Raw genomic sequence first — 72,089 nt, forward strand, 5'->3', positions numbered from 1 at the left:
GCCGCAGTGTGATTGATCGGGATCACGTAGCTGCACATCAGCGCCTATACGAAGACTACTTCGCACAGGAGCCTCGGTTCAACGCCAACCTTTTCAGGCGTCGTTTTAGGATGAGCAAGGACCTGTTTATGCGTATTGTCAACGCATTGGAGTCTCGACCACACACCTATTCAAAAGTGCACTGCGGCAATCCGGCAGTTTGCCTACGGAGGCGCGGCAGACATGTGGGACGAGTATCTCCACATCGGTGAGACGACTGCCCTGCAATGTCTGAAGAATTTCTGTCTGGGAGTGATAGAAGTATTCGGTGATCAGTATCTCCGAATGCCTACCCCCGAAGACTGCCAAGATCTGTTGCGGATGCACGGGAGTCAGCATGGGTTCCCGGGTATTTTAGGCAGCATAGATTGTATGAATTGGGAGTGAAAGAACTGTCCCGCAGCCTGGAAGGGGTTCTACACGTCCGGCTACAAGGGAAAGAATCCCACGATGATCCTGGAGGCCGTAGCTGATTACCGGCTTTGGATTTGGCACGCGTATTTTGGGATAGCTGGTTCGAACAACGACCTCAACGTCCTCAACTCGTCGCCACTTTTCAACGAGCAGTGCCAGGGCGTCGGTCCGGCCATCAGTTTTGTCGCCAACGACAACCAACATGATATGGGCTACTACTTGGCGGATGGGATATACCCTAGGTGGCCCGTCTTTGTGAAGACGATCCGATGCCCAGGAGATGAGAAGAAGGCCTACTTTGCGGCACGGCAGGAGTCGGCGCGCAAGGACGTGGAGCGCGCATTTGGTGTGCTCCAGTCTCGATGGGCGGCAATTAAGGGTCCAACGCGTTTGTGGAATATCCAATGCATTGCTGATATAATGTACGCATGTATTATCATGCACAACATGATTGTCGAAGATGAAGGTGGCGATCTGACCAATTGGGTCAACGATGATAATGAAGTCGGTCCAAGCCACGGCGTGGCCGCCCCCAACGTACGGAGTGGGGTACCTCACGATGAAGCCGGCCTCCTACAAGCACATGCCGACATGCGCCAAACGACGGCTCATATTCGACTCCAAAAGGATTTAATTGAAGAGTTATGGGCGCGGAGGATTGACCGCCGTTAGTTTTGCTTAATTATGTAATTTTTTTTAATTAATGTACTTTTTAAATTTTATTAATATTAGTGAATTTTCTTGTTTTTGTGTCGTAAATTTAATTCCGTATATTGTGTGATTGTTAATTATTTCATTTTGTATATATTTCTTAATAGTGATGTGGATAGTATGTGGCTAGGCTATGGCTGGGCTATTTGCTTGTTTTGATGATGTGGCAGGAGGATTTTTAGTGCTGATGATGTGGCAGTGGCTAGGCTATGACTGGGCTATTGCTGGGATATTCCTATTGTGGATGGTCTTAGGCATCTAGTAAGCATGTGTAATGTTAATAAACTAATGTATTTTCCTAGTCTCAAATCTATTTTAAGACCATCCACAATGCCGCCCAGCCGACCGCCGGCGCTGGGCGGTTCGCTGGGCAGTCTATTGCAGTCGCCTAGCGGGCGAATGGAGAGAGAAACCGCGCAGCGCTGGGCGGTCGCGTGGCGCTGGGCGGTGCGCTGGGAGGTCCGCTCGGGGCTATTGCAGCGCCCGGATCGCCCAGCGCACCGCCTAGCGCGAAATTTAATTTTTTTTTTCTGAAACACTATATATACGCGCTTTGCTCGTCATTTTCATTCACACCACTTGTTTTAACTAGTACTCTCTCTATCTTAATTTCTGTACAAGATCAACAAGGGAAATGGATCTCAACAACGAGCCTAGTTCCGGGAGTAGCGGGTCACAAGCTCCGTCGATCCCCGTGGGAAGTGGATGGGGTCAGATGCCCGGGTACTACAACATGTACCCGTGGCAGCAGATGTATTCCGGGATGCCAACGGGGGGGAGTCCGCCGGGGTGTGTCCGGCGGTACCGGGATGGGCACCCGGGATGCAGATGATTCCCGGCGGGTACCGCCGACACAGGGGACTCCGGGGGTAGTACCGGCTACACAGTGGACTTATGGGGGGTCCCCGGCGACGGCGGGGGATGTCTATCGCCCCAGTTTAGATTTTTCGACTGGTTCATCGCACACATCGACCCAAACGCCCTTGGGGTTTGATTGTTTCTCCTTAGATGACTTGGTGTTTGATACTCCCGGAGCTCCGGAAACTCTCGTTAAAGGGGGAGGGGCAGAGCGGGTGCGTGGCGCCCCCGCGAAGAAGGGCAAGAAGAAGGTCGGTGAGTCGTCGCAGCCGGGTGAGGAGGAGGTACGGAGGAGGTGGACGGACGAGGAGAACGTCGCGCTCTGCAAGGCGTGGGTGAGTGTTTGCGACGATCCTCTCGTTTCGAACGAGCAGAGGATCGTCAACATGTGGGGCAAGATAGCAGCAGCCTACCAGAGATTTTGCCCGGAGGGGAGGCCACGCAACGGGGAGGATTGCCGGAAGGCCTGGAACCGAATAAGGGGTGCGGTCTCCCGATTTTCGGGTTTGTACACCAACGCACTCTGCATGATGAGCAGTGGCCAAACGGAGGAGGACTGCAGGAGAATAGCTGAGAAAGCCTTTCCACTGAAGGGGGTATACAAGGACTTCACCTACTGGAACTGCTATCTTGTGCTGAACGAGTCCGAGAAGTTCCGAGTAGGTGTCGACTCTGGCTGGCCGAAGAAGCAACGACTGAACTACACCGGCGATTTCAGCGGCAGCAGCGGTGGTTCCCACGACCTCCCCGAGACGACGCAGGAGTTCCCCACGCCGCGTTCGGTCGGTGGCCGACCTCGCCCGATGGGCGCAAGCGCGCTCAGCGGGAGGCGAGGGGGAACGCCAGGGCTTCCCAGGAGGTCCAGTCGGCATCCCCCCTTTGCCAATCCACCGAGGATCTCAAATTCTTCGCTCGCGCCCAAACGCGCGCTCAGTTGATCAAGACGATGGCCGAATGGCGGGTGGCGACGGATCCCGTGGAGAAGAGCGTGCTTCAAACCTTGCTCATGAGCCTGCAGGACGAGTTGGAGGCGGCACGGAGGGAGACCGGCGGCGGCGGCGGCGGCGGCGGTGGCGGCGGCGGCGATGGTGGCGACAGCGACGGAGGCGGCGACGACGGAGACGAGGAGTGAATTGGCACTCCTTTTTATTATTGTATTTTTTATAAATTAATGTATTTTTTTAAATTATTGTACTTTTTTAAATTTTAATATTATTATTAAACTTTTCCCGTATTTGTCTCGTAAATTAAATTTCGTATATTGTGTGATTGTTAATTATTTCATTTTGTATATATTTGTTAATAGTGATGTGGATATTATGTGGCTAGGCTATGGCTGGGCTATTGCTGGGCTATTTGCTTGTTTTGATGATGTGGCAGGAGGATTTTTAGTGCTAATGATGTGGCAGTGGCTAGGCTATGGCTGAGCTATTCCTATTGTGGATGGTCTAATTGCTTTGATTTAGTACCAATTGCACAAATTCACCTTAGAAAACAAATACTCCCTCTGTCCCGTGTTAATTTGTAGCCCACAATTGTGGACTTTTGGTTTTGGCAAAGTTTTGTATTCCCACATCGGTGGGGGAATTGGAAGTATGGGGGGTGGCTGCCTATAAAAAGGAGCTCACCCCCACTTTGTAAATCATCCTCAAAATTGTATTCTCTTCTCCGTCTAAATATAAGCGGGCTCTGCAGAGGGTGCTCGGAGACGTAGGCAATTTGGCCGAACTCCGTTATCAAAGTTTCGGGTGTGTTCTTTCTTTATTATTTATTTTGTTCCGCATTTATTTCTGGATTTATTCTCTGTTAGGATATTGTATTCAATATTATTTGCGGGTTTGGTAGTAGTGTTTTGTACGGTTCTTTTGGGTGTTTTTATATTGTGATAATTACACCGACTGATAAATTATGTTAGGAATCTGGTATTTAAGAGGGACAGTGTCCTCGCCAGTCTTTCCAAAGAATTTATTTGGAGAAGTAATTTTATCGAGTAGACCCCATTGGGTTAACTCTGAAATTACTGAATCGGTTCATTTCACTATTTGAGAGAAAATTACCCGGTTTTCTCAACAAGTAGTATCAGAGCCAAAGGTTCGTCCTTGGTTCTGTTTGTTTGTAATATTGAATACTTTATTTTGAGTCTGTAATGGAGGGGAATGATCAAGAAACAAAGGCTAGTTCTTCGACATCGTGGTCGAGGTTTCCACTATCAAACATGAAATTGACGGTGGAGATATTTGACGGTACTGGCCATTTTGGTATGTGGCAGGGGGAGGTTCTAGACTCTCTTTTCCAGCAAGGTCTTGACATTGCCATTGAAGAAAAGAAACCAGAAGATATAGATGATAAAGATTGGAGTACCATAAATCGGTTAGCTTGTAGAACAATTCGGTCGTGTCTGTCCAGGGAGCAGAAGTATGCTGTCAAGAATGAGACTTCTGCATATAGATTGTGGAAGACACTGGAGGACAAATTTCTGAAGAAGAGTGGTCAGAATAAGCTCCTTATGAAGAAAAGTTTGTTCCGATTTGAATACCGATCAGGTACCACTATGAATGAACACATTACTTTGTTTAACCAATTAGTAGCAGACCTGCTAAATTTAGATGTGAAATTTGAGGATGAGGATCTGGCATTGATGTTGTTGTCGTCTCTACCTGATGAATTTGAACATCTGGAGACCACATTACTCCACGGTAAAGAGAATGTGTCTTTAGATACTGTATGTTCTGCTTTGTATAGTCATGAATTGCGAAAGGCAGATAAAATGAAAGGCAAAGCAGTTACAGATGAAGCATTAGTGGCAAGAGGTCGTCAACAAGGCCGATCAAAGGAGAGAAGAGGAAGGTCCAAATAAAAAAAAAACGAGTTGCCAAAGATGAGTGTGCTTTCTGTTATGAGAAAGGACATTGGAAGAAAGACTGCCCAAAGTTGAAGAAGAAAGAAAAGGCTTCGCAAGATGCAAATGTTGCTGAATGCAAAAATGATGCGGAGTCAGATTGTACTTTGACGGTTTCACCTTCAACATCGCATCCAAACGAGTGGATATTGGATTCAGGTTGCACCTATCATATGTGTCCCATCAGGGAGTGGTTCTTTGATTTCGAAGAACTCAATTGCGGACTTGTTTACATGGGGAATGACAGTCCATGTAAGACAGCCGGGATAGGCTCAATCAAGCTACGGAATCAGGATGGATCCACTAGAATTTTGAAGGATGTGCGGTACGTGCCCCAGTTGAAGAAGAATCTCATCTCATTGGGGGCCTTAGAATCTAAAGGCCTAGTTGTGATGATGCGAGATGGAATTCTTAAAGCAACTTCAGGAGCACTGGTGATGCTGAAAGGTGTGAGGAAGAACAATTTGTATTACTACTAAGGTAGTACAGTTGTTGGGACAGTAGCAACTGCAACTTCGAGTAATAAGAAGGATGCAGAGGCGACGAAGCTTTGGCATTTGCGATTGGGACATGCTGGTGAGAGATCATTGCAAATTCTCGCCAAGCAAGGATTATTGAAAGGTACGAAGTCTTGCAAATTAGAGTTTTGCGAGCATTGTGTTCTGAGAAAACATCGAAGAGTGAAATTTGGCACTGCAATCCATAATACGAAGGGAATTCTGGATTACGTGCACTCAGATGTGTGGGGACCTGCCAAGACTCCGTCACTTGGAGGTAGACACTATTTCGTCACTTTTGTTGATGATTTTTCCAGGAGAGTTTGGGTGTACACTATGAAGAGCAAAAATGAAGTCCTTGGGATTTTTCTGAAATGGAAAGCTCAAGTTGAAAATCAGATGGGGAGGAAGATCAAGGTTCTCCGATCTGACAACGGTGGAGAATACAAGAGTGATCCTTTCCAAGATGCATGCCAAGAGTGTGGCATAGTTCGGCACTTCACAGTGAGAAATACACCACAGCAGAATGGAGTGTCAGAGCGTATGAATCGAACACTAGTGGAGAAAGTTCGTTGTATGCTGTCTAATGTTGGGCTAGACAGAAAATTTTGGGCTGAGGCCATCACATACGCTCAACACATTGTCAATCGTTTGCCATGTTCTGCCATTGATGGCAAGACTCCTTTAGAGGTATGGTCCGATAAACCTTTAACTGATTATGATTCTTTGCATATTTTTGGTTCTATTGCATATTATCATGTGACTGAATCAAAGTTGGATCCACGTGCAAAGAAGGCTTTGTTTATGGGTTTCAGTGCTGGTGTTAAAGGATATCGGTTATGGTGTTTGGAGTCTAAGAAGACGATTGTAAGTAGGGATGTTACCTTTGATGAATCTTTCATGTTGAATAAGGTAAATCCAAATAGTAGTGATACTTCGCAGCAGGTGGAGTATACACCGAAGCAGGTGGAGTTCGAAGAAGCAGTTGTGATCCCAACTACGAACACCACAAATGACTCTCCTATGGAAGAAGAAGAGTCAGATGATGAAGAGGTTCCACCCCAAGAACCTTCGCAGCAATCAGAGCCAATTGCAGTCAGGCGAACGAGGCGGGAAAATAAGAAACCTGCTCGATTTGCGGATATGGTTGCATATGCGCTTCCAATTGTTGATGATGCTCCATGTATCTTTTCGAAAGCTATTGAAAGTTCAGAAAGCGATGGTTGGAAAGGTGCTTTGGAAGAAGAGATGCAATCTCTTCAGAAGAACAAGACGTGGAAGCTGATGCCATTGCCGAAAGGCAGAAAGGCAATTGGATGTAAATGGGTTTTTGCAAAGAAAGAGGAATTTCCTGACAGAGATGATGTTCGCTACAAAGCAAGATTGATAGCTAAAGGCTACGCCCAGAAGGAGGGAATTGATTACAATGAGGTATTTTCTCCTGTTGTTAAACATTCCTCCATTAGAATTTTGTTGGCTTTGGTAGCGCAGTTGAATTTGGAGCTAGCTCAACTTGATGTGAAGACCGCATTTTTACATGGTGATCTGAAGGAGGAAATCTATATGACCCAACCGGAGGGATTCAAGGTTGCTGGTAAAGAAAATTGGGTTTGCAAGTTGAACAAATCGTTGTACGGATTGAAGCAGTCTTCAAGACAGTGGTACAAACGGTTTGACAAGTTTATGAAGGATCAGATGTACACAAGAAGCAAATACGACCACTGTGTGTATTTGCGCAGACTTCAAGATGGTTCCTACATCTACCTACTCTTATACGTTGATGATATGCTGATAGCATCAAAGAGCCAAGTTGAAATTGACAGATTGAAGGCTCAGTTGAGTAAAGAGTTCGAGATGAAGGATTTGGGGAAAGCCAAGAAGATTCTCGGTATGGAGATTACAAGGGATAGAGAGGGAGGCAAGCTTTGGCTGACACAGAAGCAGTATTTGACCAAAGTACTACAGCGTTTTGGTATAAATGATGATTCCAAACCTGTAAGTACCCCGCTTGCTCCTCATTTGAAACTTAGTTCTCAGTTATCTCCAAAAATGGAAGATGAGCGAGAATATATGGCGAAAGTTCCCTATGCTAACGCAGTTGGAAGCTTGATGTATGCAATGGTGTGTACAAGACCAGACATTTCACATGCCGTTGGTACTGTGAGCAGATACATGCATGATCCAGGCAAGGGTCATTGGCTAGCTGTGAAATGGATTCTGCGGTATATCAAAGATACTGTAGACATTGGTTTGTTGTTTGAGCGGGATAAATCACTTGGTCATTTTGAAGTTGGATATTGTGATTCCGACTATGCTGGTGATTTGGATAAGCGAAGATCTACTACGGGCTATTTGTTCACTTTAGCGAGTGCGACAGTTAGTTGGAAGTCTACCTTGCAGTCAACGGTAGCTTTGTCTACGACAGAGGCAGAGTACATGGCCATTACTGAAGCTGTGAAGGAGGCAATTTGGCTTTATGGGTTGCTGAAAGAATTAGGTGTTGGTCAGAAACAACTCGAAGTATATTCTGACAGCCAGAGTGCTATTCATTTAGCAAAGAATCAGGTCTTTCATGCAAGGACGAAGCACATTGACGTTCGCTATCATTTTGTGCGGGAAATTCTCGAAGAAGAGGAAATTGTCATTCGAAAGGTTCCAACTTTGGAGAATCCTGCAGATATGTTGACCAAGGTGGTGACGAGGGCCAAGTTTGAACATTGTTTGGACTTGGTTAATATTCTGCGATTTGGAGCTGGTGCTTGACTGCGCCAATATGAAAGCACCGCGAGTCGTCTGTATGGGTGGAGAAGATTAGTGTTCGGTGGGATTTGAAATTTTGCCAAGGTGGAGATTTGTTAATTTGTAGCCCACAATTGTGGACTTTTGGTTTTGGCAAAGTTTTGTATTCCCACATCGGTGGGGGAATTGGAAGTATGGGGGGTGGCTGCCTATAAAAAGGAGCTCACCCCCACTTTGTAAATCATCCTCAAAATTGTATTCTCTTCTCCGTCTAAATATAAGCGGGCTCTGCAGAGGGTGCTCGGAGATGTAGGCAATTTGGCCGAACTCCGTTATCAAAGTTTCGGGTGTGTTCTTTCTTTATTATTTATTTTGTTCCGCATTTATTTCTGGATTTATTCTCTGTTAGGATATTGTATTCAATATTATTTGCGGGTTTGGTAGTAGTGTTTTGTACGGTTCTTTTGGGTGTTTTTATATTGTGATAATTACACCGACTGATAAATTCTGTTAGGAATCTGGTATTTAAGAGGGACAGTGTCCTCGCCAGTCTTTCCAAAGAATTTATTTGGAGAAGTAATTTTATCGAGTAGACCCCATTGGGTTAACTCTGAAATTACTGAATCGGTTCATTTCACTATTTGAGAGAAAATTACCCGGTTTTCTCAACATCCCGGCCTAAGCGAGACGTTTCTTTTTCCCACCTGTTTTGAAAAAAATGATTATAAATAGTTAGTGTAGATAAAATTAAGTAAGAGAGAGTCTCTTCTACATTATTCTCTCTTTTACTTAATTTTATCTTCACTCTAACTATTTACTATCATTTTTCTAAAACAGGTCCAAAAATGAAACTTCTCGCTTAGGCTTGGACGGAGGGAGTACTTCATCAGTCCCATAAAAAATAAGACATTTGGGACGACATTGTTTTAATCCATAATTAGTGAATTAAGAGAGAGAGAGATAGAAAGAAAAAGTAATTGGAGTATTATTAGTTGATAATGGGGTCCACCTCATTAGAGATAAATAAGCTAACAAAAACGAAAAGGCTATTTTTATGGGTTAGACCAAAATGGAAATTTTCTATATTTTTATAGGACGGATGGAACATCAAACTTTAATGCTTTCTTTTATTTTCGAGTTAAACAATCCAATGCTTCCCTGAGGATTGACCCTAAAGTGCTACCATTATTGTTGTATTCGTGCATCTTAGCTGGAATATTAGGGATAATAATTGAAATTGTGTGAATAAGAGAAATACTACCTCCCTCATTTATAAATAAAAACTTTTGAAACGGCACGACTTTTAATTTATAATTGATAAAGTAAAATAAAAAAAAATGTCTGAAGTGTTGTTAGTGGATAATGGGTCATACCTCATTTGAGATTAAATTTTTTTCTAAAATAAGATGTTTCTAATTTTAAAGGATAATCTAAAATTAAAAAAATACTAGTTTCTATTGTTAAATAACAAATGTAGCATAATCCAATATGTACAATATTTTTAACCGACAGTGGGCCGCAAGTGGCACATAGCTCTGAGTATATTATGTATGCTAAGGGTGAACATAAATGGGCCAAGTAAAGAAAAGGAAGGCCCATTAACCAAACTAAGTCTCTTTCTCTCTCTTAGGTTTCTTTATTTTATTATTTTGATAGCATATGCTTGATTGTTGTATGTAACTTTTAATAAAGTGGTAAACAAGTAATTTATGTACTGTAAGATTTAGTCATTACTTTTTTACAATAAGAGTAGTAGTAAATACTTCCTCCGTCCCATTATAAGTGAACCACTTCTTTTTAGCATGGAATTTAAGAAATTGATATTTAAAGAGTTAAAGTATAAGAGAGAAAAACGTAGAAGAGTGAAAAAAATATAGTAGGTGGAAAAGTAAGAGAGATTAATTTTCACTTAAAAGGGAAATAAAGTAAGAGAGATTAATTTTTCACTTAAAAGGGAGCATCCAAAACAGGAAAATGACTCGCTTATAATGGGATAGATGGAGTAGTAATTAAAGATTATTCGGGCTAGAAAAGATATTACTCGTAATTATTTTTCCTATCATTAATACTCTTTCCATCTTGCTATTCGTATTTATTTCGTCGGCCTCCACAATTGTTCGCCGGACAGAGAGATAACAATCCGACGAGGTTAGTTTCCAGGCGATTGAATTTGGTTTCTCAATTCGAAGTTGAATCTCTAATTTTTTGCCCAACAATTTCAGAGAGAACAATATGCATTTGTTGAGATTGGGTAATCGAAATACTTCTAATTTGGTGGTTTATTGTTAGGCATCGTTTGGTAGCTATGTTATGTTTCGACTAAACATGATACAAATAGTGACAGTAATCATAGTTTCGATTAGTTAATTTATCTTGATTAAGTGTTTGGTAGCTAAGGATAATTATGAGTTATCATATTTAGATGTTTGGTACAACAAATTACAAATAAAAATAAAAATTAGAATTGTTAAAATTATCCACATTAATTTAAGTAAATGATTAAAATATCCCCATGTTGCCTTAATTTTGGGTGGTTTTGGCAATTTATTGACGATGAAAAATATCCAAGCATACCATTTTTTATTATATAAAATGCTAAAAATGGAGTACATAATAAATATAATCATAACTAAAATTTTTCAATTTTATTTTTTATTATATACTACCTCCGTTCCTGAAAGTTTTTCCTATTTTTTCATTTTCGTCCGTCCCCCAAAGTTTGTCCCATTTCACTTTTTACCATTTTAGTAGTGGACCTCTTATTCCACTAACTCATTCATACTCACATTTTATTATAAAACTAATATATAAAAGTAGGACCCACAATCCACTAACTTTTTCAACTAACTTTCCATTACATTTCCTAAAACCCATGTCGGGTCAAAGTGAGACAATATTTGGGGGACGGAGGTAGTACTATTATTTACATGAAAAATATTCAAGCATACCATTTCTTATTATGTAAAAATGCTAACAACGAAAAATTAAATAAATATGAGCATAACTATGTTTGTTACTTTTATTTTTATTATATATTTTATGTGTATTAAAAATATTCAAGCATACCATATGTCACGACCGTATTTTGCTAAGGATAGCGAAAGCGGGTAAACCGCGACTAATGAGAAGGATTAAAGAAGCGGGGAAAGAAAAGGGGTAGAACTTGAGAAATTTGCACAAAGGCCAAGTCGATTGATATCATAAAATAGAAGTCAAGTATTCAATTACATGGTCTTGGAAATAGGATAAACATCTCATCAATAAATCAGAGTTTGATGGTGAGATTCTACAATTCTCACTTCACAAAAGCACAACGGAATAAGTCCTTACTAAACGACTTCGTGTATGAAGACACGAATCGTTGGAAGATCAACTTGATTATTTAATAACATCGACTCCGATCATCACTCTATCTTCCTGACGTTCAACCTGCACATTTATAAATACATGCAGGGCTGAGTACATGAGTACTCTGTGGACACGTGTCGAAAAGCAGAACGTACATTATATAGATGTCAAGCCATCACAGTAACACACGAGAGTTTTTCTTAAAAGGTCCGAGCTTACTAAATTTTTTTGTGAGCTAAAAGTTCGACTGCAGACTAAGTTCTTTCATCATTCATCGGTCGTCATTCCATTCATAATTCATCATTCATCATTCGTCATATCTAAACATTCAAGTGCCGGGGAGGTGGTTACCTCCCACGGTCACCCATCACTCCATTCCATTCCATTCAAGTGCCGGGGAGGTGGTCACCACCCACGGTCACCCATCATTCCATTCCATTCCATTCAAGTGCCGAGGAAGTGGTCACCCCCCACGGTCACCCATCATTCCATTCCATTCCATTCATCACAACAAACATTTATGGCATGACAACAACTTGAAAAGAATCATAGCTCCATTTTGAGAAAAAAATGATATTTCATAATTTCACAAGTATTTGATTTATATCCAAACTAATGTGCTGGATATTAAAAGAAAGCCCACCTGATATGCTTATTCCTCAATTCAATTACTCGCGTTGGCCTCACTTGCCCTTGAGCAATTTATCATTTGAAAATAAATAGCGTAACACGATAATTAGTACTTGGTCTATTTCTCCTTAGAATGAATGCATGCACCCTATGGCATAACACCTATATCCTTAGTCTTGTCTCATAGGATATCTAGTCCTTTCTCGGGCTTCACTAAGTGGTAGGATTTATTTATTCAATTCAACTAAATCCAGAAAAATTGTATTATCTCAAACAAATAATCACTTTGGCACTTATTAAATAAAATATGGATTCTTGGAAAATCCCCTTTTAAATCTTTTCTTTGAATTTTCTTAAGGCCGCCCATGGCATCGCGGGGCGACGCCGGTCATCCCTTCGCGTCCTTAACTTTAGCATTTTCCATCCTCGGATACTTAGTAATTTATTCAGAAATTAATTAATTGGGCTTCAACTCAAACCTTAAATTAATTCCAACCAAACAATTTATTTTCAAGCCTCACCATTAACATCTCGGCCCAAACTACTTTTATTATTTCTTTAGCCCACATCATCTCAAAAGTTCATGGACTTTCTCTAGAAATCAATCCACTCCATTTAAAAGCAAGAGGAAATCGGCCCAACTATTAAATAATTAAAGGATGCAGCTCATTGGTCCAACTTAAATTCTTAGCCATTTAGAATGAAATCGGCCGTCCAAATAAATAAGCGGCGCACTTACTCCTCTTAAATAAAACCGATCCAACCACTGTACTAATTAAATAAGGCAGCCTACCTATTTCTTTTCTACTAAATCGGAACATTAGTCCAATAATTGCCTTAGGCCCCAACTAAAAGTAATTAATACACCATCTCCAACATTCCATTTATTAATTGGCCCAAGTGTGAGGAATATTTGGTGGTTTCTACTTGGCAGTGACTATGAATATTAAAATTCTGATATTTTGGAGTATTTAGCTCACTTGAAAGAGTCCTCACTTTCCTTTCATACATGTTTACTGTGGAACGATTTTGGTGGATTTGCTATTGTTCTTGGTATTGATGTGAAGATCCTAATGAAATTTTAAGTTCTCATGCTATCTATTAGCTTGTTCTAAATTCGATCCTGTGGCTGTACGAAACTTCCTATATGATGTGTTGGGAGATTACCTTGATTGGTGAGTCCTTGCTGCCAATTCCTCTCCTTGCTCTCCTCCTCTCCCGTGTTGCGCTCCTTGGTGGTATGTGAAACTTGGGTGTTAGAAATGTGGGGAGGAGAATGAAGGATGTGGTCTCTTATATAGCTCAACTATTTGGCATCTTGTGCCTGAAATCTTGGGGAGGAAGCCTCATATTTTGAGGCTGTAAGGTTGGCCCCTTTTTCAGTTTGTAAGTAGGCTTTCCATGCCTATTTTGGTGTAAGTTGGGACTGCCTCTCTTGGCTGCTATCCCAGCCTCGGTTGATGAGGAAAGCGAATCTGATATTGCCTCTAAAAGGCCTTAGAGCATCCACAATAACGCCTAGCGCACCGCCTAGCCGAGTGCCGGCGCTAGGCTGTGCGCTAGGCGGTCTATTCCAGCCGCCCAGCGATTTTCGCGAAAAAAAACCGCCTAGCGCGAATTTTTAATTTTTTTTTGTTTTCGAAACACTATATATACGCGACTTGCCCGTCATTTTCATTCGCACCACTTGTATTAACGAGTAATCTCTCTATCTTAATTTCTGTACATGATATGAGCTACTACTTGGCGGATGGGATATACCCTAGGTGGCCCGTCTTTGTGAAGACGATCCGATGCACATCAGATGAGCGGAAGGCCTACTTTGCGGCACGGCAGGAGTCGGCGCGCAAGGACGTGGAACGCGCATTTGGTGTGCTCCAGTCTCGATGGGCGGCAGTTAAGGGGCCAACGCGTTTGTGGCATGTCGACTGCATTGCAGATATAATGTACGCCTGTATTATCATGCACAACATGATTGTCGAAGATGAAGGTGGACAACTGACTGATTGGGCCAACGATGATAATGAAGCCGGTCCAAGCCACGGCGTGGCCGCCCCCAACGTACGAAGTGGGGTACCTCACGATGAAGACGGCCGCCTCCAAGCACATGCCGACATGCGCCAAACGGAGGCTCATATTCGACTCCAAAAGGATTTAATTGAAGAGTTATGGGCGCGGAGGACTGCACGGCAGTAGTTTTTTTTGTTAATTATGTAATTTTTTTTAATTAATGTACTTTTTAAATTTTAATAATATTATTGAATTTTCTCGTATATGTATCGTAAATTAAATTGCGTATTTTGTGTGATTGTTAATTATTTGTTTTATATAATTTTGAGTGATGTGGCTATTGATGTGGCTGGGCTATTTATGATGTGGCTAGGCTATGGCTGAGCTATTTATGATGTGGCAGGAGGATTTTTAGTGTTGATGATGTGGCAGGAGGAGTTTGTGGCTAGGCTATGGCTGGGCTATTGCTGGGCTATTCCTATTGTGGATGGCCTTAGGGATGAGCTCACTTCTTGCTCATTCTTGTCTTTTTCCTTTCTTGGAAGATTGATGATGTGTTGCATAGTTGGCCATACTTACTATTTTGGAGAAGTCTCTAACCTTATTTTTGTGTGAAGATTCTCTAACCTCTTTTTGGTGCTACATCTTGCAGGTACAGGCTGCCTTATTGGAGCTTTGTGGGGCATGAAAATCAAGGAAGAAGAGAAGAGGGAAGAGTAGAAGGGGCTTGTCCCAAGTCTAATCTATCTTGCTAGTATTTTTAGCTATTAACGAAGTCTTGGAGCTTGAAATCTTTAGAGTAGCAAGCGGTAGATTCCAAATTCTTGCAAAGAAAGGGGGTCCCACAACTTGTAAGCATTGTATGCATTTGTGTCTCAAATCTTGAATTTCTATTTATATTCAGGTGTAACCATATTTCTCTAATAAAAGTATCTCATCTACTTTTATCCTTGACATAATAATTTCCTTGTACTTTATATTTTCAACATGAATGTACTTAGCTTATTCTAAAGTTGCAATTACAACGAGAATTTCACGATTATACGCCTTTTAAATGAAATTTAATTAAGCTAATAAATTTGATTTATCTCGAAAAAAAGGAACGAAATTCCGGGGCGTCACACCATAACTTAGCATTTCTCCTCGTATATTAATTATATGAATAATTATATAGTTTAATTCTTCTTTTATTATATTAGTGCACATCATTAATTACATTAATTATTATTTGTTATATTGAAGTATAATTAAAGAATGTATGTGTATAAAATATAGTGTATACATATGGCTATATATAAAACTGATGGGTAAAATTGTATTTTCCTAAACTAACTAGGTTGACTAGATATGTAATTTAGACCATGTTTATCAGCAACCACCCAACCCAACCCAACCCAACCATCAACTTTCTCAATATTTAATTAATTTCAATCTCCTCCACATCATCTTCCACATCACAATATTCATCCAACCAAACCATACATATTTTGAAGGTTTATCAATGACCACCCAACCACACCATTATATATTTATTTTTATATCATTTTATGAAAATAATATTATTACATGAAATATTTATTATTATACAATAAAATTTATGAAAAAACGCAATAAATGACATTTAAATGAGGAGAAAAGATGAAATATTTTTGTGCAACACTATAGCAAATGTGGTCTCTATATATAGAATTTGAAAAATTATGAATTTTGGTATAATTTTTATATTTTTTAAATATTACGTATAAAAGATATTTTAGTTTAAAAATAAAATATTTAACAACAAATGAAATTGTGCCATTTGTCACAATCTCATTGGTTGATATATAAAAAAGAAAAGAGACCAAAAGGTATGTGGTTGATGTCAAAGAGACCATTGGTCGATGAGAGAGAGATCCTTTATTTGTTTTCTTTTTTTTAAAACAACTAAATGAGTTGGCGGTCGACCTATGCCACCGATAAACATAGTCTTAGGCAAATTGGTAGTTACATTGTTGTTTAAAATATAGGCTTTTAAGTGAGCTTCGTGGGCCGGATGCAAAAAACGGATCATGCAGATTTGTAACATAGCTACCAAACACACAGTTAAACCTATATAAGTACTATCTAGCTGTAACATAGCTATGAAATGGACCCCTTAATTTTTTACCCTCCTTATAGGTTTTTTTTCAAATTGTTGAACAAATTCAACATTGGGCAATGATTGAAAGCAGTGGTATGTTTATTGGGTGCTTAGGAAGTAAATGAACCAATGATATGTTAGGAATCATATTGGTTTTGGATCACGATGCTTGTGCATTTCTCTGCATTTTGCTGTTCAACTGGTTTTATTGGGATTAATGGAATTTAGTAATGACAGATACACAAACTATGTTATTTATTTTCATAGAAGCAGGCAGCATAGAGTTCGGATGATTTGGGAATGGAATGATAAGTGTGTTTGAGCTAGGGTTAAGTGAGGACAAAGCTGAAAATACCAAAACTTATTAAGGGTACTGTTACGGACGTTCTCCGTAACGAGGCCGGATAGCGTGATCGGGTCCGTCGATTGAGGCCTACCTCCAATCTCGCCGATATTCCGCTGACGCATCGGCCCCAATTGCAGTGTTTCAGTCACCGGCACTTCGGACTCCATTAGATTTCGTTTTCACAGATAATGATGAGTTTCGGGATGAAAGAATATGGAGGATTAGGTGTGGCCGTGGTGGTGGAGCTGCGGCTGATTGTTTTTCTTTCTTTTTTTTTTCTTTTTTTTTCGACGGGGGCTGGGAAATAATTTGGGGGATACGGATGAACGAAGACGGAGGATGAGCTCTCAATGAAAGCACCAGTTGTTACGGACGTTCTCCGTAACGAGGCCGGATGGCTAACTTCTCGGAGAGATAAGGTGATCGAACCTTCGACGTTCTCGAAAGATAGACCACGGATTGCTGATTTTCGGACGTTCTCCGACGAACAACAATTGGGAAACGAAATATGATATTCTTGTTACTCAAGACAAGTTTGTGGAAAATAATATATTCATTGAATCATTAAAATGATAACAACCTAGCCCTATTTATAATACTAGAATACTAGCTTAGGGAACAAGAAAACAAGATACGAAAAGATACTATGAATCAAAAGATAACTAAACAAAAGATATGGAAGATAAAATATATCTAAACTAAAGGACTACTCGTATCAGGTACAAATGGAAATCTTTGTTATACTCAAGCTGCAATACTCACAAACGAAGCATAAGAGATGTTACAAAATTCACAGGAACACCCAATCAGCGGCAACTATGGCAAACCTTAAAAAGGAATTCCATCCCTTTTCTTGTGTAATGGTAAATGGCAAACCAAACATATCTATAGAGTATATTAAAGGTCCCCTATAAATGGGCTGATATTTTTCATTTGTTAATGGGCTGAATTTATAGTAAAAAGTTTAAATTTTAAGTGGCAATATTTAACTGCCCAAAATTAAATTCACAGATAAATATGATCTTTTATACTCTCTCCGTCCTATAGAAATAGACCATTTAGGACTGACACGAGTTTTAATGCATTATTGGTAAAGTAAGAGAGAATGAGAAAAAATAATTGAAATTATGTAGTGGATAGTGGGACCCGTAAATGATAAAGTAAAAGAAAAGGATAAAAATGTTACCTTGAATAGATATGAACTATTTTTATGAGACGGATAAAAAAGGAAATATGACATATTTCTATGGAACGGAGGTAGTATATTCCTAAACTACTGAAAGGGAGACAATTTTGTGATATTGTTTCAGAGGTTAAAGATTCATAAAACACTACACATAATAATGATAATAAAATTAATAATATGTTATTTTGTTCAGCTATGAATTTTAATAAAATACTCCTATTGGGTAGATACAAAAGAAAAGTATTTCATGTAAGGTAGATGTCGCACTTAGATTTTAAGAAATGTTGTTTTGTGTGTGAAGTAGAAAGAAAAAATATATTTTTTTATATTAATGTGAGTGAAAATTTTCCAAAAATAAAACATGACATTTTTATTAGATAAATTAAATAGGAAAGTGTGACATCACCTTCGGACGACAGGAGTACTATAAGATACAAATAATTTGCGTATTGAAATGATCAATTATCACCCTTTGACAAATTATGAGTAGTGATGTGAAACAACTTTCTATGGTATTGTTCGGCCGTTATGACTCATTATCTTATAATTATTTATGTAGGATTGTATAGTTGGAAGAAAGTGAGTTATGACTTGGTATCATATGATTATTCATTAAAAATTAAATTGTGATATTCAAATCATGAATCAAACATATAATACATATTTAATCATATGAGATATAATCTTTTAAATTAAACGTGCTTATATATATTGTTAAGTAAATTAAAAAATTATGTATATGTTGTAACTTGTTGTATATCATTCTCGTACCCAAACTCAAAAGTCACGAATCCGGATTCATCAAACCCTGTTTTGGTCAAATACTATAATTTCTCAACTAAAAAACATGCGTTTGACTTGACTTTAGTTGACTTGAAGCTTCCTTCAAAATTACAAGACATTTCCACATTTATTCCTAAGAAGTTTCCAATCATTGTTTAGGAATATAGGAAGAGAGTCTCTCTCTGGTGAAATATACACCTAAATTAATACAATATCTGGGTTTGTTTCGTGTGAAACTTGACTTTTAAAACTCGTGTGAAACTTAAACTATTATCATATTAAAATTGTTCAACACGCTGTAGCGTGGACTCAGTGTCGTTACTTTGGTCAAATTATATTCTAAGTTGTTTATTTTACCAACTACTGTAAAACAATGTGTATTCGATGTCTGACTTTGTAATAGAAAACGAGAAACTATATATTATACTAACAAAAAATAAAGAATATATATTATTGACGAAAATATTAATGACTTAATATTGTCACAATTTGGAAACAAATATCATGGATGGAATTAAGGGAAATGTGTAAATAGAGAAGTAAATGGAGAAAGAGAAATTTTTTCCTCTCCAAAGGATCAAGGAGGTAAATAGAGATATTAATATAAGTGAAACAACTATCGTATTTACCACTTTTTCATAAAACTTTTTTCATAAAACTCTCTTTCCAGTGAAAATGGTTTTTGAGAAGGAATTTCCACAAGTGATGTATATGTATCATTGAAAGATAGAAGTATGGAATATGGGTAATGTTTTTAATTTGAATTTTGTAAAAATGGTTAAGAGTTAAATTACTGCTGATGTGAAATATTCGCATGGTATATAGTGAGAAAAGCCCAAAATTAATAGCTTAATTTTTGTGTTTTGACATGATTGATTACCTACTCCCTCCGTTCCATAATAGGAGTCATATTTGGTGTAGGTACGGATTTTTAAGATATGTAAAAATAGTGGGTTGGAAAAATTAGTGGAATATGAGGTTCACTTTTCTATATTGGTTTTATAATAAAATGTGACTGAAATAAGTTAGTGAAATGTGAGACCTACCTATCATTTATAGTAAAAGTGAAGTGTGACTCTTATTGTGAGACGTACTAAAATGATAAAATGTGACTCTTATTATGAGACTGTGGAAGTATTTAAAAATGTATTGTGAGGAGCGATAATCTCAAAGATATGAGTACAAAGAATAACTCAGTCAAAAAGAATATAAATGGCGAAAAAACGTTAAGAGATAGTGCAAAAATCCATATGTCAAAATAATACTACTATCAATGTTCAAGGAATTTGGTGCTATTATACCTTTTTTAACTTTGAAGAGATATATTTATCTCTTCTTCACACAAAATTAGGTAAATATAGTCATTATTTTTTTACCCTTTTCTAATTTACCTTCTTTATTGAAATTCACTACTTTTTATAAAGATTTGTTATTACCTTTTTTAAGAGATAAATGAGAAACATATATTCTTAGTTTATTTTTTTTCTTGGAGGAGTGTTATAAATAAATATTTGATGATTAAGTGTATAGAGAATATCTTACAATATCAGTAGAATTGAACCAAACATATCATTTTTTATGTTGGGTTTGCAATCAATATTACAATGTAACTAGTGTACCCCACAGTTATATACATATGTACTTTCAGCCTTTTTTAAAATTTTTAGTTCAATTTTATATTTATTTTATTTTTTTAGGTTTATAAATAATTTTCTTTTGCTTTGGAAGAGGCATTCGTATATTGTAGAATTTTCAAATAAATTGTAATGTCATTTTTGTGACTGCGTATATTGATAACTACTATTTTAAAAATCGTTTAGTCAAGATGCATTTTATTTACGAGTTATTCAGTTCAAAATAACATTACAATGTTACTCCGAATGTATTTTAATAATATGAAAACTGATGTATATTTATAATATTGAAACGTAGTTGTATAGAAGCTGCCCGAATTTAATAAAACAATTGTAGCACTAGTCATTTTGTATTTATATAGGTTGGCTGCTACCAACTTTGAATAAAGTTTGTTATTTCCACCCAATTGCCCTTATTCCTTCACTATCAAAATAACGTTTGACATCTGACCAAAAAAAAAAAATAATAACGTTTGACAACCCACGTGCAAATGACAAAATTACCTCCACATTAATTTTTTATGTGTTACAACTTACATAGAAACATCAAGGTTCCCACTACTACTTATATAATTAGAAATACCCGCATTCTTATTGTGTTCTATAGTCAAATTTCTTTGTATTTTATTCAGACATATTTCTTCGGGCATTCATGTTAATTCCACTAATTCGAATCACTTTGGCTGCGTCAACATTCAATAAGCAATAATAGGTCGAAATTTTCAAGTTACAGCCATAGATAGATAGCATAAAATCTAAATTAATAAATCTAATTAGGCATTATTAAACTTCAATTGATACTAAAATTAATTTGGTTGGCAATAAAAGGTCAATCAATTAAGTAATGAACGAACTGCTCTATGGCACGTCTCCTGCCATAGCAATTATAGCACCCCCAAAAACTTAGGCTCGTGTTCAATCAATTCGAGATGTTCTTTATATTTATGATTTCAGCCACGACTCTCCTTTTACTAGTCTCGTGATATAAACTGAAACGCTTGTGGTAGTCAAGTATTTTCTACTATTGAATAATTTATTGCGATAAATTAACGAACTCCATCACGCGGTGGGCTACCCTTGACTCTATTAATTTATGGTTTAAATAATAGGTTATATCGTGTTCATATTGGCATAAAATGGGCTGCGCCATTGAAACTAAATTAGGCCGTTTTTAATTTGGTTGTAGTTAGTGCCATGTAATGTAATATTAGGTTGTTATTAACCATCTTGACCCGTCTATAAAAATTGCTCATTCTATTTTTCGATAACTTATTTTTCTTTAATTTTAATAAGGTAAGTCCTATTATCTACTAATAATATCCCAATTACTTTTTATTTCTATCTCTCTTACTTTACTAATTGTACATTAAAATTCGTACCTAACCAAAAGTACATATTCTTGTGGGACGGAGAGAGTATCAAAATACAGACTCTATTAAGTATTTAACATATACAAATTCTTAACATTACTAAAAAAAGAGTGAAATAGATTGTGGAGTGCAAACTCGAGGTTCTTGGCCAGATCATCAATAGCTCGTGGAGTTCTTGAGAGTTCACTTTTGTATCTTGTAAATCAATCCAATGTTTCAATAGAATTTTATCCACTTTCCTCCATATAGTCGAACCACGTAATTGTTGTGTCTTCTCCAATCGATCGCACTTGTGGTTACTAAACTAATAAACACAAAATACAAGAAATTTACATAAGATATTAGATGTAGGAGTAATTTCCTTAGAGCATTAGCAATGGGGCGCCCTAAGGCGCGCCCTATGGCGCGCCACATCAGCAGTTTTATCCTCCTACCTCCCCACCTGCAGTGGGGCGCCCTAAGGTGCGCCCTATGGCGCGCCACATCATCATTTTATTGTTTTGTTTAATTAATTTAACTGTTTTCAAATAACAAGTAACGAGTAAATAAAACACGGTCTAAATAACAAACGGCGAAGTTTTAATTATGTAAGTTTCGTAGTAATTATGTAATTGTAAGTTTCGAAAATGAAATCGAGTGAAATGAAATGTTACAAATGAACGGTATTTATAAAAAAACGAAACCGCGTGACATCGTCCGCGGTTGATCGTCCGCGACCTCCACAATGGGGCGGACGATGGCGCGGACGATGGCCATCGTCCGCGCTATCCTCCACGACCGAAGTATAGGGCGCGACTATTGTCCGCGCCCTATGGCGCGCACCCGCAATGGGTGCGGACGATGGATGGCGCGGACGATGCGCGCCATCGGGCGTGCCATCGTCCGCCCATTGTGGATGCCCTTAGAGACTAATGGTAAGGGTCAGGATCGTTTTGTGAGAGGGCATTGGGCAGATGGGCTGCAAGGCGATTGGGGATGATGAACATGCATGCATACGACGGTGTGAGAGAGAGTGGGATGGCTACACTTTGTGTTGTAGTATATGTGAGGAGTGTAAAGAGGTTAGTTATTTTTTATACAATATTAAATATTTTACTTCATCCTTGGTCCAAAGATACTTGACTTGTAGTATTTTATTTTGGATTGTTCTATGTTAATTTAGTTATTTTGGTTTTGAGTACAAACAATACATTTAATTCTTCGTATTTTATTTTTCTCATACTTTTTTTTATCTTCATTTTTGTTCTACACTTGTTCTCATACTAAAAGAAATGTGAGATGAAGGGAATAATTTGATATTATGAGCGTTTTTCTGAAAATGGCCCCCAAGATCTATTGTCCCTCCGTCCCACTCTAAGTAGAGCATTTCTATTCCAGCATAAGATTTTATAGTGTTATTTTGTGAATAAAGTAAGAGAGATGGAAAAAATAGAGAGTGATGTTTCTTTTTTTTGGTGTTTAAATAAATCAAATAAAATAAATAGAAGTACAATCATAATTCGGGTATACCCGAGGGATACAACCAACTAGTCAAGCTAGCCAGCCGGGGTGGGGATAAACACAATACAACCGAAACTTGGGCATACCCAAGTGCTTATATCAAGCCGGTGTACATCACAGACCAAACAAAGAGCTTATTCCTAGAAAGCCTAGGGATTAGACAAACGTCCTTGCCAAGTAGAGGTTTATAAGGAAACATAGGCATACCTATGTGGGGGCAGTCAGGGTCTACCCCCGAAACCACAAACAGGAACCCTCCAGCGGTAGAGGGCGGGCCTCTTTAAAACCTCTCGGGGCAAAACCCATTAGGATAAATTCCCCAAGAGGAAAAAGAGTACCCTAAAGAGTGGGAGAGTGGGGGAGTGGACGACGTTGATAGAAATTGTGCATTTGAATCCTTATCCCCTACCTTAAGTTTATTGTTTAAAAATAATGTTATACCGATGGTTTCGAAAAACAAGCGCCAATTATGCTTGAAGTGGTCCACTTTGGTGGGAGTGGACCACGCGGTGGGGTGGGACGATGAGGCGATAGAAGGACACACCATGAGAAAATAACCCATAGGCCGAGCGGGAACCCATGTCCAAACACACCAAGTCCCAGCCTCAGACCCTCGGGAGCCACCCTGTCAAGACGGTTTGGGCGCATCACATCACCGAAATCTCACAGTCGCAAATAAAAAAGCCATCCTACCATGGGGGAGACTCCAGTGGCAGTGGCATACACACACGACCAAGGCAAAAGCCTTGGGACCCATCTTATTACATTAAAATTTAATGCCCAAGGGAAGATACAACAAGGTCTTCTGGAAACATTGAGTAGAGGGTGGCGTACGTAACCCTTTTAATCTCAAAAAGTAAATGGCCCGGATTGAAAGGTTTGGTATAAAAAATCAGCGCGTTCCAGGCTCTCCAAGTGAGACTTACCATTGCAGCGAGGGCTATCCATTTGGTTTTCTTTTTGACAGCTGACCCGAGCCTTTCCCGTGCCATCCATTTAATAGCCCTCGGTATCATTGTGAGTGGTATTCTGATTCCTAACCATGTCTTCACATGATGCCAAATCCATCTTGTATTTTGGCACTTGAAGAAGAGATGTCCGGTAGATTCTGATTCCTAACCAAGTCTTCCCTTGATGGCTTGCCAGGTTGTGAAGGAGTACTTTGGCGGAATGTACCTTCCACACATGTTTTGGCCAAAATTTACTCTCTCCCTTAGGCCAGAACCATTCACATGCCTCTGATGACCCCTTGGACTGGAACCATGCCCGAGCAAAGATGCCACTTCTGCTCTCGTCATACTCTGAAGCATTCTATCTCAAGTGGCAAGAATTGATTTGATAATGGGTGCGTCTTTTTTTCTTGCATTCTAGTCCCATAATTCTATTCTTCCAATATACACATTGTGCACCCACTTAATCCACAATGAATCCTTTTCGGAGAAGATGTTCCAAAGTACCTTTGCAAGGAGTGTTGTGTTCCATTCTTTAAGGTTGCGGAGACCCAGTCCGCCTTCCTCCTTAGGCAGACAAAGATCACGCCATGTAATTGGTGCTTGCTTTGATCCCCAAAGGATTTGCCTTGCCAGTCGAGTGATACGGTCGACGACCAACCCAGGTAGGGGGGAACACTTGGAGCCAATAACACTCAACCCCTTGCAGGACAGACTTAATAAGCTATGTTTGCCCCGCGTATGGTAGAATCTTGTCCGTCCATTTCTTTGTGAGGGAAGTGATCTTGTCCACGAGAGGCGAGTAGTGTGCCGCTTTGAGCTTCATTGAGTTTAAGGGAACCCCAAGGTACCTTATAGGTAGTTCTCCGATGGGGAACCCAAAGATTCTTATGATCTCCCCAAGTTGGATCCCATGTACTCCGGCCACAAAAATTTGGGATTTGTCCTGATTAATCTCAAGGCTTGAACACCGTGAGTATTCCTCCATTGTTTTTGCCAGAATAGTTGTGGATCCGACGTCTCCCCTACAAAATAACATCAGGTCGTCTACAAAGGATAGATGAGTGATACCCAGTGCCCCGCATTTGGCATGGAAGTTGAAGTCTTCGGTTGTGCGTCTAGCTAATAGCCTTGAGAGGTACTCGATGCATAAGATGAAAAGGTACGGTGACATAAGATCACCTTGTCTAAGTCCTCTTTTGCCTGGGGAGAAACCATGTGGACTCCCATTAATCGCGATAGAGAAAGACGACGTTGAGATGCACTCCATGAACCATTCAACGAACACCGGGTGAAACTTAAGTCCACACCTGACATCTCTCAAAAAGTCCCAGCTGATTGTGTCGTAAGCCTTTCTAAGATCAATTTTGTCTGCACATCGGGGTGTCGACCTCTTTACCATGTAGCCTCGTAACATCTCTTGAGCCAGGTAGATGTTGTCTATTATACTGCGACCAGAAATGAAAGTAGTGTTGAATCTTCTTAACAATCGGTGACTATTGAAAAATTCCTTAACGGCTTCGGTAACATCTTTCCCGACAATGTCCCAAGATTTCTTATAAAAAACTGCAGTGTATCCATCCTGGCCTAGGGCCTTGTCATTGTCGATGTTGTAGACCGCCTCTTTGATTTCTTCATCGGTAACAATCTTAATGAGATCCCATGATTCTTCCATACTAAGTGTGTAGCCGCTTTGGAGTATCTCAATGCTGATAGGTTCGGTCTCCTTATTGACTCCGAACAAACCCGAGTAGTAATTCACTAATGTATCAATGATCTCTCTCGGGCCCCTTATTACCTAGCCATTGTCCCCACACACGAAGGCGACGTAATTGAGGGCAATATTCTTGTTGACGAGTGAGTGGAAGAATGAAGTGTTGCGATCACTGAGAAGCAAATGTTTCAGTTTTGCTTTTTGGCTAAAGACTTGCCTCTCCCATAGACCCCAAGAATTTGCCTCTAATTTTAGAATTTTGATCCTTGCCTGCAATCCCCTATTGGAAGTGTCTGCATCAAGTTGGATCTGCAGCCTCTCGAGCTCATCAGTAGCATTCTTTGCTCGAATTGAGATAAAGCTTGTCTCTTTGAAATTGAAGTTCTTAAGGTGCTGCTTGAAGGCCTTTCTTTTCCCGGCAAGGATATATTGGGCCGTGCCACTAAAGTTTTCCGTCCATTTTTCCTCCACTAAGGGGCCATACCCTGCATGGTTAGTCCAGAAATTAAAGAACTTGAAAGGTTTCGGGAATGATACTATATCTTCAAAAAGAGTAGTGATTGCCGGGGAATGGTCCGAGTGTGCTCCAGTGGGACTAAATATAGTGGATGCCAGGAATCTTGAATCGTGCCATGCCGCATTGGCAAGAACTCGATCAATTTTGCTGAATGTTGTACCGTTTGTCCAGGTGAAATTGCACCCAGTATATGGTACGTCTGAAAGACCCAACAATGCACAAGTGTCAATAGGGTCTTTCATTTTGTATTCTGTGGACACTCTGTCCCTTTTCCTTTCCTCTGGTGCCGTTACACAATTGAGATCCCCACTCACGAGCGCTGGTTGATCATCTCCAATGAACTCGATCAACGAGTCCCACATTGGTAGGCACTGAGTTGGGGAGTAGAGTCCATATACTAAAGAAAAATTGAAAAGGTTATTGGAAATCAAGCACCTGATTTTCATATTGATGGTCTGTGCTTCCACAATTGATGATTTCTATGGTATGAAAATTGTTTGTGGACTTCCAATTAGGGACGTAGTTGCGTAAGAAAAACTTGAGATTATCTGGGTCCATTTTGGTCTCAAGTACCCCCATCACATCGACTCCATTTGTTCTAATGAAGTTGGCGATTACAACATGTTTAGAGGGTTGTTGCATGCCCCTTACATTCCAAGTGGCGATAATCATGATGCCTTATTGGCGTTCTCTTCTAACTCGTCCTCCCCACTGTCCGGAGGCGGTCGTGATGTTGATTTAGACCGAGTTGTAGAAGTACTCTTCTTCCTTGGTTTGCGGCCGTCAATTGTCCCACCCTCGGCTTGTTCGGTCGGATTGCTCTCCTGAACTACATCCACCTTGTGTTTGATTGCACCCTTTGAAGTCTGCTCGAGTGGTGGTCGGGTACTAGATGCGTTGGTTGCCCCCTGTTTTGGGCCACGACTCCTGCCTCGTTCAACCCCTCTTTTAGCTGCATTAACGTAGGGGGTGCCTCAAGCCAATGCCAGTTCAACAATGCGGTCCATTGGGCTAGAGGGACAATTCTGATCTTTCTGTTCCTTAGGCTTCGAGCTTTGCCTGTTCACTTTCTCAAGGGGTGGGAAAGCTTCCCCTCTTTCACTAATCGGATCGAATCTGCTTGGCGAAGCTAAGCCAACGGTTGCATTAATTTGTTCTGGTAACATATCTTGCACTCGCTCAACCCCTGCAGAGTTACCAGTTGGCTTCCATTGAGCTTTCACCGTAGGCCGATTTGCGACCATAGACCTATTTGCGAGGCCCTGTTGTGGGTTGCTCTCATTGTTGCGTCGGTCAGTTTGTTTCCTCTTTGCGCCGGCCATCCCTTGCCTCGGTGGTTGGCGGTAAGTGTCCTTTGGTCCCATGCATCCATTCTCCAAATGGCCAAAGGAGCGACACTTTGTGCAGTACTTGGACATGTTTTCATACTCAATCCTGAGATCGTAGAATTCTCCAGTGTGTAGCCTAATTGCGAGCTCTTCTTTCGGTTTCGTGGTTGCGTTGACAATCACTTGGATCCTTGGACCATCAATATTCTCTCTATGGAGTGTACGGTAGTCCGTAGCAAGTGGTACTCCGATGCATGAGGCAATCTTGTTGATGGTTGATTCATTCCAAAGTGTAGCTCTAAGGTCCACCAATCGGCACCAAACCGGTATGTTGATGTCCGGGTCTCTATTAGGATTGAAATCTGATGCCATGGGCTAGAAAATGAGTGGGATTCCAAATATTGCGTGTGAGCCTTGTTGTCCCGTGAGTTCCATCTCTTCCTCATTAGCAAACTGGAACACCATCCAACCCCGTCGATGGAATGATACTCTGGCTTTGTGTGGCCAACGTTACATCAGATCGCAGACAACCTGCTTCCTAGGGAATCTCCCTGCAAATATCCCAAGCATGCAAATACCCCAACTCTTGTGAACTGGAACATGGTCTGATTTATCTAATTCAAGGATGGCAGTGCTTGGGTTGAGCGATGGTATATGTTTCAGAGCGAGGTCCCCTTCAGTAAATTCCAATTCCTTCTCAAAGGATGTTGACCTCCTCGTCTAAGGGGACCCGCGATCTTGTTGTCGGGCTAGTTCAGACGTTGGTGTCTCCGGTATCACCTCACATTCGTCTTCATGGTTCAGCTCCCCTTCCTTACTAGAGTTTCTCGTGAATTGAGACATATGGGCATGCATTTTCTTTAAGGCTGCTTTATCCTTTGCTTGCCTCTTGCCTTTCTTGCCCATTGCTCGTGTCCATGGGCCTTCTTCGGTGTTGTTTGGCACAGTTTCCTCTTTTTGGGCCTTCCTGGGCTGGTCCAAAGACACGTTTTTTAGAGGGCCCTTTTTGTCCTCACTTCCCCTCCACGTGGCTCTTGTTAAAGGGGTTGACTTGTTTCAGCTAAATTAGGCAAGGACCAAAGGTTCTTTTCTCCTCAAAGGGCAGCTTGTACGATTTTTGTAGCAAACAAAAAGGAGTTACATGTGATAGATATGGACTGGAATCTCACCAACTCATGCCTGCAGAAATTGGCTAATTTTGGCAAAGATTCCAAGTAACTTTTGAAAGTGCAGTGTCCTTGTGTCCAGTTTCTCTAGTGCAAACAAACTGCACACCTTTAGCACCAGTAGAACAGTTTTGACCAGGGCAATCAGGTGACCGTTTCTGGCGGTGATTTGCCGTAGAAGATTGCCGGAAACTTCCAAACTGCTGTCCTGATTGTATTTTTGGCAGAAAATGACCCTGCTACAACTAAGAAACACGCAACCAACCCAAATCCAGAAACGTGATATTGAACAAGCAACAACTTAATGTAATATCTTCAAAAAGAAGAATCTAACATGCTCCTTCATCCAAGGAAAGAAATTCACTTAACATTAGGGAAGAGCAAGGCTGATTCTATTTGAAGACACAGTAGCCCTATTATGGCAACATACTCAACTAGGCTCTACGAATTTAGCACAGTAGCAATTAAAGGGCATGCCGTAGTTGGGAAAAAAGAGGGATAAATCCTTAATTTACCGTTCACCAGTGGCTTCAAGTTCAGGTTATCGCCGGACAGACTAGATTCGATTTGATGCTCCGCGAATAGAAAAAGTATGATTCCTTGCTCCCCAACCAGCCCGGTGTCGTATGAGCCCCCGAATCCTGCCGGACAGACCAGTCACGGGATTCTGACCTGAACTAACTCCGACCACTTCAGTTTACACGCCTCCGACTTCTGAATGGTGATTCTGGTGTGGAGGCTAGAGGTTGAAGAGATACGAAGCGCGTGAGTAGTTGAGAGTGAGGTGCTAGGATTTCCTTGAGAGGAAAATCCTAGTCAGAGGAAATCTCAAACCCCACTTTCTAGAAAGAAGGCAGAGAGAATTTCATAGAGAGAGAAATTCACATTGAGAGCTCTTTCAGAGAGTGATGTTCCATTTAGAAATGTGTCATTTAGAGTTGGACATCCCAAAAAGAAAAATAGTTCACTTAGAGTGGGATGGAGGGAGTATGAAAATATAATTATCTTTTTTTATAATAATTTTATTAGAAATGAACCACTCACCCCTTAAAAGGCCTTATAAGGGAAGGGTTATCCACACTTATATAGATGAGGTAGGATCATCACGAAGTCGATGTGGGACAAATTTTAATAGTTTTAACTTGCCCCCTCATATGTGGGTCGGAATGACATATCAGACTTCTATCACGTGGGTAGGCAAGAGAAGAGATAAAGAGATAAAAATCAATCATCGACTTGGGCCCGCTCTGATACTATATTAAAAATGAGTCACTCACCCCTTAAAAGGCCTTATAAGGGGGATGATTATCCATACTTATATAGATGAGCTATGATCATCACCAAGTCGATGTGGGACAAGATATAAGAGTTTTAACACCCCCCTCACGTGTGGGCTGGAATGACACATCGGACTTCCATCACGTGGGTAGGCAGGAGAAGAGATAAAATCCATCATCGACTAGGTCCTAGCTCCTCTATATAAGTTTGGATAACCCTCCCCCTTATAAGACATTTAAAGGGTGAGTGACTCATTTCTAATATGGTATCAGAGCAGACCCAAGTCGATGATGGATTATATCTCTTTATCTCTTCTCTTGCCTACCCACGTGATGGAAGTCCGATGTGTCATTCCAGCCCACACGTGAGGGGGCGTGTTAAATTCTCTAAATCTTGACCCACATCGACTTGGTGATGATCCTAGCTCCTCTATATAAGTGTGGATAACCCTTCCCTTATAAAACCTTTTAAGGGGTGAGTGACCCATTTCTAATAAATTCGATTTATGTAATTTGTGTTGGGTTACAAATCCATCCAGGTTAGAAGCTATATAAAAGTGTAGTCCAATTTCAATTATTTTGAGGGTGACCTAAAAACTAATTCGTATAGACTTGGCTCCACTAAAAACGGACAATATCAAAACTAAGGTGCCGTCAATCTGAAAAATTACAATTTGCATATTATTATATAGAAGCACAAATTTTTAGATGGTGTACATAAAAAAAGAGTGGCTGCGGGTTTAAAAAAAGAATACAGTTAGATATGGTACCAACCAAAGTTGATTAGTAATAAATCATCCCCTCTCCACCTCTTTTCTCGTTATATATATATTCCAAGATTTCATATCTCCCTACAAAGCATAGTAGACTAGAGAGATCTAGCAGATTTGATATGAGGAGGAGCGAGAGCGAGAGCAGAGATGAGGCGTTGGAGCCGTGGCTCCAGCTGAGTGACAAAGTGGTGCTGGTGACCGGGGCCTCGTCCGGCCTCGGCCGCGACTATTGCTTAGACCTGGCTAAAGCCGGCTGCAGAATCGTGGCCGCGGCGCGCCGAATCGACCGTTTGAAATCACTCTGCGACGAGATCAACGGCCAATCCGACGATCCCAGAGCTGTGGCCGTTGAGCTCGACGTCAGCGGGAGCGGAAGCGCCATAGAAGCCGCCGTCAACAAGGCTTGGGATACTTTCGGAAGAGTTGATGCTCTCATTAACAATGCCGGTGTCAGAGGTAAATTAATTAAATTAATCCCATTTATTTTGTTCGCCTAAATTTGTTAACAGTTTAGATGTAGTCGTAAGCAAAATAGGAAAATATGTGTTAATTACATAAAAGTTGTTGATATGGAAATTCGGTATTAATTCTAATTCATGTGGACCGCTCAACAATCAATTAACACGACCTGTCCTGTCCAGTCCAGTCCAGTCCAATTCACTGCCGCCCAACCACACCAAAACAAAATGCTCCTCCTACTTCAATTATTAATAAAACGCTAATTCGATACACGCTTTTTTCTTCCCCATCCCATTCCCTTTAAACAAACTAATAATGATGATAAAAAACTTACATATTGTCTCACAAAAATGGTCTAAGTTTTAATATTTGAAATTCTATTATAAGTTAATAAAATTATGTAAAGAAAAAGTAAATAATTTATGTTGATACACTAATTTCGTCACCGTTTCAAATTGACAAAAAAATACTAAGCGGCTGTTGCTTTCCGTGTGGATAATTTGGTTTATATTCCCGAGATGTTTATTCCATACTACTATTTTGTTTATTCTTATTTTTAATTGCAACAATCTTAATAATTAAATAGAATATGTTTATAAAATATTTTAGGTGACTTATGATATACTTTGAATTTACACAGGAGTGGTGCACACTCCACTGGATTTGAGTGAAGATGAATGGAATGATCTGATTAGGACGAATCTAACTGGAACATGGCTGGTGTCCAAATACGTTTGCCGGCGAATGCGCGACGGCGGACGAGGTGGTTCCGTCATCAACATTTCATCCATTGCCGGCCTCGAACGCGGCCAACTTCCCGGAGGTCTTGCTTATGCTGCTTCTAAATCCGCCATTAATTCCATCACCAAGGTAATTAATGAATTACTACCTCCGTCCATGAAAGTTTGTCCAATTTTTCCATTTCCGTCAATCCCCCAAAGTTCACTTTTTACCATTTTTGGTAGTAGACCTCATATTTCACTATGTCATTCATACTCATATTTTTATTATAAAACTAATATATAAAAGTAGGACACACTACCCACAAACTTTTTAAATTCATTTTCCATTATATTTATGAAAATATGTAAGTGAGACAATATTTGGGGGACGGAGGTAATAAGTAAGTAAGTAATTGAGCTCAATATTCATATCATATCACAACTTAATTGATTAATTTGTGTTTAACCACATATGCAGGCTATGTCCTTGGAATTAGGGGTGTACAAAATAAGAGTGAACTCAATATCTCCGGGACTATTTAAATCAGAAATAACACAAGGTCTGATGAAAAAAGATTGGCTAAACAATGTGGCTGTTAAAACGGTGCCGTTGAGAACGTTTGGAGAATCAGATCCAGCACTCACATCCTTGGTCCGATACTTAATTCATGACTCTTCTCAATATGTGACGGGCAATATTTTTATAGTCGAGGCCGGAGTCACCTTGCCCGGTTTTCCCATTTTTTCCTCCCTCTAGATATAAATTATTTTTCTATTATATTGTAAAATTAATATTCTTTATAGTAACTTTTCGTCCTCATAATATAAACCAAACCAACCATACTTCCAAAGTTCCAATAATTTCTGTTTTCGGAACTATTTATTATGTTTTGTCCCTCTATGTATACTAGTAGTATTAGATTATTAAGCCCTCAAACTTTGTATATTTTGGATAATTCAACTTGTATAACTCCATAAAACATATATACAATATATATATAAGCTTACACTCTATCCGTCCGCGAATAGGATCACTTTTACCATAAATAGCAATAGGGTCCGCCTTCCACTAACTTATTTTACTCACATTTCATTTAAAACTAATATATATAAGTGGGACTTCTAATGAGGTCATTTAAAACTTTTTTCCACCAATTTTTCTTAATATTTTTTAAAATCCGTATCACCAAGAAATAGGACTTCTAATGGCGGACGAGAGAGTAATATTCATAGATGCGTTACAACTCTTAACTAACCAGGCCTTTATAGAAGCATAACCCATTCTCCACATATTACAATTTACAAATAAATAATGAGCAAAGATACACGTACAGAATGCACAGAGGCTTTCCTTAAAAGAAACTTATCTTAAAGGAAAATGGCAAATTCCCTATAGTCATGAATTTTGAAAATAGTTTGATTTTTTTTTCGTGAACTTTAAATATTGCATGAGAAGTCATGAACTTTAACGGATTGTATAAATTTCTCATCCGACTTGACCCGATAGATTTTCGACACAAACTTATCCTACGTAGCACGCCGGAAGCATGACTTGACAAATGACAAATTTAGGGTTCCATTCGAATTGTGGAATTAATGCTACTTTTATGTTGAATTTGATTTGTGGAATTCGATTTGTATGTTTATGTCGACTTGTATGTTTATGTCGACTTGTATGGTGAATTCGATTTGTATGTTTTCATTTGTTGTACTTGTATGTTTGTGATAAGTCCATGGTCAAAGATTGCAAAGATAGAAGAGAAACAATCAGAATTAGTGGAGTTTTGTCAAGTCACGCCTCCGGCGTGCCACATAGGATATGAAATTATGTCGGAAATCTATCGGGTCGAGTCAGATGAAAACTTACACAGTCCGGTAAAGTTCATGACTTTTCATACAACATTTAAAATTCACAGAAAAAACCAAACTATATTGAAAGTTCATGACTTTACAGGCAATTTGCCCTAAGGAAAATAATTTAGTTAACGCAATTGTTGGTGCTGCGTAAAATTGATAAATAACTAAAACTGAGGGTACAAAGAAACCGCACTTAAGTTAGTGAACACAATTATTTATTACACCTTAATTTTTTGTTTGTTTGTGATCTTCGTTCATATCCATTAATTTTAATTGAGACACCAAGAATGAAAATGTTTTTACAACTGTAAGTGATACATTTATAAACACAATTTGCGGTTTTAATTGACAAAAAGATGTCCTTAGACATTTTTTAGGATTTTCTATATCTTTATTTAATACCTTTAGGCCATCCACAACGCTGTCACTATACCGTCCCTTAAATTACTATTTACGGGCCCCACTGTACTTTTTTACTCCATCCCTTAATTAAGGGACGGAACCTGCAACCCTCCGTCCCTTAACCGTCCCTTAAATTACTATTCATTCAATTTCATTTTTTATTTTTATTTCCAACCAAATTCAATATAAAAATAAAATAAAATTACTACATAAAATTTGAAAAAAATTAAAAAAACATAATTAAAAATCCTAAAAAAATAAAAAACACATAATTTAATTTCCTCCGCCAAAGTTTGCCCAAATGTGCTCCATTACATCATCTTGGAGTTGGGCGTGGGCGGAAGAGTCACGTGTCCTTGCCCGAATAGACAACCGTTCTTGTATAGACGGATGCACTCCACTTCGAGGCGGACTACTTGACGTTGAGCTTCCGGGGCTTCAGGGTCAAACCAATTTCCCGCCTCGGGTTCTTCGTCTTGGATAATCATGTTGTGCAAGATTATGCCCGTATACATGATGTCAACCATGCTCTCCATGAACCACGTACGAGCCGGGGCTTTGATAATGTTGAAGCGCGCTTGGAGAACCCCGAACGCCCGTTCCACATCATTCCGAGCAGCCTCCTGCTTCTGCGCAAAAAGCGCATGCTTTGCGTTCACAGGCCTAGCGCACGTCTTCACAAAGGTTGGTCACATCGGGTAGATGCCGTCAGCAAGATAATACCCCATTTTATAGCGCCAGTTGTTAGCGGTGAAGTTGATGGCCAGCGCTTTACCATCCACTTCGGCGAAGAGGTCGGATTGGTGGAGCACATTTATGTCGTTGTTCGAGCCGGGGACCCCGAAGTACGCATACCAGATCCATAGCCGGTAGTCGGCGATGGCCTCGAGTATAACGGTGGGGTGGGTGCCTTTGTGGCCGCTCGTGTACGACCCCCTCCACGCCACCGGGTAATTCTTCCATTGCCAGTGCATGCAATCGACGCTGCCAAGCATCCCGGGGAATCCGTGCTCTTCTTCGTGAAGGCGGAGCAGGAACTGGCAATCTGTTGTGCTTGGCTTCCAGAGAAATTCATCGGTGAAGGCTGCCCGGACGCCTTTGCAGAATTGGAGCAAGCACATTCTCCCAGTGCTGTCTCCAATGTGGAGGTATTCGTCGATCACATCCGCCATTTGTCTAGTCGCAAGTTGACGGATTGCTGCAGTACATTTCTGCAGCGTTCTGTGGCTGGAACGGCCGACGGCGTCGAACCTTTCTTGGAAGAACTCTTCCCGGGCCGCCAATGTATTTGTGATATGGAGAAATAGCGGTCGCCGCATGCGGAAACGGCGACGGAAGTAGGTATCTCCCCACACCGGGTTATCGCAGAAGTAGTCGCGGACTAACCTTGCGGCGGCTTTCTCCCGGTTACGATGGATGTAAGTTCGGGAGCGTCTTTGGGCTAGCGCGGCTTCCTCCGCCTCCCGGCGTCGATCTTCTTCAAGTGATTCTTCAATTATTCGACGCATTTGCTCATACGGATCCATGAGATCGATTAAATTTGGGGGAAGAATAAAAGGGAGATGATTTGAGATGAAAATTGGAGAGAAAATGGAGATGATTTGGGAAGAATAGATGTGTAGTTGTGTGTGAAATGAGGATGAATTAGAAGTATTTATAGAGGTAAAAAATAAAAACAAATAAAAAATTAAAATTGGAAACGGCTATAAAAACGGTAACATTACTGTTTGCCAATTTTTTTTTATATTTTAATTCAAATTTAAAAAAAATAATTTATTGCGTCAGCGTGACGAATCCCACTCGCTGGCCGACGAATGGGCGTCACGCATGGCCTGGGAGCGCGCCACGTCGCCTCGGTGCGTGGCGAGTAGTGTTGCCCACGGTTCAGAACCGCCGGTTCCGGTTTGGTCGAAGGCGGAACCAGAACCGGACCGTGAGGCTATTTCACGGTTCCGGTTCGAAAACCAGCGGCTTTGCGGTTTGATTTTTTTTATTAATTTGAAATTTAGATTTAAACTATAAATTGGAACAAGACAATATATAATTCAAATAGAACTAAGACGAATAGGGAGAAAATGATATCAATTTTATTGAATTTGAGTTGTAACGGACAATGATACATTACAATTTACAATACATATACAAGTATACAACATACAACAATGTAATATAATTTACAAGTGTCGTCGGACTCGGAACGTAAATAAAAAAAACATGAAATGGGGGGGGGGGAATTGAAAAGGGCTTGAGCTCAACTTAAACTTTCAAAGTTAAACTTTTCAAATTTAAGTTGAGTTGCCTACGTATCCACAATTTTATTGAGGAATCAAAGCCCAAGTAGTTCTTTTACCTTGCTTACCTTTTGGTCGGCCGTGCTCGCCATTCACCCCCCCCGTCATTGCTATTGTTGAGTGCTCGCGCTTCTGACCTCGTCATCGCCATCGGAGGAAAATTCTTCATCATCACTCTCTACACGGAAGTCAAAATCCGGCTCTTGTGTTCTCATGTCCGCCTTTGTCCAATCATCAAGTAACATAGTGGCTTCCATGTTCTTGGCGGAGAGATTGCTCCTTTTGTCGTCTAGGACACAACCGCCGACACTAAAAGCTTGCTCAACGGCGACGGTGGAAGCAGGAATGGTGAAAATCTCCTTAGCCATGATGGAGAGTATCGGAAACTCTTTGTCATGTGTTCCCTACCAATTAAGGACGTCAATTTGTTGAGTAGGAGGACCTGCATCTTGAAAAATAGAACGCGATTCCAAATATATATCTAACTCACTAGTCGCTCTAGTCCTACTGGTTGTAGTACCGTATAGATCTTGAAATTGTGATACTACGTCTGGATCAATCATGACATTACTAAAATTCCCTCCACCAAAATCAAATGTGGAAGGACTAGGAGGAGCACGTACCTGGTGAGCGGTGTTATACCACATTTCATATTCCGCGTAGAGAGAACGAAGTGCACTATCTAACCTTTGTTTGATTTCATCAACATCCGGAATACTTAGTTTGAAGCATTCTCCTCTTGTCAAGCCCATTTCGCGAAGTTGAGAAAAATCCAAATCGTGCAAACAACCATAGTGCATGTCTAAAATTTTATAAACACCATGCAATTTCCACTTAGGATCCAAGCATTTTGAAATCAAAAACACATTTGGAATACGGGCAAAATATTTTAACCATATTTCAACCATGTAAAACAAAATAGCCTTCAACTCAATGAATTGAGAATTTTTCACACATGTCTTAAAACCAATTGCCACATACATGCAATGCTCCAAAATGCGCATAGAAGTAGGATAATAAACACCGGATAACTCAACAGTGGCATTTTTGAAAGCGCGGAATAATCGAAACAAATCCATGCTGTGGTCCCAACAAGCGGGTATCAAAAGCAAATCAGAAGGAACATGCGGGAAAGTTCTAAAAAAATCACATAAATATTCAATGTGGTTCAAAGTCGACTCCAACGTATCATACGTCGAGTTCCCACGAGTTGAAACATCCAAACGAAAGTTGGTGTACCTGCATTGCTTGCTATGACAATATTTCTTCCAAGCTCTACCAATAGGAACTTTGTTATGAATCAACTTCACAGCAGTTCTAATAGGATCAACATACTTTTACCACAAATCGATCGCATCTTGAACACACAAATTCAAAATATGGGCAATACATCGCACATGAATATATTTGCCATCAATAACAGGAGAACATGCACTGAATAGTTCATCTATACTAGCAGTGTTAGCGCTAGCATTGTCAAAACCAATGGAAAAAATTTTATTGATCAATTGAAATTCATTCAAAACTTGAATGATCAATTGAGCAATTGCTTGTGCAGTGTGTGGTGCGGGAAATTCACAAAATGCAATCAAACGTTTGTTTAAAGTCCAACTGTGATCAACGAAATGCACATTGATGCCCATATACGAATTTTTACAAAAACAATCAGTCCACACATCAGAGCAAATAGAAACTTTATGCCCTAAGTTAACAATAAACGTACCTAATTGCCCCTTCTTTTGCATGAGTTGTCTAACAACAGCTCGAGTCATAGAAGTTCGACTCAATTTTCTTGCCGCGGCATTATACACTTGTCGCATACTCAACTCAAAAGCATAGTTATCAAAAGCATTGAATGGAAAAGGTTTCATAACGGCAAATCTAGACATCACATTAAGAGCATTTTTGTGATCATATTTCAAAAGAGTATTGCTACACATACCTGATGTTTGGGATAAACCCGTCCCACTCCCGGTCCCGACTACATATTGAAAGTTGAGTTGAGTTTGGGTTGGAGCGATACCAAACTCGACTGGATGCGCTTTCTCCATGTAACGGGTAAATGTACCGTATCCTCCACCCTTTCGGAATGTGTATACGTTTTCGCAATAGTTGCAATACACATTATAAGTGTCAGGATCGTTACTATCTTGTACCTTCTTGAAATGTTTCACCATGATGTTTGAGGTTAAAGACCTTTCAACTGGTCTAGGAGGTTGAGGATAGTGTCCACGACTACGACTACGGCCACAACGACTCCTTGGTGGTGGTGGGGGTGGCATTTCTTGAACCTCTTCTACCTCCTCCCCCTCCTCCTCCTCGTCATCATCATCATCTTCGTCTTCATCAAGATTCACAGGGGTTGGAATTTGTTGAGAATAGGCACCGCGACCGGGAGCACCACTGCTGGTACTAACATAAGTATCGCCTTGGGATTGAGAGAGAGAGAGCAATAGCATGTGCCATATCTTGCTCTTCTCGAGTCTACAAAATAATATTTGTATTGTAAATATCAAATAAAATTATGAACAATAATGTAATGTAATTCAAAATTATTAGTAGATAATAAATATTAACCTGCCACGCATCCATGTTCATTTGAGAAATCTCATCAATAACGGATCTCCGAGATGGCCTCTTAGACTTTCCCTTTCCCTTTTCAACACGACCTTCTCGAGATGAAGACATCTTGATATATAGTAGAAATGTAGAAATATGGAATAATATATATTTTTTTTGTTTTAGCAATTGAGAAAGAAAGACAACTTATAGAACTACGGGAACAAGTATAAGTGTATAACAATGCGTAATAAGAGTAGCACTTGAGTAATTAAATGGAAGCACAATAGCACAAATGAGAAATTGGAGACAAAGATGGAGAATTGGGAGATTGAAGAGAGAAACTCTTATTAACACAAGAGTGGGGTGAAAGTAAATGAGGATAGAGGGGGGTAGTTATAGATAAAAATGGGGGGAAAATGGAAGAATTCAAATTTGAAATATGAAAAAAAAAATTTGAATTTTTGGAAAAACCGGTGGTTTTGGCGGAAAACCGCCGGTTTCGACGACAAAACCGCCAGTTCGGTCAATAAACCATCTGGTGGAAAACTGCCCGAATGCCTCGTGTCCCGTGCCGCCACCGAAATCTACTGAACCGGCGGTTAACCGCTGATTTTCACGGTTAACCGCCGGTTTCCGGTCTAAAAACTGTCGGAACCGGCCGGTTTTCATGCATGAAAAGCTGCCCCTCGGCCCCCTCCCTAATGCCTTGGTTTCTATGCCTGGTTCCAAACCGTCCCGAACCGGCGGTTCGGCGACGGTTCCGGTTCAAAAAATCTTGAACCTGAATTGGACCGCGGCCCGAGGAAATTGCCACGGTTCCGGTTCGGAACCGGAACCGGTGGGCATCTCTAGTGGCGAGCCGTCCCGAGTTTTGTCACGGCTGAACGGGACTGGTGACGGGCTGGGGGCGGGCTGGTGACGGGACGAGGCGCTGCAACGCGTCCCGCCCCGGTTCCGTCACGCAGGAACGAAATACGGGCCACCCGCGTAACGCGTTGCGGGTGGCCTTAACAACTTAGAAAGATTAGTAGTGCACTTTCATTACTAGCTTGTTAATCACTTTGAAATCATGGATTCATAAGTGTTTGGAAGTGTATTTGAATCACTAACTCTGAAAGTGTATAAGGTACTCCCTTCGTCCTGGCTAAGATGACATATTTCTTAGCCAGCACGAGATTTTATGAGTTATTGATTAATGTGTTTAATTGAAGAGAGAGAATGTGGGTGTAAGTATTAAAATAGAGAGAGAAAGAAAGATTAATATTTTAATAGGAGTGAGAAAAAGTGATTGGGTGTATTAATTGGGAAAAAAAAGTTTCCAAAAAATGAAATGTGTCATCTTATTTGAGACAAAATAAAAAGGAAAACGTCTCATCTTAAGTGGGAAGGATGGAGTAGTATAAATCATGGCTTAATCAAATCATGCAACATTCAAAGTTTAACCATACACTTGCTCCAAGTTTAATCTCTCATCTGTTTATATGATTAAGCATAAAAAATCTGAAAGGTGTTTTGTTCGTTATGAAATATTTAGCTAAAAAGTGACTAAGATTCCAAAACAAAGATAGAACTAATAGTACTTCATCATTTATCCCCAACTATCTATTCCATAAAACCTCTAGACTGTCTAATTTACTTTCCATTTTTCCCAAATTCCTTTTTTTTTCTTTCAACCTATTTTCATAATTTGTTTCTCACGTGTCTTCTTTCTTTTTATTACAATACTTTCTTCATTTTTCTCCTTATTTCTTCAACCCAATTAACCTGCACCCTATTAACCCACAATCTGGATAAGGTTCGCTGGCCCGTTCTATATCTCTAGATAGAGGCGCCCACAATTTATACAAGATAGATTAACCTACAACATTGTCTAGCTCGATTCTCGGAACTCCATCAAGTTTACCGGTGCCTAGCGGGTTTGAGGTGCTTCTACACGCTAGCAAGCGATCCTCACAGAGCTCCATTTTTTCTAAGCTGCTGACCTCTATCACCTTTTTCTGAACCATGGCTTTCAGAGTACCCTCAGCAGGATGTCCTAATTTGAGATGCCAACTTTTCAAATCATTCTTCATAGTGGCATGAGACTCTCCTACAATCACAGTAGCCAGCAGATAATACAAGCTACCAGCTCTCTTGGCCACCATCTTTACTTCTTGGCCTTTGCAAACCTTCATTTCCCCATTCTCAGAAACAAAACAGTAGCCCTTCTTCTCTAGAGTTCCAAGAGACAAGATTTCTCTTAACTTCTGAAATAAATCTAACATCAGAAAGAATCCTCACTGGTCCATCATTCATCCTCAGTTTTATGCCCCCTATCCCTTTGATGCTGCAGGTATTATCATTCCCTAGCAGCACAGATCCACCACACTCAACCAGATCTTGAAACCAATCTAGATTTGGGCACATATGAAAGGAGCATCCAGAGTCCATGATCCATGAATCTTTATCAATCTTATCCATCACATTAATAACTTCAGCAGCCTCTTCTCCATCACTGCTGATATTATTTGTATGGGAACGATTTTCTGAGGCCTACTTCTTCTTCAAAGCATATCAATCCTTCTTTAAATGCCCTGGTTTTTTGCACCAGTAGCAAGAACGAGTTTCCTTGACCTCAGAGCCCTCATGCTTAGTTTCCTCAACTTTCTCCTTTAACTTTTTCTTGTTGAACTTCTTGATATTAAGTGACTCTGGCTGAGAATCAGAGAGTTTTGAATTACCTTTCTGCAGCTCTTTGGCCATGAGTGCATCATGAACTTCATTCAAGGTGATATCCTTATCCCTACCATAGAGAATGACATCCCTTAATTGGTCATAGGAGCTCGGTAGGGCGTTGAGGACCAAGATAGCCTTATCTTTATCACTGATCTTGACATCAACAGCCTCAAGATCATCTATTTATTTACTGAAATCCTCCAACTGCTCCACGATTGACTTATCCTCTGAAAAACTATATGAATGCAGCCTTCTTTTCATATAGAGGCGGTTAGCCAATGATTTGGCCAAGTAAACTTCATCAAGCCTCTTCAAGATTCCAGATGCAGTTGTCTCTCCTTGAACTTCCCGCAATACCTTATCTCCAAGGCATAGAATCACAGCGCTATAAGCCTTTAACTGCATCTCATCGAACTTTGCTTGTGCTTTTTCATCTAGTGCAAGAGCCTTCCCCTTTTCATCCGAATCTGTCGAAGTTAAAACCGCGGCTAAGCCTTGTTGCACCAGAACTGCTCTCATCTTCATTTTCCATAAAGCCATAATCATTCTTCCCCGTAAACTTCTCTGCATCGAGCCTCGCTGCCATTGTAACGCCGTTGATCGATCAATATTCCCACCGGACGACGCCAATTGTTGAAATGTGAATGTGTTTGAACGATCAAGAACAAAGAACTGAGAGGAAGAAGAAATGTGTGAGCTTCAATCGAAATCTTATTGAGTGAAATCAGTAAAGAGTGTATAACTTGAAGATTACTCTCAACTATGAACTAACAACACTATTTATACAACAAAGAAGAAATCAAGAGAACAAGAACTTCACTCAAGAAACGATTATAACTAACTAAGCTTCCTAACAGCTAGTAGCTCAAATAACTTTTGAACTTGCTTCTTGCTTTGATGTTGTGTTCTCCACCTTAAGCTTCCATGCACTCGCATTGCTATGTCCAGCCATTCTACATAACAGTTTGGGTAAAAAACCGAACCGAAACCTGAATGCTCACCCCTAGATATGTTCTCTTTCCTTGCGCATATCCCGGAAAGCTTGGAGCAAGTATTCATCACTACGCGGTACACCCATGTGCAGGGGGGATGTCAACACCGTGACTTGATCCAATACCATCGTCCGATGCCCAATGCTCTACAGCCGGTCCTTCGTCATCTATTTTCATGTTATGCAATATGATACATGCATACATGATATCAACGACATCATTTTCGAGCCAAACTCGTGCCGAGAAGTGGAACCTTATAACGCCTCATCCAACGCGCATTGATACTCGTCGTCATCCATTTTATGAGAGTGGATTTGAGTAAAATTTTAGATAGGAGATTGGAATGGAATGAAAATAAATGAGAGAAATAGGTTGTATTTATAGAAATAAATTAAGAAAGTAAAAAAAAAATCCGCCGCCCATTCCACACCGCGTACGCGGCGACCATCCGTCCAGCAATAGACCTCCGCGGCGGCGATTGTGGACACTCTTATATGCAATATTTAATACTTCTTACGTTCCACTCTAAACAAACATTTCTTATTCGGTATGAAATTTTATGCACTTTTACTTTATGTAAATGAGAGAATAAAGAAGAGACAGTAAAACTATAAATGCAGGATATATTTACTAATTTTTTTCATTCTTGTTCTATTATACTCCCCCGTCCCACAAGAATATGTACTCTTCACTTTTTAAATGTAAATTTTTTTTCTCTCTAATGAGGTGTAACTCATTTTCCACTAACAATACTTTACTTTTTCTATTTAGTTCTATCTTACTTTACTAATTATGTATTAAAATTTGTGTTCAACCAAAAGTGCATATTTTTGTGGAATTGCAAGGAAGTATGTCTTAAAACTCGGGTCAGTTCAAAGTGAGACACATATTGAGGAATGAACGGAGTAGACGCCATATATACAATCACTAAATGTGCGTGTACGAAAAAGCATCAAGAATTTTTGCGTTTTTTTCATACTTAAAGTGATAAATAAAAAATGAACGACTATATACAAGAACAAACAAATATGGATTTCTTCAAATAATATTCCTTCTCATACCACATAATAGAAAAATGTTATGGGCGAGGAGATGGACATTTTTCTCTATTTCGCCAACAACCACACATTAATGGCATCGATTATTCAGAATCATTGATAAATGAAACATTTCAGGTTTTGTGCAACACCATCTTAACTCGCTTTGGAAAAACGTAATAGTAATTTATTCTTAAACCAAACAAAAATTAAACAAAGTGTGAAAGCACAACTTTCATCTACAAAGCCAATCTCTGTCTTCAAAAACAAAATTCCTTAGATACTGAGGCAAAGCATCGAAACCCTTAATTAAAATAGAAAACAAATGGAAACCTAACAAATAAAAGAAGAAAAAGAAGCTAATTTATACTAGTATATATGTTGTTGAATGAGAAAATCAAGATTTATATCTCATAATATTTTTTTTATTTTGCGAGAATCTCCACAACTAGTTTTACCTGTTGTGTAGAGGATTCGGACCAGTGTATATTCTTCTCTTTTCAGCTCCAAAGACCTCATCTCCAACATTTTCTCCTTTGTACTGATTTCGATGTATTCTTGAAGGATTTGAGGTTCTTGATAATAAACCCTTTTTATTACCTTTGATGAATCTGTTGCTCCCATCTGCAAAACATGGATTCACATGGATTCTCCAATAGTGAAAGTATCAGCAGTAGAAGAAGGCACAATTCTCTTCCACTTCCCATTTCAAACTTCTCTCTCTCCCCTCTTACTTAGCTGAAATAAAAAAAAGGAGTTGTTTAAGTCAAAATGGTGGGGAGAGAAGGACAAATTTGCATGGCATTTGGGATGACACACATCAAAAGCTCAATACAAAATTTGATATTTTCATTCAAAGTATACTAATATTGGGTCGTGTGAGACAAATCATTTTCTTGGCTTCTTTTCTTGGTTTGTTGGAGAGAGGCTACTTGTTTTGATGGAAAAAAGTTTTTTTACCATATATGTTTGTGAAGAGTTATGCCACTCACTTTTATATATATATATATATATATATATATATATATATATATATATATATATAGGTCCATGATCAATTGAGATTTTTTAGGCTAATTGAGAAATGAGATGCAACATCAGCCACTCATTTTTATTAAATGAGTGGTCCAGATTTTGCCACACAGAAAATATTTTTAGATTAATTTATTATGAAAGGGTATAAGGGTAAATTTAGTTGAAAACAAATGAAAACTAACTTCTCCCCTCCCATTCTTCTTCCCTTACGCCTCCACCTTCTGCACATCATTGAAAATTTAGCAGCGCACAGGAACGCCGGCTTCTACTCGCCGCCCTCAAGATCTGCCTTCTACGCGTCAAATTCAGCCGCTGCTCTAGCGATAAATTCATCACGGGAACCCAGCCTCCGCCATTTTCCCTGATCGCCTCTAGCACCTGCTTTAGATCTTCCTTCCTCACCACGATCTTCACCCGTCCATCCTCCGCCACCGCCGCCGCGATTTCTCCGCCGTTAATGTGCGAAATCTCCTCCATAGTACTACTGCTCGCCACAGGTTTCTGAATTCTTCCCGATCTCGAGAACCTTCTCCTCGACGACGATTTGTCTTCCATTTCGTTTCCCCCTTTATGATACGGTACGGTTCGGTTAAACTTCTCGATTGCTTGCTTATTTCTGTGCGGTTCACTGCAGTTGGGTGATCTGAATTGATTTTTCCTGCTACCAATTTATAAGGTACTAAACAGAATAGTAAAATATTAGCTCGAATTGATTAAAATAAAATAGTTTTGACTTTGCTTCCAGATCTGATTCTTGGTTTCAGGTTTCAAATTTCAACTTCTCCTTTGACAGTTGTAAAAGCATTTACACAAATGAAAAGGGATATGAAAAGCATTAGATAAATCTTCTCCGGATTCGCCGCAATCCGGAGATGCAAGTGCAGAGATCGGAATCCTCGTCGATTCCGTCCAACAGATCCTCCCTCAGCCGCTCCACCTCCGGCGAGTCAATCTCCTCCGACTCCGTCTCCGTTTCTGTTATGGAATTATCAATTAAGCTATTGCATAGTTGTATACTATGATGCTTAGAGAAGATTAAGTCAAATAGTTGTTATTTTTTAATTACAATAATTGTTTTTGAGTTGTTGACAATATATACAAGTTTTTGACAAGCTGTTGACATTTGATATACAAGCTGATGACATTTTACTATAAGTTGTTGACATTTGATATATAAGTTGGTGACACTATGTCAACTATGGTGCATATCGTGTCAACGGCACATACATGTCATGTCAACTACGGTACATATCGTGTCAACTACACGTACAAGCCATTTCAACTGTGTTACAAGTCATGTCAACTACACGTACAACCATGTCAACTGCACATAGAAACCATGTCAACAACAATTATAAGTCATGTCAACTAGACATACAAGCCATGTCAACAATCCGACACATTAAAACACGAAATGACACTTATACCCCCATGTTGACATAATGTGTTAGCTGTTGACATGTAGTTAATCTTGTGGATTAGTGGCTGAGATTGCATCTCATTTCTCAATTTAGCTAAATAATCTCAACCTAACAGCACCCTATATATATATATATATATAATTTGATTTTTGGATACAATTCAAAGGTTTGACCTCTGAAAAAGTTGCTTTACTTTATGTTATGAAGTTTTGGCAAAAAAATAGAGATAAGAATTTAATATTTTTAAGAGTAAAAGTCAATTTTAGTCTTAAACATATGAGTAAAATATGAATTTGGTCAAAACTATTTATTTTTTTAACAACGGGTTCATAACAAATGAAAATGCCGCCGAAGTAGTCTTCTTTTTTTTACGGTTCAGTCAAAAAACTAACGGTCAACGCTAAATGCACAATGGCATGACCGTTAGTTTTTTGACGGAACCGTCAAAAAATGACCACTCCGACAAAGATTTCATTTGTTATGCGCATGTTTTTCAAAAAGTGAATGTTTTGTACCAAATTCGTATTTTGGTCATATGTTTATGACCAAAATTGACTTTTACTCTATTTTTAACTGTAGTAGATCTTTTCAGATATTAATAAATGAGATGTAATCTCTCCATCCGCCAATAAGAGTCACAAGTTGACCCGACACGAGTTTTAGGAAATATGAAGAAAAGTGGATAGAAAAAGTTAGTGAAATGTGGATCCTAGTTTTTTATATTGGTTTTATAATAAAATGTGAGTGAGAATGAATTAGTGGACTATAAGGTCCATTACTAAAAGTAGTAAAAAGTAAGCGTGACAAGTATTGGTGGATGGATCGAAAAGGAAACTAGTGACAAGCAATGGAGGACGGATGGAGTAATTTGAAGAAGTGTTCGCATACTAAAAGTGTGAATCTATGGAAGTTTCATGAATACTACTATCTCCGTCCCATAAAAATATGAGCAATTGAAATGACATGAGAATTAGCATACAATTGATAATTAAGAGAGAGAAGGTAGTTAAAGTAGTGTTAGTGGATAATGTGATGCACATTATTATTAATGTTTACTGAGTTGTAATGGGTGGGTCATAGTAGTATAAGTTGTAAATAAATTGATGTATATGGGTAATGAGTTGATGACAACTTTCCAAGAAGGAAATGCCCGTATTATTATCGGATGGACGAAAATAAAAATTTCACATATTTTATACTCCCTCCATTAGAATCATTTTGTCATTTCGGTACGTTTTATACTAGTGGAGTCATTTCTCTTTTTAGTAAAAGTGAACACATTCCCCCTCTCTTACTTTTCCCCCTCTCTTACTTTATTTTCTCTACTTTTTTCTGGCTCATACTTTATTATCTTTTTATTTAATACATTACACACCTTTTTCTTAATCTTCGTGCAGGAAAAAAATGTCTCCATTACTGTGGAACGGAAGAGCTAGGATGGAGGGAGTACTTTTTTCCCAGTACCATTCTAAATATCTGATAATTTTATGTTGAAAATAAAGGGTCTTTATTTTGAAAATGTACATAATTATATTTATGCGTGTGCCAATTATATTTGTTATGAATCATGAAATTAAATATTGAAATGTTCAGATATCATGATTCATGAGTGAAGAGCACATGTACAAGTAATTCTGTTTTTTCTTTATAGCAGGACAATTGTTAATCTCTCGGGTTATATAATAGGACAAAATAAATTCAGAAAGAAATGATCCAAGAAACATAAATTTAGAAACCCAAAATCTGTTTTTTTAGTACTATACTATTAAAAAAGGAGTGTGCAACTTGATGCATCTAGACCGTTGCATTTCCTAGATACTACTACATAATAATTTGATTAGAAAATACTTTTGATTTAAATAATTCAATATTGTATGTCAGATCAGGAAGCCATTATTACCCTGTTCTTAGGCTGATTATCTAATCCAGAACATAGTGGTTTTATAATATTGTGCAATAACTTTACTCTTCTATCAACTACTGCAATCATTAGCCAACAAAGAATGAAAAGAAATTTGTTAAACATTAACAACAATGATGAAAGAAGTTTCCCTGAATTAGTTGTCGGTGAAGAAGGGCCTGCTTCCCTGTTCACTACATCAAATCTGTTGGAATTTCATCATAGAGACCTCAAATTAATCATTCATTCACCAAAACCAACATTAATCCACAATTAATTACCATAACATTAAGTTCGGTGAATGCAAATGAACTGTTAGAGGAGTATATATATACATCCATTCCCAGCTGCAACTCACAACGAACATACAATCATATCTCAGCCAAAATTCCAATATGAAAGAAACGGTTGAAGGCGATCTCTGTGATCAAGAAGAGCTGAAGTTGGGTGATCGGGTTGTTGATCTTTCAATCGAATTTTTGGTAGATGCAACTGTGTATTTGTAGAGGTTAGTTGTATGTGACTGGTGAAACATTTGGTTGTAGTAGTAATAAAGAATGGCTCGAGTTTCCTCGTGGATGTAAGCACCTAGCCGAACCATGGATGCGATTGTGTTCTTGGTTGATTGCTTTAGATCTTTGTTCATTTGTGTAGATTGTTGTTGAATTAAGACATTACATGAACAATAAAACTGCACATTTTATTTTTAAATGTTTAGGCCCAATTGTAATTTATTTGTTTTATTTATATTAAGTCCAATTGTATTAGTTAAATTAGACTACTACATTTGAAATGGTCCAAAGCTATTTGTAAATAAATTCTTTTATTTACTAATGTACTAGGTAGACCCAAACGACATTATCTGTTAGATTGAGTTTTAGTATATTGTTTGTAAGGCCGGCATTGTCCGTGGCTTAGAAATGGCCCGATCAGCTACAGTTACTTTGTCGAAATGTACTTAGAAAATACTCCCTCCGTCCCACAATAATTGTCACTCTTGGTGTTGGCATGGGTTTTAAAGAATGCAAAGAAAAGTTGGTTGGAAAAGTTAGTGGAATGTGTGACCCACTTTTTTTATATTGGTTTTATAATAAAATGTGAGTGAAGTGAGTTAGTGAAATGTGAGACTTACTTACCATTCATTGCAAAAATGAAGTGTGACAATTATTGTGGGACAGACCAAAATGGGAAAAAGTGACAATTATTGTGGGACGGATGGAGTGTCTTCTTATTTCTTTTGCATTTTATTTATGAATTCAATTTTCGTGTAATTAATTAATTAATACCTTGTTGTTATGCCAAGTACTAATCATTGACTCAACTTATTTTTAACACAAGTATACCCGCAAATGTACGGGGCTAATGTTAGTTTATTGAGCTGATCAAGGAGACATCGCAGTGAAGCTACAGCTTGATCAAGGAGACAAGCTGATCAAGAATAAAAGGGAGATGCGACTTGATCAAGGAGTATAGATATAGCTTGACCAAGGAAAGGAGAAAGCAGTTTCCAGAAACTAGCCGTTGTGCTAAAAACGAAAGTGACCGTTGAATTAGCGGTTACAATAGAATTTGGAAGGCGGTTGAGCTGAATTGATCGAGCCTAATTCCTTTAATTAGCGACGATGCTTCCACTCATTCAACAACAACAGAATTCAAGAGAGATAGAGTAGAGAGGAGAAGTTTTTCCAACTGTGCATTTGTGCTCTCGAAGCAAGTCGACTTTGAGCGAGTTGAGAGAGTTCTTTACTTGTAAATCTCCGAGAGAATTGATTGTTCTTGTAAATCCTTTTGAGTGATCAATAAACACATACACTATTTTTCTGCCCGTGGATGTAGGCCTAGAGCCGAACCACGTAATTGCTGTATTTTTACTTTTCTTGTTGCAGTTTATTCAATCGTGCAACTGGTGTCTCACAACTATTCGATCCACATTCACAACGTGGCGCCATCTGTGGGAAGTCTTGAGTAGTCGTGAAGGCATAAGGGGTTTCTCTGGAATTATTTCTTGGTATTCATCATCTGTCATTCAAGGAAGGCACCCCATCCATTTGAGGAATGGCTACAGTGAGGTTTGATGTTGAAAAGTTCACTGGTCGAAATGATTTCGGCCTGTGGAGGCTTAAAATGAAAGCAATCATAATGCAGGGGGCTTATGGGAAATCTTGAATGGTGGAGGGGGCAGTGAGGAGAAGAAGCCCGAGCTAGAAGAAAAGGAAAAGGCGAGGGCTCAAGAAATGAGTACAAGGCATATAGTACCTTGATCCTCAATCTCACTGATAGAGTCCTGAGAGAAGTCTCAACGGAAGATACAGCGGCTGGAGTCTGGTCCAAATTGGAGTAATTTTAGATGGCTAAGTCACTAGTCAACCGGCTACATTTGAAGCAGAAACTGCTGACATTCAAGATTGATGATGGAAAAGGTGTGTTGGAGCAGCTTGAAGATTTTGGAAAATGTGTTGATGATCTTGAGAACATTGATGAGGAGATCAAGGATGAAGATAAGGCTCTGATGTTGTTTAACTCTTTGCCACCGAGTTATGAACACTTTAAGGATGCTATGCTTCTTGGGAGAGAATCCAAGATCAAGTATGAGGAAGTCTATTCTGCCTTGAAGCTCAAGGAGATCCAGAAATCCAACTCTAAATCTGTTGATACAGTGTCTGAGAGCCTGAATGTTGCTGATTTCAAGAAGAAGTTCCAAAAGAAGACTTGGAAGAATAAAGCAACTGATGTAAAGGAGACAAGATCATGTCACTATTGCAAGAAACCTGGCCACTTAAAGAAGAATTGCTGGTCTTGGAAGAAGAAGCAGGCCGAGGAAGAAGTTGGGAAAAACACTGCTGATCTTGCAGAAGAGTTGGAAATCCCAAAGGCTCTGTGTGTATCTGAAGAAGTGGAAGAGCTTCCTTAGATCATGGACTCCGGTTGCTGCTTCCATATGTGTCCATCCAGAAGCTGTTTTGATAAAATCGAAGATGCAGCTGGATCAGTCTTGTTAGGAAATAATCAGATATGCAGAATCAGAGGAATAGGGAACATCAGACTCAGGCTTCATAATGGATCTATAAGGTTACTCACTGGTGTGAGATTCATTCCAGAAATTAAGAGAAACCTGATCTCCATTGGAGTCTTGGATGCTGCGGGATATGCTTGCATATTATCTGATGGAGTCATGAACATCGTCAAGGATGGTGAAATTGTCATGATGGCTGAAAGAAGAAGAAGTTTGTACTATCTAAAGGAAAATGTAATTTCTGGATCAGTAAATCTAGTGCAAACAATGGATTTGAGGACTTGACATCTGAGACTTGGGCACCTAGGGGAGGCAGGAATCAAAGAGTTAGCTAAAAAGGGCCTGATCAAGCTGGAAAATCCCAGTGAGCAGCTGGGATTATGTGAGCAATGTGTGCTCGGGAAAAGCAAGAAATTGCCCTTTGCAAGGGGCCTCCACAGTTCAGCAGCTCCACTTGACTATGCCCACAGTGATTTGTGGGGCCAACTATACCAATCACATTGGGTGGAGGTAAATATTTTCTATCCATCATTGATGATTTTTCAAGGAAGCCGTGGGTGTTTATTTTGAAAGAAATATCAGAAACCTTTGTGAGGTTTAAAGAATGATGTAGAGAAGTTGAAGTGGAAAAGGGCTGTTCACTGAAGTGCTTGAGAACTGACAATGGGTTAGAGTTCATTAGCAATGACTCTTTCTGTAGAGAAAAAGGGATGAGAAGGCACAGGACAGCTCCAGGCAATCCCCAGCAAAATGGAGTTGCTGAACGCATGAATAGAACCATCCTAGAGCGGGTTAGGTGCATGTTGTTTAGCTCTGGAATGCCTAAGAGGTTCCGGGGTGAGACTGTCAGTATGGTTGCAGTCATCATTAATAGAAGTCCATCTTCGGCAATAGCATTTGATACTCCAGATCAAAAGTGGTATGGAAGGGCTGTGGACTACTCAAATATGAGAGTTTTTGGTTGCATGGCTTATGCTCACATCAGGCAAAGCAAGCTGGAGCCAAGAGCTTTGAGATGTGTGATGATTGGATACCAGAAGGGAGTGAAGGGCTATAGACTATGGTGTATAGAACCAGGGAATCAGAAGGTTCTTGTATCTAGAGATGTGCAGTTTGAAGAAAATAGAATGCCATTTCTGGAAAAGGCTCAGGACAGTGGGAGGTCATCTCGCCTGAGGAAGGAGCCAGAGCATGAAAGAATGATGGAGATGGAGATTTTAGAACCCGAGGAGTCAACTCAGGTGGAGGCTTCTGGAACTGACAGAGTTGCTGAGGCTGAACAGCAATCAGAGGCTCATGATGAACAAGAGGAGCCAAGCACTGATGCTCTGCATCCTGGGGAGGATCAGCAAGACCTAAATGATTATGTCCTAGCTAGAGACAGGATCAGAAGAGTCCCTAAACCATCACCCAGATACAGTGAGGCAGAGTACTTGCTCTATGCACTTTGTATTGCAGAGAATATTGAATATGCAAAGCCTACAAGCTTCGAGGAGGCTATGAGGTTAAAGGAGAGCAAGCAGTGGATGGAAGCTATGATAGAGGAAATACAGTCTTTACTCAAGAATAAGACTTGGATACTTGTGAAGAAATCATCCACACAAAGGCCAGTAAGCTGTAAATGGATATACAAGAAAAAAGTGGAGGCTGGGAACAAAAACAGATTTAAAGCAAGACTTGTGGCTAGAGGCTTCACACAGGAGGAGGGAATAGACTACAATGAGGTGTTTTCTCCAGTGGTGAAGCATGCCTCAATTCGAATTCTACTGGCCATAGTTACACAAAGAAACTGGCTTCCGGATCAACTTGATGTGAAGACAACTTTTCTTCATGGAGATCTTGAAGAGACTATATATATGGATCAGCCAGAGAGATTTGTGACACATGGCAGTGAGGATAAAGTGTGTATGTTGAAAAAGAGTCTTTACGGTTTAAAACAAGCAAGCAGGCAATGACACATCAAATTTGATGAGCACATGCAGAAAATGGGATTTATAAATTCCTAGTATGATAGTTGTGTTTACTTTAAATCTGATTCTGAGGGGCCAGCGGTATATCTACTGTTGTATGTGGATGACATATTACTTGCTGGACCAGATAGGCAGAAGCTAGATGTATGGGATCCTTGGATCGCTCAAGGAGGAGGATTTGTTAGTTTATTGAGCTGATCAAGGAAAAATCGCGGTGAAGCTAAAACTTGTCAAGGAGATAAGCTGATCAAGAAAAAAATGGAGATGCGACTTGATCATGGAGTATAGATACAACTTGACCAAGGAAAGGAGAAAGCAGTTTCCAGAAACTAGCCGTTGTGCTAAAAACGAGAGTGACCGTTTAATTAGTGGTTACAACAGAATTTGGAAGGCGGTTGAGCTGAATTGATCGAGCCTAATTCCTTTAAGTAGTGACGATGCTTCCACTCATTCAACAACAACAGAATTCAAGAGAGATAGAGTAGAGAGGAGAAGTTTTTCCAACTGTGCATTTGTGCTCTCGAAGCAAGTCGACTTCGAGCGAGTTAAGAGAGTTCTTTACTTGTAAATCTCCAAGAGAATTGAGTGTTCTTGTAAATCCTTTTGAGTGATCAATAAACACATACACTAGTTTTCTGCCCGTGGACGTAGGCCTAGAGCTGAACCACGTAATTGCTGTATTTTTACTTTTCTTGTTGCAGTTTATTCAATCGTGCAACTGGTGTCTCACAACTATTCGATCCACATTCACAGCTAATGTAGCAAACAGTAAGCAAGAGTATCGTATCCACAAAGACAATGAGTGTTAAACTAAGTACCACGAACCAGCCTCAACTACTATCTAGATGAATCGGAAAGTTTTGGTTAGTCTAAATCTACTTGAAAGCAAAGCATAAACAATAGTTAAAGTAAATAAAAACAACTTAGACAAATAACGGATAATGGATGTAGATCAAGGATGAGTGATAAGGCCTATTTCATGCATCGGTTTAGGGGTAAAAAGTACACTACATGATCGGTTTATCGCGCAAAAGCAAGTGTTAATTGTGCAGGAATGCCGCTTGACCAAGACAACAAGGCCAAACTGATCAAGCAAGTACGACAGGCAAAAAATGCCAAAAATCCGGGGAGTTGATCAAGGGGAGTAATCAAGCAGATAAGGAGGGGACCAGTGGCTTTCAGAGGAAGGACACGTGAGGCTAATGAGCTGGATGGTGCGCATCATTCTGTTAGCAAGGATGGCGTTTTAGAAGAGGACTCGTGCTGATACATGAGACGCAAGGACGGAGCTGAGTCATCAATCTGTTATTGAAAAGCGTCGTCATTCTAGAAGGAAAGCACGTAGCAATCGATGAGTCGCTCGCTCACAGCGTGAGCGAATATCCTCTACCAAGATCGTTATCCAGCTGAAGATTGTGTTAAGTGCCTATAAATAGAGGATGTGCCACCATAGCTGAGGCGTTCTTTTTAACAGTTCTTCTTTTAGTTTAGTTTTAGTTTTAGTTTAGCTCAGTTCCAGAGATAGCTTAGATAGAGAAGTTTTTAGTTAGAAAGAACGACCGAAGGAAGCCCTATAGAATTCTCGATATCTGTCGGCATAATCTCATGTTTCCCGCCGAGGTCCTCTCAGTTTTACTTGCTTTCGTATTCTCCCTAGTGTTAGCTTAGTTTAATTCGCATGTTGGTTGTACTGTTCTGAGTTCTTAGTATAAAATCGAGTTGTTTTGTTTTGTTCTCGCGTTTTATGTTTTCAAGTTCAGTTTAGCCTTTTACTCTTTGACCAAGTGTTCAATCGTGTTGAGTGGCAAGATGCTTGATGTTTTCCGTAGCGTGCTTAGTTAGTTGAGTTCTTATTTTCAGCCTGTCATTACTTGATCCAGTAGTAATCAGTGACTTGATCCAGTAGATAGTTTACTTTTTTCCTAGTGTAAACTCAGTAGTTAAAACTCCCAAAATTAAAGCATGGCAGGAGTCGAACCCTACTCACTACGCACACACTCGATACACGTGCTTCTCTATTGGATCGACCTCGAACCTGCCGCTTTACTGTTAAAGTAGTGCAAAATTGGGAATTATATAAATTACATTGGTTGGCTAGCGAGAGCGTGAACGACTTGATCAAGTGGCAACGACATTTGCTAACTGATCCATCCGGTTCAGTTATCTTCCATATAGCTCTATCCAATCCTAAATCCGCGCTCGCTCTCATCATCCCCTTCCAAAATGGCGCCGTTGCCGGGGAAGCGTGGTGTTATTTTATGTTTGTGTGTAGCGCATAGGTGTAAATTGTTTTGTTTTCTTAATTTTCTCATTTGTTTTTCTTTCTGTTCATGAGAAGGTACCAACGCGGTGTACACTGGAATCAGCCCTTCGTATACTGAGATACGAACGCGCATTGGAGAATCCAGGAAGCCGGTGTTGTTACCACGCGATACCTAGCCACACTAGCAGCAACAGCAGCCGCTGAACAACTGACCAGCGAAGAAGAAGGAGAGCAGAAGGTACCACCCCAGCCACCACCACTTGAACAAACAAAAGCAGAGATGGCCCTCGTCGATAACGACTCAGGAATTGACTCTCTGCACGCTCATGAAGAAAAAGAGCCCACCCATGCCATCGCCATTACTCCTGGGATGCGAACCATCGCAATCAAGTCAGGAGTACTGGCCGTTTTGTCCCATGTCTATGGCCTCTCGAAGGAGTGTCCTTACTCCTTCTTGGAGGAATTCTGCAGATACTGCGACATCCAACCTGTGCCGGCTGGATCTACATCTGACTATAGGCTGAAGGCTATCCCCTTCGTCTTGAAGGGCGATGCGGGAGTCTGGCTTTCAAGGTTGCCAGAGGGATCAATCAGGACTTGGGCCGAGTTCCGTATGATATTTTTAGATCGCTTCTTCCCAGTGTCGAAGACAAGTGCCCTCAAAAGAGAGATTACAGAAGCCAGACATGAGTATGACGAACCCATCGGCCAATACTGGGATAGATTTCAAGGGCTACTTAAAGCATGCCCCAACCACAAAATGGGAGAAAAGGAGATCTACTCAACCTTCTACGGAGGACTCACTGTGGATAGCAAGAACGATCTAAACCTAGCAGCCCAAGTGGATTTCTCAAAGAACGATCTAAACCTAAAAGCAATTTGTGCGGCGACCATCGCCGCCAGAAGAGGACCACTATTATTATTACGAGTTTCCCCTGAAGTGGAACCGCAACCTCAGGTGTCGGCCACTGGAATGCAAATGGTAACTGGATCCAGGGGAAGCAAAGGGACGCCCCATGGAGAGACCACCCTAACTTTAGGTGGACTGATTAGAGTCAAAGCAACCCGCCTCAATCATCGACACAGCAGATACAACCCTCTGAAGGGCAGCCCAACTGGGCCGCTCAAAATCCAGAAAGATCAAACAATGGAGGAAACAGAATGCAGGGAGGTCAAGGCAGTTGGTCAGGTGGACCTCAACAAAACTGGTCCAGTGGAGGGCAGCCAAACTGGTCGAGCCGATAGAATGAAAGAAACTAGGGGTACAAACAACAAGGCCCCCAGTCAAGCAACCAGGGCAGGCAACCGGGATACCAGATGGTAAGTTATGTCCCACCACACCAGAGAGGCAACCAACAGTACACCCAGTCGCATTACCAGCAAGAGCACTACGAACAATCCGACTACTCACAGCCCAACCACGATGGGGGGCCACCGAATCAACGATATAATCGGCACCCCAACGAAGGACCAGGAGATATGATAGTCCCGCATCAACTAAATGATGCGATGCGGGAAATTCAAGAGGCTCAGAAGGAGCAGAGGGCCGCGTTGGATATGCTCACGAAGCACCTGTCTCAAGTTGCGATGTCACTGGGAGAGCTAAGGGGCAATGAAGGAAAGATCCCAGCTACTGTGCAGCCCCCTGGTCGTGAAAACATCAGTGAAGTGTCCCTGAGGTCAGGGAAGGTTTACCAAAACCCTAGCTCACCTGCAGTGCCCCCGATGTGTGTACCCGGGCAGAGCCAAAGTGAAGAGGAAGGAGAATCTAGTAGGGTGGATAAAGCAAAAGGGAGTGAGAAAGGCAAAGCGAAAGTGGGAGGTGAATCCTCAGAAGGATGTTAGAAAGAAGAAGCAGAGAAAGTAAAGCCATATCCGTACTGAGGAATGGTGACAGGGAAAAGAGATGCCACGATTGACGTGGCTAATATGTTCAGGGAAGTGGAAGTGAAGGTGCCGCTCTTGACGGCCTTAAAGATGCCCCCGATCAGTAAATTCATCGAAGACTACCTGGCGGGAAAAATCAACGAAGAAGGGAGACTGATTACAGAGGAGAATGTCTTTGCCGTGATCCAGAGAAGTGACCTCCCTTCCAAGAAGACTGATCCAGGAATGTTTGCGCTCCCAATTTCGATTGGGGAAATTCAAGTGAAGCACGCGATGTGCGACTCAGGGCGTCGATCATTGGTTTGCCGTACTCGATCTATAGGAAGCTGGGAGCGGCCAAGCTCATCGACACTGACATCATTATCCAATTGGCCGACAGATCGTGTATTCACCCAGAGGGAATTCTGGAAGATGTGGTCGTTAAGGTGAATAACTTTCTGTACCCAGCTAATTTTTTCGTAATCAAAATGACGGAGCCAGCAACAAGGGAATCAAGTGGAGTCCTACTGGGGAGGCCATTCCTGTCTACGGCCAGTACCATAATAGATGTCCGTAATGGGACGATAATCATGGACTTCAATGTGATGGAGCTACACCCAAGCTGATCTACAAGGACAAGAAGATGGATCCATTGTTCATTCAAAGTGGACCAATTACAAGAGCTAGAGCTAAGAAGATAAAGGAGTCCATGATGCTTTTAGTTGATGAAATAAAAGCCCAATTCCAAGACCAATCTACATTGGGCCAAATGGTGAATATTATTCAAGTTAGTGGGCAGCCCAATGCATGAAGTTTTGAGTCACTATATATCACATTTTGGAGGCCCAAATTGAAGATACATGATGCATTTTCGTCCAAGTTGGAGCAACCAAAATGAAGAGTCATTTTTAAGTTACTTTTTGAGTTAAATAAGTGACTTTAGATGTCCTAAAGTCACACCAATAGTTTAGGAGTTACTTTTCACTTATTATGAGTCATTCTAAAGGTCTTAAGTTGTACTAATGATATGAGACTTTCAAGAGTCCATTCTAGCCTATAAATAGGCTTGTAAGCATGTCATTTGAGGACACCATTGATCAAATACGAAAATAGACTTTGTCTTGTGAGTTGAATTCTCTTTGTAGAGTTTTTCACTTGTTTGGAACTTATCAAGATACTTTGAGCAAGTTCTTGTGGCGTTCAACCATACCGAGGTTCTTGGCTGATCATATAGCCAACGGGTCGAGGTTTTCCAAGCTCTGGAAGTGGATCAAACCAGATTATCAATCAAGGGAGTCCGCTGCCAAACCTTATACGTGGGGTTCTTGGATCAATATATCCAACGGGTCCTTCGTCCTATCCCAATCCATATCATTTGGTATCAGAGCCATCTGGTATTGATCTATTCTTAGCTTTACCTTCATTTTATCTAGTTGTTGCAAAAAGAAAAAAAAAGGGGCCAAAAAAAAAACGTATAGTAAACATCTTTACCTTCTTTTATCCATTATCTTTTTTTGCTTTACAAAAAGAAGCAAACAAAAAAACCAGAAAAAAAAACCCAAATACATTTTTCACATCATTTTTCTCGACCATTTTCTTTCATCCTTCATTCAAGGGCTAAAGTTGGTTGATTGCTATTTGTTCTTGTTTGTTCTTGATTTGTTTTATACTTGTGTTTTCTTTGCAAAAGAGAAAGAGTGGTAAAAGGCTTGAGAGGTGAGGTTATTTGAGGGGAGGTAAAAGCCAACGAGTGATATACAGGAGTGTTTTGTGAGGTTTATTTTTTGTGTGATACACGAGTGAACTGTGAGGATGGATTCTACTGACGATCATATTCCAGTTGATCCTACGTTGAAAGCCATGCAACAACAATTTGCAAGGTTTGCACGGATTCTGGAAAGTGTTTCAGGGCGGTTGGAGAGGCTAGAAGTTCAGGCAACAAATGAAAATAATAACGAGGAGGAAGAGAGTGGAGGAGAAGATGATGCTTCATATAGGCATCGAAATGAGAGATTGGAAACGGTAGAAGAGGGCGTACAAATGAAGTGGATGGTGATTTGAGAAGCATCAAACTGAAGATCCCAACATTCCAAGGAAGGAGTGACCCCTAAGCTTATTTGGAGTGGGAGAGAAAGGTGGATCTCATCTTTGAATGTCACAACTATTCCGAGGAGAAAAAGGTTAGACTTGCTGCTATTGAATTCGCTGACTATGCTATAGTTTGGTGGGATCAATTGACAACTAGTACAAGGCGATATGGAGGAAGACCGGTTTCGACTTGGGAAGAAATGAAAAGCATAATGCGTAAGAGATTTGTACCTTCTCATTATTTTCGTGAATTGTATCAAAAATTACAATCTATGAAACAAGGTACTAAATCTGTTGATGAGTACTACAAAGACATGAAGATTGCCATGATTAGGGCAAATGTTGAAGAAGATAGAGAAGCAACTATGGCTCGATTCTTATGTGGGCTGAATAGGGAGATTGCAAACATTGTAGAGCTTCAACACTATGTGGAGTTGGAGGACATGGTTCATATGACCATGAAGGTGGAGGGACAATTGAAGAAGAAGGGAACAATCCAAAAGAATTTTTCAACAAGTTCTCATTCTTCAAGGATAAAAGAGTGGACTTCATCCAAATCCAATTTTGGGGCAGGTTCTAAACCCCAAAATGAAGCGTCGACATCCAAGTCCAAAGAATTTGAGAAGGGTAAAGGTATTTCTACTTCTACTTCTACTCGAAATAGAGATATCAAATGTTTTCGTTGTCAAGGTGTTGGACACATTGCATCTCAATGTCCAAACGAAAGGGTGATGATTTTGAAGCCAAATGGAGAGACAGAATCTGAAAGTGAACGTGAAGATGATGATGATGAGGAGGATAAACAATTGGAGGAGAGTGGACCAGAACATGGAGAACTTTTGGTCGTTCGAAGGGCTCTAAACATGCAAAACAGAAATGATGATCAACAAAGGGAGAACATCTTCCACACAAGGTGTTTGGTCCAAGGTAAACTTTGCATAATGATTATTGATGGTGGTAGTTGTGCAAATGTTGCAAGTTCTGAAATGGTGGAAAAGTTGAGCTTAACAACGGAAAAACATCCTAATCCGTACAAGCTACAATGGCTTAATGAATGTGGAGAAATTCGAGTGACTAAGCGAGTTCTAATTTCGTTTTCAATTGGCAATTATAAAGATGATGTTCTTTGTGATGTTGTACCAATGCATGCTAGTCACATTCTTTTGGGGAGGCCATGGCAGTTTGATCGTAGAGTGACTTATGATGGATTTCACAACCACTACACCTTCAAGCACAACAACAAGTCTATCATGCTTGTCTCTTTGACACCTCAACAAGTTCAAGAAGATCAACAGAAATTATCTCAAGCAAGGAGAGCTCGTGAGGTTGAGAGAAAAAAAAGCGAGGGCATTGAAAAAGAGTCGAGTGAAAAGAGTCGAGAGAAAAGTAAGAATGAGGGAAAAGAAAAAAAGAATTTCTATGTGAGAGCAAAAGAAATAAAGAGTGCAATAGTTAAAGAAAAGAGTGTTTTCATCTTAGTGTACAAAGAGTCTTTGTTTACCACTAACGAATTAACCACTTCTTTGTCAAGTACTTTTGTGTCTCTTTTACAAGAATTCGAGGATGTCTTTCCCGAGGATGAACCAAGTGGATTACCTCCATTAAGAGGTATTGAACATCAAATTGACTTTGTTCCCGGTGCAGCTCTACCAAACCGACCAGCCTATAGGGCCAATCCCGAAGAGACTAAGGAAATTCAAAGGCAAGTGCAAGAGTTGTTGGAGAAAGGAAAAATCCGTGAGAGTATGAGTCCATGTGCTGTGCCGGTAATTGTTGTTTCTAAGAAAGATGGATCATGGAGGATGTGCACCGACTGTCGAGCAATCAACAAAATCACTGTAAAGTATCGCTATCCTATTCCTAGGCTAGATGATATGCTTGATGAATTGCATGGATCTGTTGTGTTTAGTAAGATCGATTTGAAAAGTGGTTATCATCAAATTCGCATTAGAGAAGGAGATGAATGGAAAACAACATTTAAAACAAAATTTGGTCTATATGAGTGGTTAGTCATGCCTTTTGGTTTAACTAATGCACTAAGCACTTTCATGAGATTGATGCACCATGTTTTGAGAAAATTCATTGGAAAATTTGTGGTTGTTTATTTTGATGATATTCTTGTCTATAGCAAAAATGTGGATGAACATCTTAACCATGTGCATGCTATTTTAGACACCTTAAGAAAAGAATCATTGTATGCTAATCTCAAGAAGTGTTCATTTTGCATGGATAAAGTTGTTTTTCTTGGTTTTGTTATAAGTGCTAATGGGATTGAAATGGAAAAGGAGAAGGTGAAAGCTATTTTAGAATGGCCAATTCCTCAAAATGTAGCACAAGTTAGAAGTTTTCATGGTCTTGCAAGTTTTTATAGGAGGTTTGTCAAGGATTTTAGTACAATTGCTGCACCTTTGAATGAAATTGTGAAAAAGGATATTTGTTTTTATTGGGGAGAAAAACAAGAGCATGCTTTTAATCTCCTCAAAGAAAAACTTACAACTGCACCAATTCTTTATTTGCCTAACTTTGATAACATGTTTGAGCTTGAATGTGATGCATCTGGAGTAGGCATCGGAGCTGTTTTGGTGCAGGATGGAAAGCCAATCGCTTACTTTAGCGAAAAGTTGAAAGGAGCTCAATTGAACTATCCAACGTATGACAAGGAGTTATATGCGTTGGTTAGAGCTTTGGAAACATGGCAGCATTACTTGTGGCCTAGAGAGTTTGTAATTCATACGGATCATGAATCTCTCAAGTACTTGAGAGGTCAAGGTAAGCTTAGCAAGATACATGTTAAGTGGGTGGAATTCATTGAATCATTTCCCTATGTAATCAAATACAAAAAGGGAAAAGAAAACATTGTGGCTGATGCATTGTCTCGGAGGTACATTTTGATCACTAATTTGAGTTCTAAGTTGCTTGGTTTTGAGTTGATTAAGGAAATGTATGATAATGACCCGAACTTTTCTTCTATCTATTTAGCTTGTGAGCATGCTGCATTTGACAAGTTCTATAGGCATGATGGCTATTTGTTTAGAGAAAATAAACTGTGCATTCCTAAAGGTTCTATGCGTGAATTGCTAGTGCGTGAAGCACATGGTGGTGGTTTAATGGGGCATTTTGGAGTCCATAAGACAATGGATGTTTTGCATGAACATTTCTTTTGGCCTAAAATGCGTGTGGATGTTGAAAGAATTTGTAAAAGATGCATAACTTGCATGCAAGCCAAGTCTAAATCACACCCACATGGTTTGTACAAACCGTTACCAATTCCTAGTGCACCTTGGGAGGATATTTCAATGGACTTTGTTGTTGGTTTGCCAAGAACAAAAAGAGGTAGAGATTCAGTTTTTGTGGTTGTTGATAGGTTTTCAAAAATGGCACATTTTATTCCATGTCACAAAACTGATGATGCATCTCATATCGCTGATTTGTTCTTTAAAGAAATTGTCCATTTGCATGGTGTTCCTAGATCAATTGTGAGTGATCGAGATGCTAAATTTGTGAGTCATTTTTGGCGAGTGTTGTGGAATAAGTTAGGAACTAAACTCTTGTTTTCTACTACTTGTCATCCACAAACTGATGGACAAACTGAAGTAGTTAATAGGACTTTGTCTCAATTACTACGAACTTTAGTTAAAAAGAACTTGAAAAGTTGGGAGGAATGCTTACCTTTTGCTGAATTTGCTTATAATCGAAGTGTTCATTCTGCTACTAACTTTTCTCCATTTGAAGTTGTGTATGGTTTTAATCCATTGAGCCCACTAGATTTGATCCCAATACCTATTGAAGATCGTGCAAGTCTTGATGGAAAAGCTAAGGCCGAAATGGTGAAAAGATTGCATGAAAGGGTAAGACTCAACATTGAAAAGAGGACAGAACAATATGCAAAGCAAGCCAACAAGGGTCGGAAACAAGTCATCTTTGAGCCGGGAGATTGGGTTTGGTTGCATATGAGAAAGGAGAGATTTCCTTCGAAAAGAAAGTCCAAGTTGCAGCCAAGAGAAGATGGACCATTCCAAGTGATTGGAAAAGTCAATGATAATGCTTACAAACTTGACTTACCTGGTGAGTTTAATGTAAGTGCTACTTTCAATGTTTCTGATTTATCTCCTTATGTTGGTGAATTAGATTCGAGGACGAATCCTCTTGAAGAAGAAGGGAATGATGGAGCTACACCCAAGCTGATCTACAAGGACAAGAAGATGGATCCATTGTTCATTCAAAGTGGACCAATTACAAGAGCTAGAGCTAAGAAGATAAAGGAGTCCATGATGCTTTTAGTTGATGAAATAAAAGCCCAATTCCAAGACCAATCTACATTGGGCCAAATGGTGAATATTATTCAAGTTAGTGGGCAGCCCAATGCATGAAGTTTTGAGTCACTATATATCACATTTTGGAGGCCCAAATTGAAGATACATGATGCATTTTTGTCCAAGTTGGAGCAACCAAAATGAAGAGTCATTTTTAAGTTACTTTTTGAGTTAAATAAGTGACTTTAAATGTCCTAAAGTCACACCAATAGTTTAGGAGTTACTTTTCACTTATTATGAGTCATTCTAAAGGTCTTAAGTTGTACTAATGATATGAGACTTTCAAGAGTCCATTCTAGCCTATAAATAGGCTTGTAAGCATGTCATTTGAGGACACCATTGATCAAATACGAAAATAGACTTTGTCTTGTGAGTTGAATTCTCTTTGTAGAGTTTTTCACTTGTTTGGAACTTATCAAGATACTTTGAGCAAGTTCTTGTGGCGTTCAACCATACCGAGGTTCTTGGCTGATCATATAGCCAACGGGTCGAGGTTTTCCAAGCTCTAGAAGTGGATCAAACCAGATTATCAATCAAGGGAGTCCGCTGCCAAACCTTATACGTGGGGTTCTTGGATTAATATATCCAACGGGTCCTTCGTCCTATCCTAATCCATATCACAATGGAGAGCAGTTCACATTCAATATCGATGAAGCCATGAAGAGGCCAGCCGACAGCGAGAACATATACTCAGTAGATGTGACGGAGCCCTTAGTACAAGAATTTTTGGAGGAAGAATTCCTAAAAAGGCAGTTCACTGACTCCGCTGTAGATGAAGAGGTCGAGAAAGAAGTTGCAGAGTGGTATGAGACCATGAATGTCGGAGAAATGGACGACCAAGCCAACGCGGAAGCGATAATGGATTTTTGTGAGCACACGAGACCAGCTGGGTCAATTGGGAAAGCTCAAGTATCCATCCTAGAGAAACGGCTTGATCAAGGAAAGCTACTGGAGAGAGAAGCGGCAGAAAACCCTTTGCCTACTGAAGAGCCAAAGCCCGCGAAGGAATTGAAGCCACTTCCGGCACATCTAAAGTACGCATACCTGGGAAAGGAAGAAACGAAGCCCGTCATCATCAACAGTCAGTTGACCCAGGAGCAGGAAGATAGATTGCTGGAGGTGTTAAGAAAGAATCAGAAAGCTATTGGCTGGAAACTAACAGACCTGGTGGGCATCAGCCCAGACTTATGTATGCATCACATCCGACTGGAAGAAGGAGCCAAACCACATCGCGACCAACAACGTAAGCTCAACCCCAACATGAGGAAAGAGGTGCTCAAAGAAATTATCTAATTGGTCTCAATCGGAATTTCTACTCCATTCCACACAGTAACTGGGTCATCCCAGTGCACATGGTATCGAAGAAAGGGGGGATTCAAGCAGTGAAAAATGAGAAAAACGAATTGATCCCGACAAGGCCAGTTACTGGGTGGAGAATGTGCATTGACTATAGGAGGCTGAACGCAGCAATAAAGAAGGATCACTTTCCTCTGCCATTCGTTGATCAGATGTTGGAGAAGTTGGTAGGGAAGCAGTACTTCAAAAGGATGTCCAAGAGTAGACGACGTTCACATGTCCCTTCGGCACATACGCTTATCGAAGGATGTCGTTTGGCCTCTGTAATGCCCCAGGCACTTTCCAAAGATGCATGATGAGCATTTTCTCTGACCTGTTGGAAGACTGTATTGATATCTTCATGGACGACTTCACTATCTATGGAGACACATTCGATCTAGGGCTGCATAGCCTGAACAGAGTGGTGGAAAGATGCCGCCAAAAGGACTTGGTATTAAACTTTGAGAAATATCATTTTATGGTTACTGAAGGAATCGTCCTAGGGCATGTGGTGTCGAGCAGGGGAATAGAGGTCGACCAAGCGAAGATAGCGGTCATTGCAAAACTTCCGTATCCCACTAACCAGAAGGAGATTAAAGCCTTTTTGGGCCACGCTGGGTTTTATAGAAGATTTATCAAGGATTTTGCAAAGATAGCCCAGCCCCAGACGAGGCTACTAAAAAATGAGGTGGAGTTTGAATTCTCCGATGTATGCAAGGTCGCATTCCAACTGCTGAAGGACAGGCTGATAAGCTCTCCAATTATACGTGCCCCCGACTGGAGTCACCCCTTTGAGGTGATGTACGATGCTAGCGACTATGCTGTGGGGGCAATATTAGGTCAGAAGATTGAAGGGAAAAGTTACGTAATCTTCTATGCTTCCAAAACACTAAATCAAGCACAGAAGAATTACGACACAACTGAAAAGGAGATGTTATCGGTGGTCTACGCCTTTGAGAAGTTCAGGCCATACCTGCTTGGGTCCAAAGTGATAGTCTATACTGACCATGCAGCCATTAAATACTTACTGGCAAAGAAGGAATCAAAGTCGTGACTGATTAGATGGGTCCTCCTCCTGCAAGAGTTTGATTGGGAAGCAGTGGATAAAAAGCGGAGCGAAAATAGAGTGGCTGACCATTTGAGCCCATCTTACAAGAAGATAATGGCGAAGCTATCTCTGATGCCTTCCCTGAGGAGCATCTCTATCTGGTCAAGTCAACATCTAAACTTCAGTGGATCAACCAAGCAGAGGGGATTGATCTAGCTAATCAAGGAGGAAAGGGACAGCACACGAGGAAAGAGCCATGGTTTGCAGATATGGCCAACTACTTGGTGACGGGCGAGTTTCCCGGTAGTGAAGAGATTACGAGAGCATAGAAGCAGAAACTGAAAAGCGACGCCCGATACTTCTATTGGGATGATCCTTACCTATGGAAGATGGGGGTGGATCAAGTAATCCGACGCTGTATACCTGAATGGGAGCAAGAGGACGTACTGGTCCACTGCCACTCACTAGCTTGTGGAGGTCACTTCGGACCAAAGAAAACAACAAGGAAAATACTTGACAACGGTTTCTACTGGCCCTCCATCCATAGAGATGCTTATGAATTCAGCAAGAGGTGCCCTCGATGCCAAATTACTAGAGGGATATCTACAAGAGATGAGATGCCTCAGGTCCCCATTATTGTCTGTGAAATATTTGATGTATGGGGAATGGATTTCATGGGACCTTTCCCATCTTCTGAAGGCAATCTTTACATCTTAGTGGCGGTGGACTATGTGTCCAAGTGGATTGAGGCAAAGGCGACAAGGACGTGTAAGTCGAGAGAAGTGGCGAAATTCTTAAAGTCAAACATCTTTACCCGATATGGGGAACCACATGCCATAATCTCTGACCAAGGAACTCACTTTGTCAACAAAACCATAGAAGCCTTAATGCGGAAGTATGGAGTTCACCACCGCTTGTCCACACCCTACCACCCGCAGTCCAATGGCCAAGCCGAAGTGTCAAACAGAGAAATCTAGGCAATTTTAGAGAAGACAGTCAATCCTACGAGGAAAGACTGGAGCCGTCGTCTGGAGGACGCACTCTGGGCCTAAAGGACCGCTTTTAAAACGCCTATCGGAATGTCCCCATACCGGCTGGTATTTGGAAAAATGTGTCATCTGCCGGTGGGAGTGGAACACCAAGCCTTTTGGGCAGTAAAAGAGACGAATTTGAATGCAAAGGCTGGCGTTGAGGAGAGGTAGTTGCACCTGCAGAAGCTTGAAGAGCTCCGCCTTGATGCCTATGATTTTGGCATGTGGTACAAAGAGAAAACCAAGATGTGTCTTGACAAGAACCTTCGCAAGAAGGAACTCAAGGTGGGCCAAAGAGTGCTTCTCTTCCAGTCCAGACTTAAATTGATGGCTGGGAAGCTACGATCAAGGTGGATCGGCCCTTACACCATTGTCGCCATCATAGCTAATGGTGCAGTTGAACTCCAGGGGGGCAATCCAGACTCGGGTAAAACCGTACAGAGAAGGAATGGAGGCATTTGTTGTGGACGACATTCCACTACTCATGCCTAACTCTCGCCAGTGAGCAGGTAAAAGGAGTGGTCAGGTACTCATGGGTAGTCTGCTTGATCAAGCAATAATTTTTTAATCTAGTAAACTGATCAAGTCCTTAGTAATTAGTGTAAATTGTTTTCATGTGTTAGTTTTTAAATCTTAGGTAATTAAAAAGTCAGAAGTAAGGAAGGAAACTTATCAAGTGGAACTATTTGAGTTTTCTTCTGGAATTAGCTGTCAACTTGATCAGTGCAATTTGAATTTAATTGGTGGTACAGTGTTTATATGGATCAGGGCAGGTGATAAAAGGACATGCGCAGTCATTGAAGAGGTGTCAGGAGGCGCCAACTGCTGCATTGGACAGAATAGTACTGAAGGAAAGAGGCGTATCGGAGAAGCTAATCCAACTGGCACTCTGAAAAGGCGTGCCTGTACGTGAACAGTCGCAGGGATCTCAACAGTCGGGGATCTCAAAAGACTCGATATCAGTATAAAAGGCAACCTCCAGATCCGTATACCACTTTTATCCAAGCCGCTTACAGTACATTACATCTTGCTCTCATCCGAATTCATCCAAGTTCAAAACCTTTGCCCAAACATTATCTTCTTCACCAAAACCTACCACCATTACCAGTGACAATGTTGATTGAACAACTTCCTACTTCATCCTCCTCCTCCAGTGCCAGCACTGACAATGGTGACCGGAAAATTTCTTTCCTAGCCCATACAGAAAACCCGAACCCATTTTCCCCCAGAACGGAAACCCCATCCGTTCTTCCTATATTACATGCCCAAAACCCTACACCCCGGAATTCCCCACAATCTCTTCCCAAAACCAACTCTCACATCCTTTCGGTGCAACAGAGCGGGGACACCTCTGATGAGGAAGGATTGAGGGAGGCCTATGAGCAGCCTTTTGCTATTCCGTCGCCGGCAAGCGGTGGCGGCCCCACTTCGATCCATGAGCCACATTTGCCTGAGGTCGGCGAAATCAACAACGAAGAAGCGGAGGACTTCCACTAGTTGCCCGTCGGTGAGGAGGCTGAGGTAACTGTCCTTATATCTGAGGAGGATGAACCGAAGAAGGAGGATGAGCCGCCACGCCGTCAAACGCGCTTAATGGCGATGAACCGGCTCCTGGAGGAAGCAGAAACTCTGAAGACCAGAGAAGGGGGGAGACGATGGAGCGAAGGCCCCGCGTGGTACGACAGCTGGTGGACGAGGAAGAGTCAGAGAATCGAGGGGCCGATGAGGCTGAAGATGAGAGGGAGGCTGCCGAGGACACCCTGATTAGGGAGGAGAGAGAGAGGAAGAGAAAGGGGAAGAGTGTTCTTCCTCCTCCTAAGAGAAGCTGCCCAGCCAACATGGGAATCGTTATTACAGATGCTTACAAGCCCGCCTCCCCACTACCAAGAGATAGAGATGAGGGTAGTGATACGGAGGAACAAGAGTTGCGATGGACCTATATATTTAGAAGGCAACAATGAAGGCTTGCAAAATCTTCCGCCACCACCTACTCTCACCAACACGTGGTTTTGACCCCAGTTCTTCTCCAACAGATGTTGGAATTTGATAACCCCAAGTGGTAGGACGAAGTCCGCCAAACGGTGACACCCCAGAAGAGGTTGAAGGCAGGGAAGATGCTACACCCCTAGAAGATATCATGATGAAGGAGATTTTACCGAATATATTGCCAGCATTGGTTTTGAATGGTTGCTAGAGGTGGATGAGACCCCCGTACCGGAGGCCTTGGCCAAGGAGTTTTTACGTCCTTCCGGTTCACCGGAAGCTCAGACCTGGAAGACAGGAGTGTCTCCTTTAGGGTGTTTGGTCAGGACCAACTGATGAGCCTCAACGAATTCTTCATCCGGATGGGCCTCTACACAGAAAGCCAGGTGGCTAACAGGGACTGGATTGGGTGCGATATCGGTCTCCCCCGTAGGAAACTCGATTTCAATCAGCAGACCGTCTGGAAGGTTCTTTGCAATTGACGCGCCCCTACCTTTACAGCCTCTGAATCCAGAGGTCATCACGTTGCTGATCCCGCCCTCCGCCTAGCTCAGGTCTACCTAGCCTGTAATCTCCTCGGACAAGCCAATACGTTGTCAATCATTACCCTATCCGAGCTCTACTTTATGTGGAGTATGAGAGAGCAGAGAAAGGTCCATCTGGAATTCTGGTTGGCCCACTCTATAAATCAAATTGCTGCCCGCGTTGAGGAGAAACTGGATTGTGAAGTGTGTCGGAAGTCCCATCTTTTGTCCCAGTCCCGAATTATTTGACCTAGATTTCTTTGTTAGAACTCAGGTACTCGAAAGGACGCAAGGAGAGAGTTTTCAGTTTTATGCAGCCGGTCGGCGGGAGCAATAGAGAAGCCAACCCATAAGGAGAACGAGGCCTGAGCAAACCTCAGCAACCCCTGCTGAAGAAGAAGAGGAAAGTACACAATGGGTGCCCACTCCGAGGATGGAGCGTGAGGAGGCTGCACATGCTGACGATGCATGGAAGCTCCGAGTGGAGCAAACATTGACGCAGCTCGTGGAGAATTTGAATTCTCAATTGGACCTGTTGGCCAGGTTGCTGGGAACCACCCACAATCAAGCCCCTGCCAGCCAACCATCACCTCCCTCTACAAGCTCTCCTCCAACCCGGCGCCCATCGTCCTCCAGGCCACCCTCAGCATCCCCCGGTCAACCTCCCAGGAAGCACTAAGTACAACCCCCATCTCAAACAATTTTACTGTATAACTGATATTCTGTTCCACCTCACACTTAGACCTGTGTTGGGTCTAAGTGTGAGAAGTTATGCATACTTTTGTTTGTTTCTATCTGCCCTTACATTTTGGTTCTATTTTTCTGTGTTTGTTGGCATGTTTTGATTGTTGGCACTATCTCCCACTTAGCCCAGTGCCTGGTCTAAGTGTGAGAAGTTTTCATTGGTTTTGTTTGTAGTGCCGTTGCCTGTACCTAACCCTTTTTCCACTGCATCCAGTCCCTCGAGGACGAGTTCATATGCAGTGGGAGGGGGGAGGGTTAGTTCCAGTTGAAATCAAACATGTCAAGTTTTGAAAAAAAATACAAATATCAGTTAGTAATAATTAGGGCAGTATGCATGAAATTGGATAAATGAAAGACTTGATTGCTTTGGGAAGAGTTAGAAAAATGACTCAGTATGCTTACATGAAGAAACTTGATTGCAAAAATTTGATCAGTTTGAACGACGTAAGTATGATGGAAACGCTCAATTTTAAAATCATATGTGAAAATCATATGATGGGAACGCAAGTATGATCAGTTTATAAGCCAAAAGTAGAACACTTTCTACTATTTTTACAAAGAATTTTTTTTTACGAGAGGCTACCTTTTAATATTTAGATGAAAATTGCACGAGTAGTAAGGACCAAAGGCATTAGGACTTAACCAATTGAGCCTTTTCTTCTTTCGCTCCACGAACCCGCCTCGTCAAACAAGGCACCCCCCCTAGTTAACCAAATTAAGCCATATACACTCTTACCCGTTCCTTTGAAACCAAATCCAACTTCCATATACCTTTTTTTAAAAACACATGAAGAAAATGGGTCAGAGAGATGAGTCAATTTCAAAGAAAATGGGATACCGATAGAAAGTCAAAATAAAAGGGTAGCCGGGTTGAGCAAGTTAGTCAATCAGGTTGATTAAGTTAGACATCAAGTCGAAAAAAAAGAAGAATATATATATATATAGGAATAAAAGAGTTGAGAAAAGTTTGAGAAAAAGAGGGTAGGAAGAGGAAATTGTAGCCTGACCCAGTAAACCAAAAGTTAGAGAATAAAGCCAAAAAATTAAAGGCTAGAAGTCGTCACTTATCCAGTGGAAAAATAAATAGTTCAGATCTTTGGTCTCTTGACTCATGTGTTTTTTTTTACAGTTTATATATTTTTTAAACTTAGAACTCTAGGACCTTATCCTAATACACTACTACCCTTAAGCCCCATTACACCCGAAACAAACACCTTAAGGAACTATCTTGTGCAGTCCGATTCGAGAAATTTGTGGCAATACCGAGTGAACAGTCTTAACATCTCTTGTGAGAAATGAGTGACTGAATGAATCCAACAATGGTTTAAAAAATTGAGCAATCTTGACAAACTGACACCTTGATCAAGTGAACGCGAAAGGAAAGAAACATAAGCTGCTGGCAAATGGATTGACCTCGACCTCGGGTATGATTATTGGAAGTTTATTCGGTCTAATGCATATATGTGAATATGTGCTTTTGTTTTGAGTCTGTTTTTCTCTTGTCGTCTTCTTTTACTTTCTTGAAATGAGTAAACCATGCCTGAAATTTGCCTTATCTTTTTCTTTTCTTTTTCTTTATACTTGGGGACAGGTATGTTTTAAGTGTGAGCAGTTTGATAAGGCCTATTTCATGCATCGGTTTAGAGGTAAAAAGTACGCTACTTGATCGGTTTATCGAGCAAAAGCAAGTGTTAATTGTGCAGGAATGCC

General features: G+C 40.4%; 3 protein-coding genes across 3 annotated transcripts; 1 reads left to right on the plus strand and 2 right to left on the minus strand.

The window, feature by feature from the left end:
* Window positions 1-25,831: 25,831 nt before the first annotated feature.
* Window positions 25,832-26,626, minus strand: LOC121749439. Its single transcript, XM_042144008.1, has one exon. It carries the CDS (start codon window positions 26,624-26,626, stop codon window positions 25,832-25,834), a length of 795 nt encoding a protein of 264 aa, XP_041999942.1.
* Window positions 26,627-30,790: 4,164 nt separating this feature from the next.
* Window positions 30,791-32,945, plus strand: LOC121746586 (3-oxoacyl-[acyl-carrier-protein] reductase FabG-like). The gene is made up of 3 exons (XM_042140478.1): window positions 30,791-31,264; window positions 31,908-32,137; window positions 32,468-32,945. Exons 1-3 carry the CDS (start codon window positions 30,928-30,930, stop codon window positions 32,744-32,746), a joined length of 846 nt encoding a protein of 281 aa, XP_041996412.1. The 5' UTR covers window positions 30,791-30,927; the 3' UTR covers window positions 32,747-32,945.
* A 7,617-nt stretch (window positions 32,946-40,562) lies between these two features.
* LOC121749440 lies at window positions 40,563-42,356 on the minus strand. Its single transcript, XM_042144009.1, has 5 exons — window positions 42,022-42,356; window positions 41,689-41,883; window positions 41,364-41,598; window positions 41,084-41,269; window positions 40,563-40,574 (listed from the first exon to the last, which is right to left on the minus strand). The coding sequence occupies exons 1-5, from the start codon at window positions 42,354-42,356 to the stop codon at window positions 40,563-40,565; spliced, it is 963 nt and encodes a 320-aa protein (XP_041999943.1).
* Window positions 42,357-72,089: the final 29,733 nt, after the last annotated feature.

Source organism: Salvia splendens, chromosome 9 (genome assembly GCF_004379255.2).
Source record: "Salvia splendens isolate huo1 chromosome 9, SspV2, whole genome shotgun sequence".
NCBI classification, from domain to species: Eukaryota; Viridiplantae; Streptophyta; class Magnoliopsida; order Lamiales; family Lamiaceae; genus Salvia; species Salvia splendens.

Coding starts and splice junctions, on each gene's coding strand:
- LOC121749439 (XM_042144008.1), bottom strand. CDS start 26,626: ATGTGGGACTCGTTGATCGAGTTCATTGGAGATGATCAACCAGCGCTC.
- LOC121746586 (XM_042140478.1), top strand. CDS start 30,928: ATGAGGAGGAGCGAGAGCGAGAGCAGAGATGAGGCGTTGGAGCCGTGG. Junction 31,265..31,907: donor TAACAATGCCGGTGTCAGAG/GTAAATTAATTA, acceptor GAATTTACACAG/GAGTGGTGCACACTCCACTG. Junction 32,138..32,467: donor CCATTAATTCCATCACCAAG/GTAATTAATGAA, acceptor CCACATATGCAG/GCTATGTCCTTGGAATTAGG.
- LOC121749440 (XM_042144009.1), bottom strand. CDS start 42,356: ATGGCTTTATGGAAAATGAAGATGAGAGCAGTTCTGGTGCAACAAGGC. Junction 41,884..42,021: donor GATAAGTCAATCGTGGAGCA/GTTGGAGGATTT, acceptor TCTCTATGGTAG/GGATAAGGATATCACCTTGA. Junction 41,270..41,363: donor CAGTGAGGATTCTTTCTGAT/GTTAGATTTATT, acceptor GGGGAAATGAAG/GTTTGCAAAGGCCAAGAAGT.